A 72,089-nucleotide genomic window follows, 5' to 3' on the forward strand; every position below is an offset into this window, starting at 1 on the left:
CCAGGACTAGTCGACTGGTAAGTGGTCATTGGCAGAATCCCGGATTCTGCGAAGAGCCATTGGCTATGTCTAATGGCTACATCAGTCGACTAGTGCATGGACCAGTTGACTAATGTCAGGTTGAGTTGATTTGTTGATCAACTCTCTCCTCTTATTTAAGGGGAGCTTTGGGACATGAAGAATGTTACTCATGCTCATTTAATAACTCCTAAGCCTCTGCCCAAAACTTCTAAGTCTTCTCTTCCTCTTCCAACCTAAGTTTCATCTTATAAAGAGGAAGAGAGCATTGTGAGAGGTTTGCTCCACCGAGAAGGAGAAAGCTCTAGCCGGAGATTGCCGGGGACTAATCCACCAAAGGATTAAGGGATCGTCCACCTCAAGGACAAGTCGTGGAGTAGGAGCAAGCAATCTCCGAACCACATTACATCAAGCTTGTTAGCATTTATGTTCTCTCTTTATTGTTTTCATTGTTTTAGTTGTATTTCCGCTTGTGCACTAACATTGTAGGAGAAGCAATTGAGTTTGGGGTGACCTAGGCTACTCAACCCCCTTCTAGCCAGGCACAAGATCCCCAACAATTGGTATCAGAGCGAGGACACCCTTCAATGGACTAATCTCCAAGAAGAGCAATTCATCAAAATGGTCGGTTCAAGCATCCATCCACCCAAATTCAAAGGAGATTTATCTTGGTGGAAAAAGATAATGGAGGTATTCTTCGATACAAACTTTGACATTATGCTAATCATGAGAAGTGGTTTTGAAGCACCCAAGGATGAACGCAATGAGACAATCGACATAACAAGATTGACCCAGAAATAAAAGGAAGATCATTTAGCAAACTCCAAGGCAATGCATCACCTACTACATGTTATTCCCTAACAAGAAGTGACTAGATTGGAAACTACACAAGTGCCAAGGACTTGTGGGAGAAACTAGAGGAGCTTCATGAAAGGACTTCGGAAGCAAAATTAGTGAAGAGAGACCTTTTTCGATCTCAACTCAACAACATCAAGATTGAGAAAGGAGAAAAGGTATCAATGTTACATTCTAGAATTAAGAAAATTATTAATGGACTAACAAGTGTATGTGAAACACTCTCAAATCGAGATATGATGATGAAATCCCTAAATGTCTTCCCAAGAACCACAACATGGATGCCCATTGTAGATTCATTCTAGATTTCAAAAGACCTAAAGAAATCTTCTCTAGATGAATTCTTCTCAACAATGGAGCTCTATGAGATTCAGATTGAAGGATTAGGTATAGAAGCCCATAGATTAAGAGGAGTAGCCCTTGTGGCAAACAAGAGAAAGGGTAAGAAGAAGAAGTCTTCATCCCCACCATCCTCCAACTCTGAAGAATCAAGTGCCTCAATGGATAGCAATCAAGAGATGTATATGGTAAGAAAAATGAGAAAGACATTTAAGAGTTTTTCTACTAACAAATCTCATGATAGGAAAAGTTCAAGAAGAAATAGTAGAACTAGGAAGGTCATTTGTTATAATTGCCAAGGAGAAGGGCACATGAGAGATAAATGCCCCCTCTTGAAGAAGAAAGAAGAAAAGAAAAAGGAAGAGAAGAAGAAAATAAAAGAAAAAGGGAAGAAAGCTAAAAACCTAAAAGCAACATGGGATGATCCATCGTCATCGGACGAAGAAGAACACCATGTGTCCCATTTTACTCTAATGGGAATTGATGATGTAGCCTCCACCTCATCCGAAAGAGAAGAAGAAGGGAGCTCAAGTGAAGGTGCACTACAACAAAAACCCTCATAGACATCAGTTTTCCACCGGTGTCTATTTCATTTTCGACCGATGTCTATGAAGCCGATGTTAAAAGTCTGTCATTTTAGACATCGGGTTAAAACCGGTGTAGTATCACTTAACGACACAGGTTTTCGAATCGGTTATTAACCGGTGTAGTATCACTTAACGACACCATTTCATCAACGGTGTAAAACCGATGTAATATTGTATGTTAATAACACCAGTTTGGCAGCGGTAAATGACCGATGTAATATTAGTTAATAACACTGGTTTTGCAGCGGTGGAAAACCGATGTAATATGTATATTTTTTAACAGCACAAATTTGATTTCCGAAACAATGAAAAACCGACAATAATAAAAAAAATACATAAATATTCACAAATTATACAAATATTCTTCATTCAACAATATCCATAAAAAACACAAATATTCACAAATTATATAAATAATCTTCTTACAACAGTATCCATAAAATACCCAAACATTCTTTTTACATCAAAAGCTAGCTAATAGATATCAAAATCAAGGTAGAACATTCTTTTAATAACACATCAAGGTAGAACCGCACTTCAAATGTAATCTAGCATGCATTCAGCCCACTCGAACCGCACTTCATCAATTTCAACTCTGGAATACTTGAGATTTGTAAACTGTAAAAATACATAAATAATATATTAGTAAACCAAGACTAAAAATCATAGTTGAAAAAGTAGTAAGAGCACCAGGTAACAAAATGACTAATTGGAAGGCTTAAAAAGAAAAACATTCATCATTTATCTCAACCACATCATATAGTGATAGATCTATCATTCCTGGTGGCTACAAGATAACTACGGTCTTATCGGTGTCGTCAACTTCTCTGACATACTCAGGGTCTTCAGGGAGCAGCTTCTGCCATGACCCAGCCTTCTGGCATGGCAAAGAGTTATCCATTCCCAAACATTGCTTCGCTCTTCCACCCTTCAATTTTTTCTAGTGTGGTGTTTCCACTGATCTGTCTCTTCTTCAGGTTTCCTCGCATTCCAAAAGTTCTTGGGGTTCATATCCACTTATCATCTACCATCTCATAAATATGTATTTCAAAACCCTTGTCTGTTATGTATTATTGATATCTGTGTTATGTTGAACTGATCTGCCCAACAACTTAACTTTGGACTGCTATTTTGTTGGAGCCACTCTGATAGTTTGATTACAGGATAGCTTTCTACCACATGCAACAGACACATTTGTCAGCTTGGAACCATGCCATAGCCCTCACTGTCATTATGCAAAAGGCAGCAAAGTGACAAGAGAAAAAAAAAAAGAAGACAGATCAGAAAGCACACACAACTCTTTCTGTTCCTTTTCAGTTTTATAAGACTGCTGATTGACATTGATGGAGCTGCCTCTGCTCAAAGTTCAAAATGCTGTGAAAATAGCCACCTCTGAATTGTTGAACCAGTAGAGAGACTGAGCCAGAAAGAATCGATAGGGATGGGATACTCTGTGCATTTGAACAATCCACATGATGCATGCATAGCTGCAAAGATACTTAATAACCTTATCCACCACAGATACCTACTAGGCACAATTAAGATTGAAGGATTTCAATGATGCATAAGATTTATCATTTGTGTAACTGATTTGATTACTTTGGCTCAAGATATATCATTGCATCACGAGGCCATAAAAATTTAGCACTTAATCTGATACTGAAACAATAAAAATTTCTCCTGTAATGACACAATGGTAAGTAGTTATACAGGCAAAAAAGTAATGAGATTTCTAGATAAGAAAAATGTTGTTATGAAATTGATCTATTCATTACTTTGGATACTGAGATAAGAACTTATATTAATAAACAATACAAATAAAGGACCATGTGATCATAGACAATAGAGAACTCATTACATCGAATGAAGGGGAAAACATAGATAGTGCAGTGTGCACATTATGATGAGCAAGAACAATACTTAAGTAACTCTGACTATTGTCTGCCATTAGTCTAGTTCTAACCCTAGATCAAGGAAATGGTACTAAAATCTATAAAGTCTCAATTATTTCAAACTACATGCTGAATATTCTTTCATAACATAAAGGAGACACTTGTTGACAAGATGTGTTATACACATAAGCCTTAGCACAAAGGGTCATAGCTCTCTTTAAAATCTCGATAACAAATTGAGGGATCAAAGTGAAAGGACTGCATTCATACAAGAAGTGAAAGATTTTTTACAGCATTAATCAGATGAATCCTTATTAACTCTATTCTTGCTGTTTCAGAAACTTTACAAGTTAAGCTTCAAGTCACTTTGTTATTTTGGAAATACAGCATATAGATGCACCACTTAACATGATCATATGCAACGGAAATTTTATTTTTGAACTTAAAATTATTGGTAATTAAGATGTTTGTTCTAAGCTCTCAGTAAGTGAATTAGTTCCTATGATATTAGTTTGCCAGTGCAATTTTAATTTCTGTTATCGATGATGAGAATTCCATTGTTCATCACAGAATTTCAGTTATTCTATATTGCATTGGTCTGCATCAACATTTTGGCTGCAACAAATTGATTATATTGAAACTTCTCATTGTTTGGTCACCAAGGAAATAACAGCAGCATGAGCCAACAGCTACAATCTGAGGCTTCACAGGCCATTGTTTGGTCGCCAAGGAAATAAACCCCTCTTCTGTTGCTTGGTATGCCTTCCTTATTACATCAATGGACATGGACTCCTGCTCTGTCACAAATCCTATCAAAACAATTGAGATTAAATACATCATGCAGCACATCCTGTCCGATCCTGATTAAGAATTGAGATTTGTCTACAAAGTAGCAAACAGGAACTAGGCAAACAAATACAACGCACAATGAAAAATAATCAGAAATGAATTGTAAAAGTTAAATAGGAACAAGAAATATATAGTAATTTCCATGAAAGGGGCAAATATAATCAGGATACATGTATATTAGTATTTCTCCTATTCACTCAGCACCAAAACCATTTTCTTGTTTCAAACAGGAGCTGAAATTAACCATAGCCAAACAACTTAATAGACCAAACAAAACATTCATGATGCCATGAAGCAGTAACAATCAATGGATAACCTAAAGAATGGGAAACAAGGAAACTATTTTACAATTTATTAGTTAAAAAAAGATGCACTGAGTCCATAAATATTTTTTACTAAATTTGTTTAGCATGAATTTTTTGATATAACAATCCTGTACTTATATTATAGAACAATTAATTTGCTTTCATCATCAGTCATATGAATGCTTGAAGCTACTAAGCATTAATGTAGAATAAACTAGAATTGTGCAAGTACAGAGATTACTCTTCTCTGTAAAATTCCACGAGTATATGCTACTGCCATGACTAGAATTGCCACTCCAGGAAGATAAACCCACCCAGGACACCTCCCTCCACAACATGTAAGACAAATCGATAGAGTGAGAGATCGAAGGGGCTGCTTCCTTCAGATCCTTGTCCTGGCAAAGCCTGACCTCTATTCTCTTCGATTCTCCGTCGTAATCAATCCAAGAATGCAATTTTTCTCCTCTGCTGAGGATGAGAAGCAAACCATCGTCGGAAAGATTACTGCTTTTTGTCAAAAGTTCTCCGCCAACATCGACTTCGACGAGGCTTGCTGTCGTCACGAACTTCACTGCAACGACACTGGTCGATAACCTAGACCAGTTGCCATTCGCCGGTTCCAAGGGAACGCTGACCGGAGATAAAAAGAAAGCTAGGCCTCTACCATTGCCGGGCGAAACAGAGAACGAGAAGGAAGAAGAGAACCCGGGCTTGGTGCCGAAGAATCTGACTGGTTTCCAGTAAATCATAAGCCCGGAGCTCTCGTTCACCGCACGCGTCACCCTCACCTCCGAGCTATTCATCTCAGCATCGCCATAGAGGGCAAACTCCGTGGCGAAGCTCCGATTTTTCCCCGACCCACCGAAAGAGAAGAAGAGAGCGTTACCTTCTCCAGTCAATGCGCAGTTCCAAGGTGACAAGGGGGCGACAAGCAGAAGGATGATGGCGAGAATGAGAGCGGAAGCGGTCGAGGACGTCGTCATTGGAAAGATCCCTAGGCGAGGTGCAAAATGTGCAGACGACGAAGGAGCAGAAACCCTAAGCACCATGAAGCATGAGGAAAAGACAGAGAAACCAGAAACCAGAAAGCATGAGGAGAAGAAACCCTAAGAGATGGAGCAACCCGCGAGAGGGCAAAGATGGAAGGGAGAGGAGAAGAGAAGGGGAAAGAGGATATGGATGTGGTCGTTTTCCACAGACCTCACAAGGGAGTCGTGTGTTGATCTTGATCGGGAGAGGAAGGGACGTCGATCTAGCAAGGGGAAGGACGGCGCGATATAGGTTTAGGTTTGGAGGGAAGTGTTGTAAATTTTGGCTAAGTATGGGTGGAAAAATTAAATTATTTTATTTATCATAGACACCGGGTTTTAAAAACCGCTGTTAAAATCGGTGTCTATTAACGAAAAAAAAGGCGCTCATAGACATCGGCTAAAAAACCGATGTCTATAAGCGAAAATTAGCGCTCATAGACATCGGTTTTTGGAAAAATTGGTGTAAAATACTCAAAGACATCGATTTTTGCTTAAAACCGTTGTTGTTCCACCGATGTCTATGAGGGTTTTTCTTGTAGTGGTGGAGGTCAAACTTTGGATTCTACTTCTCGGTAAGTGAGGTAGATAATCTTCCTCCTCATGTTTTAATCAAAATTATTTCAAGTACAAATGAAGACTTGTTTAAGGCTAAAAGGAAAAAACAAATCTTTGAAAAAAATGATATTTGCATGCTTGAGGAAAAAATAGAAACCATGACTCTTAAGGAAAATGATATGCATGCTTCTTCTTCTTCAAGTTCAAATGTTTCATGTTTAGAAGAAGAAAATAGGGAATTAAGGGAAAAGGTAGCATACCTTAGTAGAGCCCTTGAAAGGTTTGAAATTGGCTCCAAAATCCAAAACATGATCATTGGGAGCCAAAGGACTAGTTTCAACAAAAAGGGATTAGGTTACAAGGAATCCAATAATGAAAAAGTCTATCATTGCTTAATTGCTAGGCGACAATCTAAGACTAAGACCATAGCTAGAAAATGGATCCCTAAGAAATATTTGGTTAACCCAATTAGGAAGAACTTATATTGGGTACTAAAGTCAATCGTCAAGGGTTAGAGGATTTTTGAGTTAGTCAACCATGGAAGTCATAATTCCAATTTTTCTATATGGTTGACTCTAGACCTAAAGGGGGAAACACTTAGCCTTGATAGAAAGTTATGTTATGAAAGGCTAAGTAGAGGTTACCTTCATTTCATCTCACAATGAATTGCTTTATCATTTTAAATGTATATGTGAGATGCTAGGATGATACTCATAATTCACTTATGCTTATGGCATTTTGATGAATTGTGACATGTATCAAAATTTTAGTAATCATAGACTAACTATGGGGAAAGTAAATGTTTAATTAATGGACATCTTACCCATAGATCATAGTTGGATATTTTAAATGTTTTGAAAATAATTCTATGTTTTATTCATAATGGTATAGTATTTTTAAAACATAGGTGATACGGGTTATGATAGGTCAGTCTAGCAAGTGAAAGAGGGGTTTAGGTCAAGAAAGATAGGAGTAATATTTGGCCAGTCGAGTGAAAGCCAAGCAAGCACCCTCGTGCTCATATATGCTCGGTCGGGAAAAGTCCGCCCGAGTATAAAGACATTTAGCCTTATGTATGACTTCTAGTATATTATCGTCTAACTGAAGGTCGAGCGAGCATCCACATGCTCATATGCTTGATCGGGAAAAGTCCACCCGAGCATAAAGGCATTTAACCTTATATATGGTTCTCAACATATTACCGATCGACCGCAGGCCGAGCAAGCACCCACGTGCTCATATATGCTCATTTGGGCAAAGCCCGCTTGAGCATAAAGGAATTTAGCCTTGTATATAATTCTCAGCATATTACAGATTGACCGAAGGTCGAGCGAGCACCCACATGCTCATATAAGCTCGGTCGAGCAAAATTCGCCCGAGCATAAAGGCATTTAGACTTATATATGGTTCTCAGCATATTACCGACCGACTGCAGACTAAGCAAACACCCACGTGCTCATATATGCTCGACCGGGCAAAGCCCACTTGAGCATAAAGGCGTTTAACTTTATATATGGTTCTCAGCATATTATCGGTCGAATACAAACCGAGCGAGCACCCACGTGCTCATATATGCTCGGTCGGGCAAAGCCCGCCCGAGCATAAAGGCATTTAGCCTTATATATGGTTCTCAATATATTACCGACCGCCCATAAGCCAAGCGAGCATCCCTATGCTCATAACACACTCGACTGGGCAAAGTCCGCCCGAGTATAAAGGTACTTAGTCTTATATATAATTCTTAGCAGATTATCGGCCGACCATATGCCGAGCGAGTATCCCTATGCTCATATACACTCGACTGGGCAAAGCCCGCCCGAACATAAAGACATGCTCAATAAAAGGTATTCCTAATATATATACAGCCGGATTGAATGACCAGCCGAGACATATTCAATAGAAGGTATTCTCAATATACGGTCAGCTTGAACGATCGACCAAGATAGGCCCAACATAATATTTGGCGGGAAATATCTTCTAGAAGCCTCTTCAGTTACAATGGCGTGTCCTCCATCACAAATATAAGTCACAAACGACAAAATAGGTACATCTGGGATACAAAAAATATTCCTTAAAGGATTATTGCACGAAGTATGGAAGATGACTTCATCTTCTAACAAATCCTAATGAACCGGGGACTACTTCACGACTACGGAGGTCACGTAAGGTAGTATAAAAAGAGAAATCCTCTCCGTTGGCAAGGTATGCAAGTTCTAGCATCTAATCTCTATTTCACTTTAGTTATTGTTCTTCTTCCTTTCTTCCACCTTTTGAGAGAAAAACTGACTTGAGCGTCGAAGGGCCTAGCCAGGAATCCCCACCCCTGTCTTAGGTCACTAACGCTTTGTTGGTTTGTCTCACTGTGGGTAGGATCATGAAGGGCTTCTTCCAGATCTATAGAAGGTTATCTTTATCATTGGAGCCAGCGCTCGTCTTCATAGATTTCAGACATGATCAATAGGAACTCAAAACAAGTTTCAAAGTTGATACAAACTTGCATATTTTCAAGATTTTTTTGAGATTTGGTTAAATTTTCAAAAATATATTGACTTTTCATGAAATCATATTTTTCTTGGTTAAAGGACATTAAAATAAATATGTTTTCAAAATTTCATGATTTTTCAAATTTTCTAGAATTTTTTATACATTTCTAAAGTTGACTTCAGAAGGTTAAAATTCAGGTTATGTACCAGTCAACTACATCATTTACCAGACGAATGGTACCAGCTTCCACCATTCTATTTGCTTTCCAAAATCAAATTTTTTGTCAAAACTTTGGTCAACTTGATGTCATATAGTGTATGATTGGTTGGGACAATCTTTTTGATGGTGTCAAAGGAGGAGAAGTGGGTAGGTTTAAGTTAGAAACCTGTATTTCCCCATGAAACTTGAAAATTAAGGTTTAGAGCATATGTTAAGAGAGAGCTTGGGTTTTATGCTTCATGTTTACATATTACTTGTAATTTTCAAGTTATTATTTGTGTCTAACTTAAACACATTGTCACACATCAAAAAGGAGAAGATTGTTGGTGCAATTGACCTAGGTGTGATCGTTATGATCATAGTGTTGATGTGTGTGTCAAAGATTTTTAAGTTAGGTTTTCATATGTATTTGATATGTGTTTAAGTCATGAAGGACTTGGTGAAACACATGAGGAATTTGGTACGGCCAAGTTTGGGAAAGCTCATCTTAGGACTCAGATCCTTGAGTAGATGAAGGATGGTGTGGAAGGCATCCGAGGGACTGCCGGATGAGGAGCAATGGAGTGAAGCTGAGGGAAGAGGACTTCAAGGCAACGTGAAGGATGCATGGAGATAAGTCGCGGGCTTGGGTGCATCTGAGGGACGAAGGCTGAGAAAGAGAGCTTCAAAGGTGACTCTGAAAAGGATGAGTGTGTGAGAATGTAACGTACTAGTCGACTGGTCCAATTTCACCGAGAGCACAAAGTCCTCTGTGCTCGTTGGCTACGAGGATCAATGGACTGGTCCAAGGACTAGTCGACTGGTAAGTTGTCGTTAGCAAAATCCCGGATTCTACGGAGAGCCGTTGGCTGTTTCTAATGCTACATCAGTCGACTAGGGCATGGACCAGTCGACTGATATATGCTGGGTTGAGTTGATTTGTTGATAAACTCTCTCCTCTTATTTAAGAGGACCTTTGGGGCATGAATGAGGTTACTCATGCTCATTTAATAACTCCTAAGTCTCTGCCCAAAACTTCCAAGTCTTCTCTTCCTCTCCAAACCTAAGTTTCATCTTGTAAAGAGGAAGAGAACATTGTGAGAGGCTTGCTCCACCGAGAAGGAGAAAGCTCTAGCCAGAGATTGTCGGGGACTAATCCATCAAAGGATTAAAGGATCGTTCACCTCAAGGACAAGCCGTGGAGTAGGAGCAAGCAATCTCCGAACCACGTTACATCGAGCTTGTTAGCGTTTGTGTTTTCTCTTTATTGTTTTCATTGTTTTAGTTGTATTTCCGCTTGTGCACTAACATTGTAGGAGAAGCAATCGAGTTTGGGGTGACCTAGGCTATTCAAATCCCTTCTAGTCGGGCACAAGAGCCCCAACAATTACCGCCATTCTTCTCAAGAAATGCAAAAAAAAACTTGAAAAAACACTCCTAATCATAGGGTTTTTTTTTCTAGATTTTCAATGATCTAAGGTAGTTTTATGCCAGGCAATCCTAATCTAGCATAAAATAGAAAATTTGATTTAAAAATTTGAATTTTATCACTATAAAACAGATGAAATAGCTGTGACTCTGATATCACTTGAAGGAAAACAAGAATCTACAATGATAGTATTCAAATCTATATGAACACAAAACATATTCATACATCTAGATCTAGTTTCTTGGGAATACAACAATATCAACATAAAGTGGGTGATGACAAAGTAAATAAAACCTTATTGCAGCGGAAATGTCGTCGTTGCTACGTGATCTACAAAATCTGGATATCCTGCGAAGAAGCAATGGACAGATCTTCCATAGGGCATTAGGGTAATGACGCAATATTCTCCACGTCAATGTGATGTGAGGAGATATGTTAGAATCCCTAACCCTACGGGGACCATGCCCTTTTATATAGTGGGTCCTGATCTATTATCAACCCATCATTAAATTCAAATTTGGATTCAAGAGTTCTACACATATGAACCCACATCTAATAATCTGAACCCGTGAATACATTAATTAGATCACCTTATCGAATTGGTTCTTTATGGCATTATTGGGTATGTTATTAAATCAACATGTAAGCTCACAAATTAGGAAATCAAATCCAACTTCAACTAGATATTTGACATTAGATAAAGTATAAGTGGATAAAAGATGATTGGACACTTTGTGATTGTGAAACATCAATAGGTGTGCATGGATGGAAATTCCAATAGATGTTGGCAAATGAAAAATGTAACAGGGAGTTAACAAGTGAAAAGTTCAATAAATAAAGTCCAATAGATGTTTGTAGATGGAAAGTCCAATAGAGAGTTCATAAATAAAAAGTCTAACAAGTGTTGGCAAATGGAAAGTTCAATAACTATTTATAGATAAAAAGTCTAATAGAGAGTTGATAAGTTAAAATTTTAACAAGTGTCGGCAAGTGAAAAATCCAATAGGAATTAGTAGTAAAAGTTTAAGCAGGTCAAGATTAGTTGGATGTTTGTCAAGTGATGAAGTTTTAGATAGATTAAGATTACCTGAATACTTGACAAGTAATAAAGTCCACACAATTTATTAATTGATTGGATAGTTAATTGAATCCCTAATAAGAGTTAGAATGAAGACCATTGATTAAGTAGAGGAAAATTACAACAGTTAGATTGCTTATGCAATAAAATGATTTAGTTGACGAAGTTAAGATGAGTTGATTGAAGTAGTCATTGGTTCAGAGAGTAATTGACTCATGACAAGTGGAGTTGGCTCAAAGATCCAACTTACTTGACTAGCTCAACTTAGAAAAACAAATTTGTCCTGTGTTAAACACATGAAAATATTTTCTCTAAAAATGTCCTTTCCAAAAATTTACTTTCCTCAAAAAATTATTTTCAAGCAAACAAATGAAGCATTAATATTATCTCAAATTAATATGAATCAAAGGCCATTTATCTTTTACCTTCTCTTGAAACACTATTTTTATGGGTCTTAATAAAAGATCAGGAATATCCAAACATCAGATGGTTCAAAGTTACTAGCATATATGATCTGAGCTAAAATTATTTTAACAATGATGATACTTTTATATGGCTTCATTCCATTGTGGCATTATCTTGAAATAATATTAACAATGGTCTTGCTATAATTTTTTTGATGCGGAATAGTAGAGTTTTGAGAGATTATAACTTTTGCCTTGGGTTGAGTCACAGGATCTTTAATATATCAAATCAAAGTCCGGTTTTAAATCCAAAAACGTCATTTAAAGTCTTTTTGGATGCTTTGAATGAGTTTAGTCCTTTATTTATCTTTTAGAGTTTATTTTTATCTTTTGCATAGCTAGAGTTTTGAGACTATTTAAATTATTATTTAATTGATTTTTAGGGCATTTTTTTTATCAAAAATTATTTTTGGCATTCCTTTTCCTAAGATGGTGAGTTTTGGATATCTATTTTTCTAATACTACTGAATCAATGAGTTTAAAAGATTTTTTGACGTTTATATTCGAATATCAATTGAAAAGTTGTTAAACACCTTAGGGTTGTCTCAATGTTTTGCATATAAAAAATCTTCAGAAAGAATGGTTGTTTTGTTGTGGTTGATGTTTAAAAAAATTAATGTTATCTCATACTAAACCAAACCAAATAGAAAATGATTATTAATATTGAAGGTCATTTTTCCATTCTAGGAGAAAAATTCATGTGCATCTTAAATTAAATCTCCGCATCAAATAGGATTATATTGTTCCTATAAACGATAAGAACATATAACACAAGTCATCACTTTTAATTCGGATTGAACAATAGAATCTTTAATATATCAAATCAAAATTCGTTCAGAAACCTATAATTGGTTATTGGGTATAACCCATAATAGCCCCGTCTCATGCCCAAAAAAAATATAGTTTAAAGTCTTTTCGGATATTCCAAATAATTTTTATCATTGTTTTAAGATTATTTTTATCTTTTACATCGTTAAGGTTTTGAAACTATTTAAACCTTTATTTAGTTGATGTTAAGGTATTATTTTAAATTTATTTTATTTGGTTAAACCAAGAGACAATGTCTTTGTGTTTACCGATTACTTGTGCCTCCCTAAAATTTCTTTGTGAAACTATCCTCCAGAATAATCGTTATTCTGTCTGACATCATAGATAACATCCTTTCTTGATTTCATTGCATTTGTTACATTATTTTCAACATTGTTGGAGCATCATCAACAACTTATACATATAAATATATTTTTTAATGAAAAAAGGGTCATGTTAGAGTCACTCATATACCTAAGAAGCGATGTTAAGATGTTGAGTCGTCCGTTACGAACGCTTCTAGATTTATTTTGATGGTCAGTCATCCCTAGTTGACCCGAAGGATTAGATATAGTGCTAGCTAACAAAAAAAAAGTTGGTGCAAACATCTTCCTTACCTATTTTGTCGTGTTTTGGCTAGCATGAAGTAGAAATAGAGTGCTGACGAGCTCCTCAACTTTTGGAGGCTCTAGAGCAGGAGGCATCTTAGAGCATGCAGTGTCGGTTAAGGGCGGAGCCACATATTGCCCCTACCAGGCTTTAGCCCGAGGGCCTGACGAGTTGAGATAGAGGAGAAAGAAAGAATGTAAGAGTGATAGGAAGAAAAAAAAAGTAATGCAGCCCGAGAGCTTTTATTTTCGATCAGTAGATTAGCCTGTCAGCCCTTCTGGTTCCACCATTGGTGTCGGTTAAACATTTGGAATGGCTCAATAACAAAGGCTTGTGGTATTTTGTATGCTGTTGTTATTTGTCAAATATTTATATGAACAAAAAGGAGATAATGAGGCAGAGTGAATTATATTACATCCTTTGTGAATGGGATGTGGCAATATGCATCTCATCTTAAAGCATCAAACAAGTAGTTTAGGATTTTGCAGATAGTGGTAGTTTATGCCCAAAATTTTGTATGAAAAAGTGGACAGTACTTTATGGTGGATTAAATTTAATTTGGCTTCATACTACTAAACTAAGGAATATACTTAAGTGAAGAAAATCTTAATAAAAAATTAAAAAAAAATGTAGATCAACAATATTAACGGCCCTTAGTGTTGACCCCACGGATATAGAGGAAGATAAATGTAGGTACACATGTATTAGGCGTATGGTAAGGTAAACCTCAGGTCGTCAGTTCCTGTGAATCGACCCCGGCCATTACGTCAAAAATGTCATGCGCCCATCGTCTGTGCTACACCCTGAAGACTATCAAAAAAATCTTAATAGAAAAGGATGCTCAAATAAGGAGATACTCAGAGTACTCAAAGGATTCAAAGTTCTCAAAGTCTAGATAGAGAAAGAACTTAATGGACTTGGGAGGTAGGATGCCCAAATTATGGAGGTGCATAGATAACTTGTAGGAGAACATTGGGGCCAACAGCATATAAGTTCTTGGAGAGATTTTGGGGACTTGAAAATTTGCCAATGTTCAAACTTGTCAAGTTTCAAAAGAAATCCAAAATCTTGGACTAAGATAGAGGCTTCAACATCTTAAGCTCTTGGAAGTTTACCTCTTCCCTATTCTTTTATTATCATCTTTAGGCAGAGGCAAAGTATTATCATTAAATGTGTGAATCTTCTAATCAATTAAGTATTCTTATTAGTGTGTGTTATTTTCTTCTATATTTTATCTTCATTGTGATTTACACTCTAATCATCACACATAGACACTTGTAATTAACTTTAAATTCAAGCTTGTATTTCTGCAAGAAACATCAATAATTAGACCTTGTCCATTCACCCCACTCAATATTCAACAATAAACAATCCAACAATACCTTCTACTAATAAAGCTTTACTAATAATGAAATCATCTTTTAGTTTGATTTTACAATATCTTTGCTTTTGTATTTTAAACATTCACCTAAGGTTCATGGAGTTCAAGTGCTAATTATTTCGGATCATTTTTTTCTAATAAAATCTCTAGTACACAACTCTTGTTCAAAAATTAGACCTACATATAAAACATATATTGATGCTGAGTCAAACAATAAACTACTATTTGATGAGAAAAAATAATATGTACAAGCCAACACAAATGGGGGGGAACTTTCATTAAACAACATTGAATCGCACAACATATGAATAATCCTCGACTGTCACTCAGCTAACAATATGTTTTTTGTATGAACTAGCTACAACAGTTTACTAGCATACATGACCATACAACTGCCCTCTCAAACATGAACTCTTATTCGCTTTCCCCAAATGACATCAGTATCCAAAAAAAAATTGAACACCAAAAATAAGTCAGATGTACAACTCACTTTCCTACCCCTCGATTTCAAAACTGAGGGGGCTGTAAGGATTCCTTGTAAAATATAATGCCTTGATGGATGAAGGTCGGAATAAGACTAAAGCACATTTTAATGATTCTTCCATTTGAGAATGTTGATCTCTCACTCATCACCATTGTCTTCATCTTCTTCCTCTGAAGCTTCTTTTAGCCACTGCAAAAAGTTGCCAACATTATCGAGGAAGATTGAGGAATGCATAGCCCAATTAGAATATGCAAGAACAACACATTTTGTGGTCCAATTAACTTCATATGCAGAATCTGAATATGGGTAGATTTTCACATTCAGAAATGTGTAAAACAAAGGAAAATGTTGTGCCCTTGCAGTTGCAAATGTTATATGCATCATTCTTTGATCAACATCAAATTTTATTCTCCTATCAAATTTTCAGCCTTGTTAATCAATAATTTTATTTGACAGTAAGGTTAAGTTCCAGCCAACCATAAAGTGCTTACTATCTTTTTTTTTTTTTTTTTTGTGGCCAATCAAAGTTCAAATTTTGTACCCTAAACAAAAAGAATAAAAGGAACCAACTAAGAATAAACCTTGATTATCTTCATTAAAAGAAAATGCTCTCTTCAAAACTGTACCGTGATAAATGATTCAGATTGTTTAACAAATATCTTGTCCGATTCATCTGCTCCTTCTTTCTCTGATGCCCATGACAAAATTGCATCCTCTGATAGAATGTCCTTCTCATACAGATAGCTCAAGATCTACAAAAGGAAATGACTAATAAACAACTTCAAGCAACTGAGGTAAAAAAGAAAATAATTTTAGTGGGGTTCAATGCACCTATCAAGATAAACAAAGGGAATCTATCACTTTGGCAAGAAAAAGAAATACAATGGGGGGATACACCTATTAATGACTAACAATCTCAAACAGCAGCTATTGTTTTGATCCAGCCTCAAATTAAGGTTACAGACTTTATCACTTACCGGTAACATTTGTTTTGATCAGACATAAAATTAAGGTTCTAGCTCTGAAAAGCAGATGACAAGTGCAAGATGTTATTACCCTATCAAAACTTTTCCAGTAAATAAGTTACCTAATGTAGTTGAAAAATTCTAAAGAGAATATCCCAGCTTAACAATTTTATGAATAGTCAACCAAACAGAAAAAGTCTATTTTCTCAATGCAATTGATGAAGAATAGTAGTATCCTCCTGCCAAAGCTGTTACTTACTATAGAAAACAAAGGAGCTAACTCTGTAGCAGTTTCCAAGCAAATCTCTTCAAACTTCAGTATTACTTCAATCTGTACCAAAAATAGATTGAAATATCAACATATTTTAAAGAAATGTAAGAATCACAGGATTATCAATGTCCTAATGGCTTCATAGTGAACAAGAAAGAAACTAAAAGGATATTAGAAAAAAGTGAATCACACATTTTTATGGGGTGTCAAAAAATAAGAATATTAGCCGACACAATGAACCAAGATGTGACTTCCATCAGCTCTTCAGGATGCTGTGTTGTCAGACTTGCCATATAGAGTTAGTAGATAAATTTCCTCTTCGATATAGGATAATTGATTATGGAAATGCACTGTTCCGATCCAATCATCAAATAATCAACTAAATAGAGTGATATAGAAGATGCATTGATATGCAATAACCAACAATTAGATGACTAAAAAATCATGTTTTTAGAAATGCACTGTTCCGATCCAATCATCAAATAATCAACTAAATAGAGGAGTGATATAGAAGATGCATTGATATGCAATAACCAACAATTAGATGACTTCCAATCATGTTTTTAGAAATGCACTGTTCCGATCCAATCATCAAATAATCAACTAAATAGAGTGATATAGAAGATGCATTGATATGCGATAACCAACAATTAGATGATTTCCAATCATGTTTTTAGAAAGTGACCACCTAAAAATTTGGAAGGAAACCCATAGAACGTTTTGCAAGTGAGACATTTTAAATATTATTTATATGCATGTTTTATATATACACACCGTTAATAGATATTTGTTGTTGTATTTCAAATGGTTTACATTGTACAATTGACATATAGTATAAAGAAATATGAATTGAATGTGTTGATAAATATATTTTATTGTATATATATTTATCATTGCAAGGATTAATACATCAAGATAATATTTTTAAATAATTTTTAATATTGACCACATGTCTACTCCTATCCAGCAAATGCACACTATGCAATGGGTCGATTGTCTACCACCTATTCCATGCTTGCTTGTTAGCAGCAGCATACTATGTAGGTATGAAATTGCTAACAATATGCCCTTTCTAATCATAATGACTTGTTAGCAGCAGCACACTATGCAGAATAAAACTTTTGCTTGAAAACACAGGAAGTTATCCCTTCTACCAAGAATATAGGCTCTATAGGAAGCCACTCGATTTGGGAAATAAATCTAATTAATTTTTTTATTATAAAAATTATATTTTTATTATTCCTCTATTTATCTTTTTTTTCTACATTATCAGCACCACCTAAGAAGCCCAACAATTCTTTTTCTACATATCATGTCTCTTGAAGTGGCCAAAGGAGGTCTACTTACTTTAAGTTGGTAGATATTTTGAACCACCACGAATAATAACGAGGATCTAAGATCAAGCAGATGGATGAGAACTTCAAGAATGTTGTTGAAGCACATTTGATAAACCAAGACAAGGATGGTCACCATGAATGAGAATGCAAGCATTAAAGATATTTTAGCATTAGTGAGCCAATCAAAGTTCAACCAGCCATCAAATAACAAGATCCACTCTGTGCTCTATGAAAGCTTTGACATGTTGCTTAAATTGTATATTCACTCTGTGAAGATATCTTACATCATTTAAATTTAACTGGAGAAATGAATAGCCTATCTGTTATTCTTGTGTGGAGTGACTACCACGATTTTCTTGCAGAAATGTATCAGAAAACAACCACTTTGATAGGTTAAAGCAGCAGGAGCAGACAGAGTAACTACCACAATTTTTCATGCAAATAAATGTAAGCAAGCAGATAGCATGTCTGTGATAATATATGGCATTTCCTAAAGAAGCAGATTCCCAAAACAGCCACTTTTAATAAGCTAAAGCAATAGGAGCAAATAGAGCAACTGCCACAATTTTTCATGGAGCAAATGTAAATAAGTGGATAGCATGTATGTTGATAAATAGGTACAGCAATATAAATATTTGGAAAAAGGATAACATGGAGTTTGCTAAAAGAGCATATTCCCAAAAGAGCCACTAGAAAGCTCAGTTTTATGTTTGATAGAAAATTGCAATTGTTGAGACCACTATAAGAGATTACTGCAAATTGAATATAACAAATACACATCTCCAACTGATAGATATATGGCTCATAAAATCTAAAGGAGACAACATAAATACTTGCCTCTTCGTCTACACTTTTTAGATAATGCTTCAAAAGATCCTTCCACTTGTTGATCTCTTTGGCAATGTTTTGGTACAGCTCACCTAAGGATCAATATAGTAGACAGACAGTTAATCAAAATCTTAAGTCTACAAAACTGGAAGAATCAACATGTTATTTGATGCATAAATAAAAATAGTATATTTCTAAAATTTGCAAGCATATGAATCCAAACACATGAAAATTTTAACCATGCAAAAATATGATAAACCCATATTAGCCATGATATTTTATTCAACATTAAGCAAACCCAAAAAAGAAGAGACAATCACTCAAAAATCCATAACATATTCAGATGCATAAGTTCCTAATAGGAAAAGAAACATGTTAATATACTTCACTTCCACATTCACCTAACAAATCCTCAATCAAAACTCCAATATGAGCTGGCAGCCAATTCTCAGTGTGAGCTAAAAGTTTATGCTTTAATTTTCAGCTACCAGTTTCATGTGTTTTCTAGGATTTAATGAAAGGATCCTATCATTCAAAAGATTAACCTTATCCAAAACTTCATTGAATTATTCATGTTATTCTCATTCCCTACGATTTGGAAGCTTCATAATACAGAATCACACGTTAATTTTCATCTTCAAACATCCCATCAGTCATCAAGGCAAACAACCTTGTGAGCCAAAGTGATGCAAGTTCAATAAAGTTCTTACAAACAGTCCTATAACATTCTCATGCAATCTTTGAGAAGTCTCTAAAACTGAAAAAAAAAAAAAAATACTCACCAAAAACTACCTTGTGTTTGTTCATGAGACAGTGTATAGAGAGTAAGTAAAACAAAGGCCATGCTCATGGCTCAAACATTACAATTTTTGTGACACTATTCAATTAAACTATTCCAGTTTCTGATGACTGAATAAGAAAATGTAGTACTCGTGATTTTCAGGTAGGAAAAAAGTAGTGTGGTCAGTGAAACTTCGAAGTTTATCATGAAAATACTCAAGTGATGGCTCAGAATACAATAAAGAATATGTATGCTAAGTTTAAATATCAGGTAGGACTAGTATTTAAAAGACAATGAAGTCCAATAAAATTTTGGTGATTTAGAATCATTCGTCTAAAAAAATTTTAATTTCTTGATTTACTATTGAGCAACCACAATAAAGTGATAAGGATATTATGTTAATTAAAATATAGATAACTTTTGTGCCCATCTAAATTTAAAAGGAACTTTTATAACATACTGTTAGGCAACAATTATGTTTTAGTTCTATTTCAATTGGGATGTGGCTGCTACTTAGTCATTGGCCTTGTTTCGTTCTTGGTCATAGCACTTCTCTTTGCATGCAAGGTTCCCCTGCACTAGGGGGAATAATGAAACTTCACAGACATCTGATTCTAGGAGAGACATCAGAAGAATATAAGTGTGAATGTAGGACAGATGAGGATTGAGTACAAAAAAGTTTAGCAACAAATTCGTCAAAATAGTTGATCAATTAATAAAAAATTCCATTTTTTGGTTTATTAATGCAAGATACAAGTGTTGAAAGAAGCAGCATATAGCACACTGTCAAAAAGTTAACTGAGTGCTCAATGGTATGGAAAAGCAATTGATCCCACTTATTTATACATTTCAACCTATAACAGTCAACCCCATGGTTGTCATTGTCACTCCCAAACATATCAAGTTTAATCACTAGCAACCAATCTTTGAAAGAAACAAAGAAGCCAATGTAATCCATATCTGGATTTTAGTAAACCGAGAATAGCATAGAATGATACAATTTTATGCCGACACTCACTGTTAGAGGAACGAGGAGCTTCTAAACCCAACTCCATCATAGAAAAGAATAATGCCCCAGCACAATCAGCATGTGACTTATTGCATGACAACCTAATATTACAAAAAGGTATAAATCCATATGGCTCAGTGAAATAATTATAATAGACAAAGGACTATATTCAGGTAGAAGTAATGAAACACAAACCAGAAATGATGTACAAAATAAAATTACAAGTCTTGCTCCAAAAAGATAATTTAAGTCAAAACTCAAATCAGAGAAATCATTTGATCAATTTTGTTCATGGTATTGAAAAAGGAAATAAGCTCACAGATGTTTTATATTTCAGCAATGTTTATCTACATGTTTGTCTTATCAATTTTGACATTTTCATTATTTCTTGACTAATTATAAAAGCAACATATAACAGAAGTTTGCTAATGAAAGCACAAATATAGGCTATATATGAAATGAGGAACATCAAGGCAAAGTTCACTTGATTAGTATGAGATTGTTGTTAAAGCTACGGCTAGTTGAATCAAGTCTACCTATTGTTTTAACTCAACAACAGAAGTACAAACAAGTGTGTAATTCTTGACTACAACTATATTACCTCAGTGAATTTATTTCTAAAATTACTGTTTCTTGGTTCACTCCTGTAAGTGCCCGATGGAAAGTTGCTTCCACCTAGAAGTTGACAAATATAACACAAATATCATGAACCAAATGAACACGTAAGTGTTAACTCATATATACTCCTATTAATTACCTCCTTATCAAAATCGGCTGAATCTCCATAATCTCCCCCATCACCATCATCAAAACCAATACTTTCCGAATCAGGTTTCACCTCACCAGAAACTAGAAAATCATTCACATCTAGATAAGCCACATCAGGTTCCTCAAGATAAGCATGAGATAACTCTATCAATTTAGCTTCAGGAATTGGAGCAATAGAGTGTCTCCATTCTTCCTCATGCTCCCCTTCATTCGTAGACCATATGTAACCAACACCAGAAATACCAACCTAAGCAACAAGATGAAAATATCATTCAGACAAGTGGCAAAAACTTTTAAAATGACACGGAAAATATTTAGCATCTGTAGAACATAAGAGAAAGGTGGAATACAATATACAAAGTCACTATAATCATCAGCATTCAACAACCAACATTTTGGATCAATTATTTCTATAAGCCTTCCCTCTCTTGAATCTTGATTATGTCCTCTCATAATCTTTTATATGTGCAGATTTTGATTTGATGTGCATCAACTATATCCTAACTTGCATAACTGTGCACAATTCAGTCTTTCCATTTTGCTTCTGATAACAGATCTTTTACCCCTAGAAAATTGCTTGTAAGCCCAGTTCAACTCGAAAAATAATTGAAAGCAATTGCTTTTTTTCCTGCAAATATCTGTCATCTCCTTAAAATAAACAGATTTTAAGCTTAACTAGGATGTTCATCATTAGGATCACCTGTGTGAACAACATACAATTTAAATGAATTCAAAGATAAACTAGATGGAGAAAGAATAATGAATACCTACTACTCACCTCATGTGCTGAATAATCTGGGGATGATTCTGCATTCCTATTACTGACCATACTAGTAATCGCTGAAAAATGCCAATGTAGAAATTCTATCAGAGTCCCATCAAATTAAAGAAACCAAAACACCAACATGCAGAAAGTAAAACCTATAATAATCTTATTTGAGACTAATGACCTCATGTCAAAATTAACAAAAACTAATAGCACAAATACAGGCTACAATGGCTGAGAAACCTGAATGGAAATTGGAATGTGGATTCTGTGTGAGAACTAGACAGCACAGAATACTCTTATGAGCAGTCTAGCATCATTCTCAACTAGTAATAAACGTAATGACTTATCCACACACACACTAAATAGGCTAAGCCTTTTAGTGCTCGAAATTAAATGTTGAGCCATGTAGTAAATCGTTTGATTATAGAGTTACATATAGCTCAGTACTGGTTTCAACCGATAGATTGTACAATTATAACAGTAAATAAATAGGAAACAATTAAACAAATCATGAGTATAGAATGTACAAGGGCTTTCTATGACTGCACTGCTTGCATCAGCATATTCAAGTTCCTCATCGCTATCTTGGACGGAAGGCTGAGGGCGTAAAGAAACTTTAGAATAAGCAGGAATTGTAATCAGTCGGCCGACTTCAACCTGGCAATGGCAAACCCAATTAATCAACCAAATAAGAGAACTGAAAAATGCAGTGAAAATCATCAATTTATTTAGAACTAGAGACTTTGTAGACCACAGCTATTGGAAACTCAAAGCACCAAGCTTTCAGAATAAATGAATAGTGAGTTTCAGATAACAATTCGTAGTAGTAGTTGTTAGATACTTAGGTGTGAAAAATATGCACTTACACGTTTCATTAACACCATAGGAATGGAAAAACAAAAATACATATCTGAAAAAACCAGGTACATTTTCAACTATGAAAAGATTATCAGTTTAAATGGCATTTTGCTGCTGCACGTCACATTTTATTGTTAAACAAATTCAATTGTCCAAACCTGTATTTATGTTTTCAAACTACTAATATGACCCATCAAATCATCTAATGAAGATCATACATATTATAAAACATTACTGCTGATGAATAACATGAGATTGGCCTCTCCGCAGAGTAGGGAGTTAGAGCATATAGAGGAGGGTAGGGAGCAGGGGCCAAAATGGGTGCATGTGTCATTTCAGTGAGGGTTACGAGGGGGAGGGTTACTTAACTCTAATACCAAATAGACATTAAGCTTTTTAACTGTGTTAAGAGTATTAGAATTAATATTGTTATGGGCGTGGTTTAATATTATTCCACACTTAAATTTGGTCCTCAACTCAACTGGTACAATCTGGGTACTATAGTGTTAGATAATTGACATGCTTTGACATGTGAGACGTTATTCCTTGACATAGTGTTAGCGTGCCACCTAGTATCAAATTTCAATAATTTACCATAAGGGGGAACTATCAAACACAGCATATTGTTGCGTAAAGAGGGGGGGCAACACCTCTCAATCTCTAACGTGCAGAAGAAGAGGAAGAGAGACAGCGATCGCGCGGAGCAACAAGACAAAGACGCACAGAAAGAAGCAAACACGAGGAAGAAGAAGAAGAAGAGTTATCGTGGTTCGGCGGTATGCCTACTCCACAAAAACGGCTAAAGTTTTATTAAAATTCTCTCTATACAAGAGAATCACATTCAATGATTCTTGTGATTATTACAATAGGTTTACAATGATCCTTATAAATAGTACATAAACCCCAGACCCGGTAAAATCGTAACAAATTTCTGTTATGAAAAACCGCAACAGAATTCTGTTATGAAAAATCGTAATAGAATTTTGTTATATAAAGCCGTAACAAAATTCTGTTATATAAAATCGTAATAGATTTTTCTTCCATGACATCAACCGCCTTGACCTTCATCCAAATATGATTCATCCGTCAACAATCTCCACTTTGGCGAATATTGACCCCTTCGAAGAACACGAGTATCTAAACAAAACTCCACCTGAATCTCTGGGTCTAGTCATCTTTCCTGTAGCATCTAGAGATATGGATAAGTTCAAGCAATGCTTGAACTTCTTTGTGGTCATTGGCTTTGTCAGCATGTCTGCAGCATTGTCTGCAGTGTGAACCTTCTCAAGTTGAATTTTCCTGAAAGCAATCAACTCTCTGATTTGTGAAACCTCACATTAATGTATTTGGTTCTCGCATGATACACTTGATTCTTCACCAAATAGATAGACTCTGACTATCGCATAACAACTTGACTCTACCTTGCTGAACATCGAGTTCTCTGACCAATCCTATAAGCCATAAAGCTTCCTTCGCTGCTTCAGCTACTACCATATACTCTGACTCCATAGTAGACAATGCAACAATAGATTGTATCATAGATTCCTAACAGATAGGTCCTCCTGCCACAGTGAACACGTATCCTATAGTAGATCTTCTGTCATTGCATAATCTGCATCTACGTACCCAGCAACTAAAAGATCTTCTAGTTGTCTACGGAATATGATGTCATAATCAGTTGTATTTCTCAAGTATCTAAAAATCCACTTCACTGCATCCCAATGTGGTCGACCAGGATTTGAAAGAAACTTGCTCATTATACTAAATGCTTGCGCCAAATTCTGTCTCGTACAAAGCATGGCATACATCAGACAACCAACTGTACTGCATAAGGAACCTTTGACATCTCTTGGATCTCGACATCCGTCTTTGGACATTGTGTACAGGATAACTTAAAGTGTTACTCCAGGGGTGTGCTCACCGACTTGGCATTCTTCATGTTGAACCTATCCAACACCTTCTCCACATAGCTACGTTGAGACAACCATAATTTCCCTGCAGCTTTATCTCTGTGAATCTCCATCCTAAGAATCTTCTTAGTCTCTCCCAAATCTTTCATGTCAAATTCCTTGCTCAGTAGCCTCTTTAATTTGTCGACCTCTTTCATCTTCTTCGCCATAGCACTCGTCCACTTGTCCTTCTCAGAGCTGTGTATCGCCTCCTGAAAAGATGTAGGGTCTCCACTACTAGTGATAAGGGCATAAGGTACCAAGTCTTCGAATCCGTATCTGGTGGGTGGCTTTACAACTCGTCTCGTTTTGCCACCAGCTATAGTGTGATGCTCCGTATGCTCTGAGCTAGAATCATCGAGGTCATGAGTCTCTAGCTCTACCTGCACAACATCTTTCTCCATGTTGCTATGTGGTATTTCCTTTCCTTCTTCCTGAGTACAATGTAGCATAGCCTTCTCGTCAAACACCACATCTTTGCTAATCACCACCTTACTTGCCTTAGGATCCCAAAGCTTGAAGCATTTAACTCATTTCTGATACCCTAGAAAAATGCATTGCTTTGACTTCGCATCCAAATCTTTCCTCACTAGATATGTATATATAAGCTGGACATCCAAAAATTCGAAGATAAGAATAATTTACTTGATTTCCTGTCCATACTTCCTTTGACACTTGGTCTTCTAGTGCTACCCTTGGTGATCTATTAATGAGATAACATGTCATGTTAACCACTTCTGCCCAGAAATTCTTTGCTTGCTTTGCATTCAGCCTAGCATATCTTACCTTCTCAATGATTGCCTGTTCAATCTTTCTGCTACCCCGTTCTGCTGAGATGTCCTGCGAACCGAGAAATGCCTCATTATTCCATGCTGCTCACAAAATTCCTGAAACTTTGAATCTGTGTACTCAGTCCCATTGTCTGACCTAAGGCATTTGATCTTCCTTCCGGTCTGGTTCTCCACTTCAGTTTTTCACAATTTAAACTTTGCAAAAGTTTCCGACTTGTGACGCATAAAGTATACCCAGACCTTTCGTGAGTAATCATCAGTAAAACTCACAAAATACAAGTGTCCTCCACGTGATGCTACACTGGCTGGTCCCGAGAGATCCGTAGGTACGTAGTCTAGAACCCCCTTCGTCTTGTTTGTTGTCGTCTTGAATTATACTTTGTCCTTTTCCCAAGAACACAGAATTTGCAGAATTCAAGCTTGCAGATCATGACACCCTTCAACAAATCTCTCTTGTGAAGTTCTAGCATCCCACATTCACCCATATGCCCTAGTCGCATATGCCACAAGACAATATTGTCTGATTCAAACTCCACCGAGACGACTCCACTTAGTCTCTATCAACTTATAGATGTTTCCTGCTAACTTTTGTCCTTTCATTACCATTAGAGCTCCCTTGCTGACTTTTATCACCCTGCTATTTATAATTACAACCAATATCATCCAGTGTGTCTAGTGAGATTAAATTCTTCTTTAGCTCTGGTATATATCTGACATCATATAGGGTTCTGATCACACCATCAAACATCTTGATTCTGACATTCCCTATGCTGATAACTCTACATGATGCATCGCTTCCCGTCAATACTAAACCAGAATCCACTGCCCTATTGGTGTCAAACCACTCCTTGTTTGGAGTCATGTGATATGAACATGCAGAGTCTAAGATCCATGCATCCGTCAGTTGCTCTGAACTCGGCATAACTGATAGCATATCTCCATCACTGCTCTTTGAATTTTCCACATCAACAATGTTTGTAGACTTTCTCTGCAACATGTTTCTTTATCTCTGGACAATCTCTCTTCATATGACCTTTGTCTCCACACTTGTAGTACGTGATCACCTTCTTTCTTCTCAACTTAGAACAAGCTTTATTGTCCTTACCCGATCCATGTGAAGATTTGCTCCTACCACGCTCTTGGTTGCTAGGTACCACAAGTCCTCTCTGAGAAACTTCCACATCCGTCATCGCTTGTTTTCTTCCTTTGGTGAAAATCTAGCAACGCACCTGTGATCTCCTCCAATTTAAGAGTTTCCTTATCCCATATCAAAGTAGTAACCAAATTCTCGTACATAGGAGATGAAAGTAGAGAATTCAACAACATCAGCGTCTTGTCTTCATCTTCGATCTTCACATCAACCCACTTTAGATCACTCACAATCTGGTTGAATACGTTGATATGCGGCTTAGATTCTTTAGCCCAAATAATTTCTGCTTTAGATACAGCTTGTTTGTCAATGACTGACATGTACCGACTTTCCAGATTTTGCCAAACTGCCACCGATGACTCCTCGTCCATAAGTACATCACATCATCTGTAAGACAAAGTCTAATTGTTGCAACTGCCTTCGCCTGAAGTTCTTCCCAATCTGATCTCTCCATGCTTTCCGGTTTCCTTTCTCCTAGCGCCTTCACCATGCCTTGTTGCACCAACAAGTCCTTGACCCTTCTTTGTCATAATCCGAAGTTTCCAGTTCCGTCAAACTTCACCATATCAAACTTCGTAGAAATCGTCCTCGACATGTTAAAGAAATCCGCCAAACCATGTAGCTCTGATACCAATTGTTGCGTAAAGAAGGGGGCAACACCTCTCAATCTCTAACGTGCGGAAGAAGAGGAAGAGAGAAAGAGATCACGCAGAGCAACAAGACAAAGGCGCACAAAAAGGAGTAAACACGAGGAAAAAGAAGAGTTGCCGTGGTTCGGCGATGTGCCTACTTCAGCCGAAGCTTTATTAGAATTCTCTCTATACAATAGAATCACATTCAATGATTCTTGTGATTGTTACAATATGTTTACAATAATCCTTATAAATAGTGCAAAAATCCCAAATCCGGTAAAATCATAACAGATTTCTGTTATGAAAAACCGCAACAGAATTCTATTATGAAAAATCGTAACAGAATTTTGTTATATAAAATCGTAACAGAATTCTGTTATATAAAACCGTAATAAAATTTTATTACGAAAAATCTTAACAAATTTTTCTTCCATGACATCCCTCGCATGGACCTTCATCCAAATATAAGTCATCCGTCAACACATATCATTTTAAACCGTGATTATAGGACTGAGTTTAGTTTCACATTATCACATTTATATTTAAGGCTCAAGGTTGTGTTATTAGTCTTTAATATACTCATGTAATACATACCTTTAGTCAATACAATATTTCTCATGTACAAACTTCAAAATTGTAGAATTAAAATATATAACGAGGCATGTATATATAACAACACCCCGTAGTAACAAGTAATGTAGATCTAAACTCATTAATTGCTAACACTTGTAACAAACAATAGGACATATTGATACTATGATCCAGGTTATGGTAAACAAGAAAAAGTAACAATAATTAATTATCAACTACAAAAAAATAGGTACCAATGGAGAACCAAGTATAAGCACCATTACCTTGAATGACAATATGACTCCAGGTTCCAAGACTACCCCTGCACTTAGATGAACACCATCACAAACTATAGCATGATTTAATCTGCAACCATCCTCTATAATGACATTATCCCAAATGTAACAACCATCGATGCATACATTGTTCCCAATAGTACAACCTCGACCAACTACTGAGTTGGATATACCAGTATGGTTTCCAATTGTAGTGCCACTTCCAATCAGGGTAGTGGCACCTATTCGTGCAGATCGTGACTGAACAACATCTGAAGGGGAAAAAATAACAGTAAATAAACAAAAAGAAAATAAATTTAACTCCCATGAAAACTAAACACATTCAGGAAGCAACCAGAAAAAAGGCAATGGTTATTGAAGTAATACAAGAAGCAAGTTTCTGATTGGTCATAGAATTTGTGATAATTGATCAACATTCCCGGTTCAACTTTTTTATCCTACTTGAATAACTTGAATGAAAGAGAGTGTGTGACCTTGTGGTCATGGGTTCAAGACGCGGAAATAGTCTTTTGCAATGTAAGGTTAGGCTGCATACAATAGACCCAATGTGGTCCAACCCTTCCCCGAGATCCCACATTGGCGAGAGCTTCCCTGTTCTTTTTAAAATAACTTGAATTTTGCCAAAAAAAAAAAATAGCCTAGAGGTAAATTGATTTAGTAATGATTGAAATGTCTTGAAATTGAACTGAAATGAATTAGGACAAATAGCATGTATAAAACACATCTAAAATCCATAACCATCAAACAAAACAGAAGGATACGTAATTAACCAAAAAAATGGGAAGGAAACTAGGGATCAGCAGGATTCAAACAAATTAAGAAAAACGGCTTAGTCCAACTAAGGTTCTACTATTCCAACAAATTCCCCACCAAATTAATGATGTTGAGACCAGTCCAAGCAATCAAAGAGCTGGACTCATAAACTGTCATCAAAATACTAATGGCTACAACCGATGGACTTGAGAACAAGTGTCCAACCCAAGGCGAAGGCATAGCAAAGAGATATCATGCAAGTGAAGATGCTCATCTATAGTATTAGCAATGGTTGTCCACCACCTTTTGTTCACTTAGAGGGTTTAGAATGTCCTACAAAAATTATTCAATCAATAATCTAGAGACTACTACACCACATCAAATACTTTCCATTGAAGCAAAAAAATCATAGACGTGATTACCATCCAAGACAAAGAAAGGATCAGGAATAAGTAACTTTTAATCAATGTTAGGCATTTACCAGGTGCGCTGTATACTCCCTGTCTGTCTAGCTTCACCTTTGATGAAATCCCAAAGTATTGAAAATTTGGCACCAAAGGATATGCCCACCTTTGCAGTATGTCCTTACTAATTGTACCATAGCTCCTGAAATTATCTATTCTTGCAGCATAACTTGAATGAATTTCATGGGTAAAAATCTTGTAGCCCATGATCTGCAATATATCATCAGGTGATACCAGTAAGGTAAAGTTCATTTGATTATCATATTGTGAATGCTTTTCAGGGAAAACTAAATTAGAGATGTGAAATATGAAGTATATTTACAAGCTTATATTTACCATATACATAAAGACTGGGAGTGCAAGGTGTGACTGTATGAGGACAGCAAGTAAACCTAATTCAATGTAAAAAGCACATATTTTATGCAGCTTGTACCTAACATCAGAGGAAGTTAAAGAATCAATGAGGTGATCTTTCATCTAAAGCAAAAAACAAAACAAAAAATTTGCTAGAAAAAAAATTCTGGAATTCCTAAATGCTAGTGGATTCTTCTAATTGGAGAAGATACATTCTTTCATCCAATAAAGATAATGATCAAACTTGCATATTAGAAACTCATTATCAATGTCAATGATGAGGCAACCACTATAGAAAATTCAGTGTCTAGAAATAACTATACATTTTGACAATATTTTGAAGGATCAGTTGGTTTGCTCAACTAAATATTTTACATCATTTCACGAGGTATGTTCCAAGGGAAAGAGCCTAATAAAGGTTGCACTCCATAAGACAATAAAATTTTGGTCTCATCTATCAAATGAAAAGAACCCTCTATGATCTTTTGTAAGACAGTGTGATTGGCATAATCCTAAATCCATAGTTTGAAATCTCATGCATGCTGAGCAACAAGGTGAACATGTAATTATTGAAATGATACCGGTCAACATAAGTGACCTCTCTCATACTACCCGTGTTGGTAACATTGATATCATAGCACGTTTTGGCATGCTTTGTATCATATTTGCAATTTTTTCTTTATCTAGAATCCTATATCAATTGATAATGTGATTGTTAGTCTTGTCCTAAAAGCAAACAAATTAAGTGAAAAATTTGAAGAGTTGAACTCGTGGATGATTATCTAGTTTAAAGGACCCAATTACCCTTGTGCATGAATTGTTGTAATAATGTAATTTAGGATTTATTTCAAAAGATTGATTGTATTGATAGGATTTGGAGTGCAAACGAATCGAATTGAGCCAAATAACATGAAAATATTGATATTTGAATTCGAGCTTCAAAAATATATGTGATATTTGAATTCGATTCGAAACTCGAAAATACAAATAATTTTGGCACGAGCTCGATTCGAAATAAAATTCTAAGTTCAGTTCAAATTATTCGAACCTTGATTCGAGTAGAATCGAACTATAGTTCGAAATAACTTAAATTTGAGTTCGATTCGAGTTATTCGGACCTTAATTTAAGCATATTTAAATTAAAATTGTGTAAAAATAATCAAAGTTCGATTTGAATTATGGAATCGAATTCAATTCGAAAAAATTATTTAATATGTTCAAGTTCGGCTTGAATTCGATAATTTTGAATATGAATCAAATATTTTTCAAGCTAGCTTGAAAAGCTAGCGAACAAGCTCAATTCTTTTGCACCCCTAGATAGGATTTAGCTTCTAGATAGAGTTTATAATCTAGGGAGCTTCATCATAGTCCTAGTCTCCTAGAAGGTGTTTGATAGATTGGTTTAGAGTTAACCATAGAGGCTAGCTGGTCAAATAAATCAAGATGAACCTTAAATCAAGACGAACCTTAATCAAGCAAAACCTTAATCAAAGCCAAACTATATATATAAATCAAACTAGGTTTTAGTTGATACGCATTGGGTTATGATATTTTATGTCTTCAAAATTTATTAGTGTCAACTAATACAACCTAGATTTGAATGTTAAAGATCTCCAACAATAATATTTGATCATCACAAGTGAGTCGACACAAGTGCTTAGAATGAGTTATTAGGGCTCCTTAAATGCCTATTTACAGGTTCATTTGGCACCTAATACACACACAAAAATCCTAAATCTTGCTCAACTACTAAAAGGAAGACCAAGGAACTTTAAAAGCAAAGGCAAATGTATATCCTTAGATTTGAAGTTCTCTTAGGTAACTTTCTTCTCAGTAGAATTAGATTATCATCTATAAAGTAAGGGAAATTCATCTATAGTATGAGGAAGAGCCTAATATTAACTCATTCTTTATCATCTTGAGAAAGTGTAGTTGTTTCTAAAAAAGAACTATTAGTTTGTATTGTATTAAATTGTTCACTAGAAGCTCTCTGGCATCAATTGGAGCTTGCCCAAGATGACCTAGGTAGGTTGCAAGAAGTGAACAAATCCTATTGAGCAAAGAAGAAGTTATCGATGTCAAGGATTTACCTGATCTAGGAAGAGCTCTAAATCAAGGATTCAATTAAGGTGAATCTACTTAAGGAGACTTCAGGGAGTGCTCCATGACTCATTGCTCTAGCAATATCTCATATGTAGTGTAAAGATCCATTCCATTGTCTCATTTACAAAAATGGTTTAGTGGATTTGAGAGCGACACATTAATGAATTATAAATCATGAAATAGACGCAAGGTCTGAACAGCCACGTTATATTTTCTTAATGTTTGTGTTGTTTCCTTATTTATTTGAATTATTTCCACTTTAGATTTGACACATTATTTGATCACACACATGCACAATTATATTTAACCATTGTATTTAAGTTTTGTGTTTTACAAGATTCAAAAGAATTTGCACACCATCTATTCACCTCCTCTCCCCTCTAGTCGGATCTAACAAATCCATCTCAACCCCCTTCAATGCATACTAAAACATGTCAAGTGCTCGCATGAGATAGTAATAAAACTGTATCATACCAGCAAGGATCAATACTTTGACATGGAATAATATTTTAAACTTTGCCTAAAACCACAAGCTTGGTATTTTTGCTGATACAAGAAGCTATCTTCTACTTTTTCATCTCAAATTAAAATGTTATGCATACTTTACATTCTTGATTTCATTTATTTCCTAAAATTTTACCCAGATAAAATCTAATGTTCCTCAATTTCAAAAAGACAACAAAAGGCCCATGTTTTATCTAATGAAATTCTTATAATCATCATGCATTCAAAATGTTTTTTTTTCACTCCGCATAATGAACTTGTTTCTATTAAGGTTTTGACTTGAATGTTCTATCAAACATAAGGTCCTGATACTTCTCCAGCTACTAATCTATGTTCTATATACATGAAAGAATTTAACAGACAACTGACCAAGTTAAAAGTATCATGCAGACCACAGAAAATATAGAGCTAGAAATTGTAAACAGATTTGAGAATAATCACATGCTTGTTGATATGGATTTAAACTACAAATATTGTACAGTAGCAAAATTCACATGGCCTTTGCAAAACTTGGTTCATTTGTTTATATTGGGGAATTAGTTTGGTGGTAAGCATTAAAAAAACAATGATTATGAAGGCAACGCCACTTGAAGTAGTTATTTGTGATGCCCGATAACAAAAGACAAAATAATTTGAAAGAAATTCAAAATTCTAAAGCAGCTACATCGAGTACTTGAGCAATGTAGACTCTGATTGAAGTCAAATAAAGAAATAAATGGTCAAGACTATAATACCTAATCAAATACACAATAAGTAAAATCCTAAAATTACAAATATGACCACAGGTGGAAAAACAAAGTAGAATGTATAATAGATCGTTATCAAGGGCTTTCAAAATTGGGAAAAAACAGCATTGTTTAATCATGTTATATGCGATGTATGAAAAGTGCATGATATCAAAAATGAAACTCACATCATCAACAAGTAAACCCTTGACAAAATGACGGCGAAGATGTTGATAATCAAAATTGTCCATAAAAAGACTGAGAACTTCAGGAGAGCAGATATCTATGTAGCAATCCTGCAAAAAAAATCATTTAATCACTTGAGAAAAAATGGCTAAAACCCTGTCAAAAATATCACTAGTAGCACTATAAATCCATTGTCTATTTTGAATATGCAGCACTAGAAACATGGTGCCTAAGTACTATAGTTGACCATGTGCACTCTCTGAGATGACATTTTGCAGGTCCAAAATATGGCAATCATAACTGTAAGTCCATCACCATTTCAATGTAAACCAACACTAACAAGGTGGTGCCTAGTGTCTCCAGTGAAACAAGGCACACTCACTGAGATAGACTGTACAAGATGTCAAGACCCATGGATTGCACCGAGGTTTAACACACTATTTCAATGCATACGAACAATGAGATTTATTTGGATTAAATATATTTATCTATAATAGATAAACATTGCTGAGGAAGAGTAATTTTACTCTTTCAGGTAAGTAAGATACCAAATAAAAAAATTAAAAGAGAATAAAAATTTTATTACAGGTTCATTTTTTTCTTTCGATTTCAGCATATATTACCTATATGATTTTTGCAGTTTGTGTTCTTCTGGTTTCTTCTCATTTTATATTTTACTGCCAATAGTAAACAAACCTCTGTGCTTTAATCTACTGAGTCAACCTTTTCATATCAACAAACGGTAATGACATGTTAATTGGAAAAAAAAACCTTTAAAGCACTTCCAAAAATAAGTCATGCTATGTGACTTACTGCCTTTATAGCATTATATGTGTCACTTGGGATCAATCTCCACTTTCGTGGTCAAAATCATAAATTTATCCTCTTAGTGGTGATATGCCCCTGACTTTAATCAGGTTGCTAAAGATGTGTCCAACTACAGGTAGCATAAACATGCATATGCAATTTTCATTCACTGCCGAGCTTTTCAGATTGATTGGTGCACAAGATGAACCGCAAATGGATTGTGGATGTTTTGACAGGTAAGACTAGTGCATCTATGTGCTCCTAATTACCAGTGAATGTAACCGAATAAGAAATATAAGTGAAAAGGAAATAGACAAGAAAATAAGAAAGTTGGGAAAAACAATACCTGCTTATTATTGTGCAAATAAACCCAAGTATTGTTTGCTAACAACTCTTTATCAATAGAAATAATCGAAGGATTAACCTTGTCCTCATAGAACATAAGCTCTTTTGTTTGAGGATCAATAGCCATTAGAAGTTCATCAGTGCCAAGCCGAGTCTGATGTGTCAGATTTGATGGTTTGGAGTGTTTAATGATCATTGTCATAACAGCAAGTGGATCTTTTTTCCTTCTTTCCTTGTGTTCTTGGAGAGCCTGAGTTAAGTTCATGTTGCTAATTGTATCCCCACTAATGAGAACAAAGTCGCCACGTATCTAAAGGGAAAAGCAAAGATAAAATAATCAAGATAATAGATTAAACTTATTCTAGAATACATACAAGATTATCAACTTCGATATGGAAACTTACTATCTGTTCCTAATACAAATTAAGATATTCATCATATGAATCAGATTAATACTCCTATGACATAGCATCCAAAGTCATCTTTTATCCACTAGATACAGTTAATTACCCTTTTCAGGATTGCATGTGAAGTTAGATAAATAAATTAAATGAAGACAACTGAAAGTAGGTAGAACAATTAGCCTATGGCTAAGAATCAAGTTACATAATTCACAATGCAACTAATCGCATGATTTTGTCTTTTAAGGTAAGCCTTATAGGTTAAAACTAACCACCAAGGGCACTGGACACACTTTGGCACAGTTGGATTTTTTATCATTGTGAAAGGTAACTGTCATAGATCTGTCCAATGAGCATCACTCAGGGTTTTTATGTTATTGAGACATGAGAGGTAACCACAATGCTAGTATGTCTAAAGAAGACATGATGCTCATTTCTAGTGTGACAAGCTTGATAAAAGCATGATTAATCTGTTAATTGATAGCCAACCACCCAATTCATCTACTGGTAGAAATGCCATTAGATAATTCAAACATCATCATGTCCATTCATATTTTTCTCGAACAACATTCTTTAATCTTCCTATTCTCCTCCTAGTACTTTGTATAATTAAACTCTACAAACCTTAATAACAAATTGGCAAGTTTTTCTCATTCCAACTACTTAAGAATACATAATATCTCCAGCATTTCGTGATTGTTAAATAACAAATGTTTTGGTATTCTGGAACGCCGCTGCAGCTGACAACTTCTCTGATAACATCAGATTAAATTGCCTCCAGGTATTGTTAGGTTAAGCTTTCCATTTTTTTTATTTGTTGAAAGAAAGGCTCCAACAATAAAAGGTAAGGAAAAAGTGGGATGGAAATTTCTTAGAAAAATAATATCTAGGATGAATAATGCAACCAAGAGACAACAGAAACCTTAGTCATAGCATACCACAGATTTTTCATAAATCACGCGGAGGGCATCTCCAGCACTAATGGCGTCATGCGACTCGACCGTGGTGATGGAAAACCTGGACGAAGGCTTCATCCATTCAGACTCTTTCAAGTAGTCCTTCACTTGCTGTGAGTGGGAGCAGCAGAAGACAAAAACCTCCTCGACCCCGACGGAATCGAGCCAAGCAAGAGTGTATTCGATCATGGGAACGTTCACCAGAGGCAACAGCACCTAAATGACCAATTCAATAATCAGTCAAGAACTAAGAAAAACCCTAAGCAGATTGAGGCTTGGATAGATCCAGGATCGGAAGTACCTTGGGGCGCTCGAGGGTGATGGGGCGGAACTTGAGGTTGAAGCTGTCGGCGAGGAGGACGGCCTGGAGGGGAATGCGAGCCACAACCTCCGAGTCATCGGCGGCGACGGAGGTGGCGCCGCGCTGCCCTTTCTTCTGCGCCATCGCACCGCCGCTAGTGAGGATGGACGAAATCGCGGCGGCCACTGGGCAAGAACCAACCAACAAGAGCCGATGGATCGGTCGAATTTAGGGCGTCGAGCTCGCGAGTTCCCACAGGATTTGACACAGTTCGACTCGGAACGGACGACGAGTCGCCGAGTTTTAGGATATTCAATCTTATTTGATAAAATAATTAAGCTGAGTCAACTGCGAGCTTAAAATGAACCAAGATTTTGAAATGAGTGTTCAAGATTGGTTTGATTTATTTTTTAGATGTTTGAGTTTGTTTGAAGTTTAGCTTGAGTTTTGTTCGTTTAGATGTTATCAAGCTCTCAATTTAAGATTGGCTTGAGCTTGGTTCGAACTTGGTTCGTTTAGATATTATCAAACTCTCAATTCAAGCTTATTTGATTGTTTAAAACTTTTAGTTGTTTGATTGGTTATTGAGCTTGATAATTTAAATTTATTTATTTATTTATTTTATTATTTATTTAATATATTGAAAAGAATTTTATTAATGAATATGGTTCATGAACATTGTTCATGAACGTTGTTCACGAATGTTAACGAGTTGAACATATATGTGTTCAAGCTTATTATTTAGCTTAACGAGTTATTCAAGCATGTTTATTTAATTAATCTTATGTATATTGAACGAACATAAACAAACTCTTACCAAGCCGAACACCAAACTTATTCATGAATGCTTGGTTCATTTAGAGCCCTACCAAGACATCCAAATTAAAAGAAATATTAAATAGGCACTCATTTTAAAAAATATATTATATCAAAAGGGCCCCATTAAAATGTAGTATCCTCAAAATATCCCTTATTTACGTAGTAGTTTGCAGAAAAAGAATAGATTATAGGTAAGGTTGTAAATGAGCCGAGCTGAGTCGAGCTGAGTTTTAAGGTGTTCAAGGTTATTTGATAAGGTAATCGAGTCGAGCCGAGCTTAAAATGAACCAAGCTTTTGAAATGATTGTTCAAGCTTGGCTTGATTTATTTTTTACGAACTTGAGCTTGTTTGAAACTTGGCTTGAGCTTGGCTTGTTTAGATGTTATTGAGCTCTCAATTCAAGCTTGGCTTGAGTTTGACTTGAGCTTGGTTCAAGCTTGGCTTGAGCTTGATTCAAACTTGGCTTATTTAGATGTTATCGAGCTCTCAATTCAAGATTGTTTGATTGGTTATTGAGTTTAATAATTTAAACTTATTTGTTTATTTTATTTTATTTTATTATTTATTTAGCATATTGAAAAAAGTTTTATTAATGAATATGATTCGTGAACATTGATCACGAACATTGTTCACGAATGTTAACAAGCTGAATACATATGTGTTCAAGCTTGTTTGTTTAGAGGGTGTTTGGCTAACTTATTAAAAACAGCTTATAAGTTCGTACAACTTATAAGTTGTTTTAGGAGCTTATAAGTTGTTAGGTCTTATTTTAAAAATAAGTTGTTAAAGTGTTTGGGTGGACTTATTACAATCAACTTAAAGATATTGATGTGTTTGGTATTATAAGATCTTTTTATTAATAAAATTACCAAAAAGGGTATAATACTATTGATTCTGTCCAAGCGCTGAGTCGACGGACGCTGGGGACGTGGCACGCTCCTCTGTCTCCGACTGGTGGTGTAGCTCTCCGGCGAACCTGCAAAGAAGCCGAGCCGGGAGGGGTTTCCCGGCGATGGTCCTCCGACGCTCAAGTCAGGCAACGAGAGAAGCAGTGTAATGTGACTACAGTAAAGATGTGTGCATACCTTCGTCGACGTCTGGGGGTCCTTATATAGGATCCCGGGGAAACGCGGTCACGTTTCCCGATGCGTGCACGCTTCCCCAAACATACCTTAACGAGCCTGTGTCAGGAAAGTACCTCTAGCGTCATTCCGCAATCGTCCGAGTATATCCCGGATGTGACGGTGGAAGCTTCCACCTTATGATCTTGTGTACGGCTCGACCGCCAACTCTGCTGCTTGTCGGCGGCAGGTGTCTCGAGGATGATGTTATCCCTCTGTCTTCCTTTGTCCTCTTGCGTTCCCTGTCTATTCCCGGGCCGAGCGGGTCGGCCGCTCAGCAGGCGTATTACTTCTGTCGCCGATTATAGGTATCGGTCCGACTGGGATAACTCCCGGTCCTATGCTCGGATGAGATTGCTCCTGCCTCTGTTGCCTGGTGCCCCGGCTGAACGGACATACCGCTCGGCCTTAAAACCTTTTTACATTTGAGCATCTGAAACCCGACCCCCAGTCGGGTTGTCTTTCATTCTGTTCGGGGGATTCACGGTCGGTCGACCCTCTTCGTCCGGTCGGCCAATCTCAGGGTTGAATCTCTTGACCTTTGACCTCCACGTGTCGTTGACCTTCCGCCAACGAGGATCCCCCGTCCTTATCACCGGATCACATGCCTCCCCTTCAAGTCTAGTCGAAGGAGGCGTTAAGTCCGACTGACTGGACTATGAGTTTGGTTGAGCGACATTCACTTTGCCGCTCCTGAAAGTGTATTTCCGATCAGCTCTGGGAGGCCCCTTAGGCCGATCGGCGAGTTGATGGTTGTGCCTTGTAGTTTTGATTTTCATTCGTTGCTTGTTGCTCTACTGTTTTGGGGGTGGTCGGAATCGTCGGGTCTCTTCGGAATTCATGCCAATCTCATTAAGCTGCCCACGCGTGAGTAATGGTGCTCATTAAATGCCGCCCAATTACTGATCGCCACCTGGCAAGTCCGCCGTCATCGTACGGCGAGGGCATCAGCTTCGATTGGACAGGCGTTGGTTCAAATCCGATGATCCGATGTCATTGCTCCTTTCGATGACCTGGATCGGACGGTTGTGGTGGACTGAGCCCGGGGTTTATGAAGCGCCGACGCTGACCCTCCTTCCATCGTTCTTGCCTTCGCGTTTTTGGTGATTCCTCTCGCACCCATCTTCCCGTCGTTCGCTTGCCTCAGTGCTCCGACGAACTTCCGACCTTCTCCTTCACGCTTTGCTCCCAATAAGCCTTCTCCTATCTCTACTTTCTTCCATTTTCTCCTTTCTGTGATCTTTGCATTCGTTCACTATAGTTTCAGTCTCCTCCGTCAACCCTTTCATTTTTCTTTCCTCGATCCTTCCTTCCTCGCTACTGTTCCGGCGATGGCTAGCACCTCGCAACCTTCTTATCCTCCTCCTGGTCTATGGTATATGACCATGGTAAGCAGGTTTGATGAGACTGACGCGGGACGCTTCCTCAACGAATTTGAACTCCCTCCTGACCATAGACTGGTTTTAGCCACCTCTTCCAATCGGCCCCACAATTCGCCGATCAGCACTGTTTGCTTCTTCCGCGACCAATTCGTGGCCGGTCTGCGCTTCCCTCTACATTCTTTTATCAGGGAGGTTTGTAATTATTTCCGCATCCCGCTCGGGCAACTTGTCCCCAACTCTTTTAGGTTGTTGTGCGGCGTAGTAATCCTTTTCAAGCTGCACGACATTCCCTTAGTCCCCAAAGTTTTCCACTACTTTTACTATCCCAAACAGTCCGAGTGGGGTACTTTCCTCTTCCAGTCGCGGATCAGCCTCGTCTTCTTCAATAAGATGTCTACCTCGAACAAGCACTGGAAAGAAAATTATTTTTACCTTCGCTTTCCCGAACTGTCATCCTTTCGCACCCAATGGCAGACCACCGTGCCGAGCCCGCCTGACCTCGGTAAATACAAGAGCCAGCCGGATTATCTTCATGCAGCCAATCTACTGGCCGACCAGAGGTTCAGTATCGATAAACTACTTCACGAGGGGGTGTTGTACATATTCGGCTTGAGTCCGATCCGAACGCAGCTCTCGAGCAACATGGGTAAGCACTTTCCTTGTCCTTTTTCCTTTTGGTCTAACTGATTTATTCTTTTGTTATGCAGCTGACATCATGTGGCGCGCCAAGGTTGCTGATCGGTTGAAATTGAAGGCTGCCGAAATTGAGGCGGCAGCAGCCAAGGAGATGGCCGATCGGGGCATCGAGCCGGTCGGCTCGCATGAGGGCGAAAGCGGAGGAACTCCAACTGAGGCCCGAGAGTCTGCCGCTCTGGTCCCTGCAACTGGAGCGGCCGGGGATGCTATCTCTTTTGTCGGTCAGCAGCCTACATCAAAGGACGAGGAGTGGTCGGCTGACGATTCCCCACTGATAATACGCAAGCGACGCTGGACGGCCATTGAGCAGGCGGAGCCGGTGATCGGGCCAGTCGACGCCCCCTTAGAGGCAATCAACCCGCTACCCGCCGCACATGAGGGCATCTCGTCTGATCGGACTCCCTCACAGCTCGACCAGCCAGCAGCTTCGCTTGGGGAGCAACCCGTTAGTTCTTTGCCCCGGGTTCGCCTTCGGCTCAAGCGCTCGGATATTATTTCTGCGCCACTTGGCGAGTCATCCAGCCGAGTCGTTTCTTCCCAATTTGATCCGAGCGATCGTCGAGTGATAAAGTTCGTCCTTCGTCTTCCCACCGAGGAGTTCCTTTTGGCGACGGATCAGCCTACTGCTCCCGAGCATCAAGTTACCATCCAAGGGCCGCTTGCCAAGACGTGGGAAGATGCAAGGGCTCGAGTTGCCCTGATGACTCCCGGTCAGCTAGCGGACAGTCATATGCAGCAAGCCACCGAGGTATGTTTCTTAACACGTTATTACGACGACTTTACCAGATTCCTGATATTACCCCTATCCGAACGCAGCAATGGGTGGAGAACATTGCGGTCAGCAATCGTCTAGCCGAACTAGATGAGGAGTTGAAGAAACTCCAAATTTCTGGAGGGGCGCCGGCTGAGGGGCCCTCATATGCTACGCTTAAGTCCGAGCTGACTCAGATAGAAAAACTACTAGCGACCAAGCGGCACAAATCTTCCGGCCTGGAAACCAAGGTAGCTGGACTTGAAGCCGAAGTCAAGTCCCATGACCACCAGATCACTGTGGCCACCAACAGAAAAAATAGGGTCGTTGCTGATCTGGACGCAATGAAGGTGCAGGTCCGAGCGCTGGAGCAGCGCGTCAGAGAATTGACCGACCTGCTATCTGCTGAGAAAGAGAGTCGATCTACCACTGAAGCTAAACTGCGGGCAGATAAGGAAGATCTCCAAGGAGCTCTCGACGCCTCCCGAGCGGCGCTAAAGGAATACCAGGACGGAGAAGCTGACCGCTTCAAGGTGATTAAACAGAACTACCTCCGATCGGACGCATTTGGTGACAAGTTTAGCGATCGGCTAGTTCTGTCCTTTGAAGGGGTCATCCGGGCGATAACTGTTTACCTGAAGGCCAAGGGCCATCTCCCTGAGGATACCTCTATCCCTCCTCAAGACATAGCCGGCCTACTGGAAGCTGTTCCGGAGTCCATCTTCGAGCCCATAGAGTGAGGAGCGTTCATGATTTCCTTGTAGTGTTTTTTGTAACCCTTCCGATCGGCTCAAAGGGCCTGAATTTTAATAAGACATGCCGTCTTTTTATTAGCTTACTCTTTGTCAATACTTATGTCCTCCGATCGGAGCGCAAACTACTATCGTGTTGGGTTTTTCGGGCCGCGAAAATCGCTTTTTTCGCGTCGCGAAAACCCCAAATCACCCTAGCCAAAGGATCTCATGCGAAGAAAAATTTCAAAAACAAAATACGAGTACGAGTTCCTACTTAGATCTACTCCTAGATCTACATGAAACGAGTTATACCTTTGAAGCGAAGCCCTTCGCGTTCCCGCTCGTCCAAACGGTGCCAGATCTCAAGAGTATCAAGATAGATACTCCTCTAGAAGTATCCACACGGACTCGTAGGTGGAGGAAAAACACACAAAGAGGTGTGCTAGCACCTATGTGTGGTTCGGCCAAGTTGAGGAGGAGAGGGAGAGGAAGAGAGCTCCAAGAGGAAGAAGGAAGAAAATGCACACTTGAATGAATAATTGAATTCTCATTCAAACAAAAGTGGCCGGCCACTCTTCATTGTGTAACTCCCAAAATTGCATTAAGTGCAATTAATGTGAAGCTATTAAAGAAAATGGCTTTGTAACTTCCATGAGGTGGCACCTATGATGATGTGGAGTAACATCATTGGTCCATATCATTGCCAACTCACCAATGAGGTGGCATAAAGTCAAGTCAAACTTGACTTTTAATCTTCCTCTCTAGTCAAGTCAAACTTGACCAAATCTCTTCCATGGTTGATCGAATCCAACCATTTGATTCAAGCCAACTTAATATAATGAATCTAATTCATTTAATTAAATTGATTCAATGAGTCAAAATCTAAATTAGACTCATTGAACACATGAATCAACTTGAGTCGAACTCAAGTTAGCCCAATTAGGATTACTCTTAATCCAATTTGATTCATCAAATGAATCTAATCTTCTTGGTTCATCATATGAACCTAATCTCCATCTAATTGTCCTAAGTGTGTGACCCTATAGGTTCTTGTAACGTTGGCAATGCCCTAAACCCATTTAGGAGCATAAGTAATGAGCGGTATCTAGCAACACATCATTACTACCCAAGTTACAAGAATGTCGAGATCCGACATCACCTTGTGACTACTAATTGTGACTCCTCACAAAATATGACAAGTGTCCTTCTATCCTAGACATCTAGATTGATCAATGTGAGGCATAGACCGTGTCATCCTCTGACCAATCTAAATCTTGAACTCCAAGTAGACTCACTAAATCAAATGAGCTCAATATCCTATATTGACTCATTTGGGCATGGCCATGCACTTCGTGGTCTCACTCTATCAAGAATACCGATGTCACTCCCGTCATATAGGAGGGATAGATCTCATCTACATCACTCACATCCCTCCGCATAATTTGTTACATACCTAGTAATCGCCTTTATAGTCCACCCAGTTACGGGGGACGTTTGACGAAACTAAAGTACATAACTCCTTATGTAGGGAACCATGGTGACTTCAGGTCTAAGGACTAGTAGTCATACTAATAGCCACATGAGAAAGTATATGACACTCATATAACGATCCATGATACTTTTTCATGGCGGGTCATTCAGTATACATTCTCTAATGCATACCCATGTGTCAACTTGATATCTCTATATCCATGACTTGTGAGATCAAGTCATCGAGTTGACCTACATGCTAGTCTTATTGCATTAACATTGTCCCTGAATGTCAATACTTGACTAGGAATGATTTAGAGTAGTGTTCCCTATATCATCTCACTATCGGTTCAACTAACCGATTGATATAGGTAAGAACCTACTACTTAAGGACGTTACTATACTTAGTTTATTTGGCACCAATACAAGTAAGTATAATAACTAAAAACCAAATGCCTTTATTTATATATAGAATATGATACAACAAGTCCAAAATACAATCATCAAATGATTGGCTCAAGGGCTCTAGCTAACAATCTCCCACTAGCACTAGTGCCAATCAGTGTAGGCTCTAAGCCCAAATGACCTAGTGTGACCATCATGCTTCTTCTGTGCCAAAGCCTTGGTTAAGGGATCTGCGATGTTAGCCTCTGTAGGTACTCTGCAAATCTTCACATCTCCTCTCTCGATGATCTCTCGAATGAGATGGAAGCGCCGTAGTATATGTTTGGTCCACTGGTGTGAGTGAGGTTCCTTCGCATGTGCTATAGGTCCATTGTTGTCACAATATAGCTCAATAGGGTCAGCAATGCTAGGAACCACCCCAAGTTCAGTGATGAACTTGCGAATCAATCGCCTCCTTCGCCTCGATGCGAGAATATACTCGACCTCGTAGTAGAATCGACTCTGTGTCTGCTTGAACTCTTCCAGCTCACAGCACCACCATTAATGCAAAACACGAACCCCGATTGCGATCTATAGTCATCCTGGTCGGTCTGGAAGCTAGCATCACTGTAACCCTTTACAGCTAGCTCATCATTGCTTCCATATATCAAGAAATATTCTTTAGTCCTTCTTAAGTACTTAAGAATATTCTTGACCGCTATCCAGTGACTTTCACCTAGATCTGACTGGTATCTGATCGTCATGCTCAAAGCATACGAGACATCAGGTCGAGTACATAGCATGACGTACATGATCGATCCTATGGCTGAGGCATAAGGGATCTGATCAATGCGGTCTCTCACCTCTCTAGAAGAGGGACCTTGAGTCTTCGAAAGACTCACGCCATGTGATATCGGCGGAAATCCCTTCTTGGAGTTCTGCATGGCAAATCGAAGGAGTACCTTGTCAATGTATGTACTCTGACTTAGGCCAAGCAATCTCTTAGATTTATCTCTATAGATCTGTATCTCTAGAATGCGGGATGCTTCACCTAAGTCCTGCATTGAAAAGCAACTCCCTAGCCATGTCTTGACAGACTGAAGCATAGGGATGTCCTTCCCAATGAGCAGTATGTCATCCACATACAATATGAGGAAGAAAACTATGACCCCTATAACCTTCTTGTAGACACAAAGTTCATCTTCATTCTTGATGAAACCAAACTGTTTGATTGCATCATCGAATCGAAGATTCCAGCTCCGAGAAGCTTGCTTTAGTCCATAAATGGACCTATGCAGCTTGCATACTTTGCTAGTATGCTTTGGATCTACAAAACTCTTAGGTTATGTCATGTACACATCCTCGAGAAGGTTTCCATTCAGAAACGCGGTTTTGACATCCATCTGTCAGATCTCGTAATCGTGGTAAGCTGCAATAGCAAGCATGATCCGAATGGACTTAAACATCGCTACTGGAGAAAAGGTTTCATCATAGTCAATACCATGAATCTGCTTGAAACCTTTAGCTACCAAGCGACCCTTATAGATAAGTCCATCCATGTTAGTCTTTCTCTTAAAGACTCACTTACACCCTATGGGTTTTACCCCTTCAGGTGGATCAACCAAAGTCCATACTTGGTTGGTGTACATGGATTCCATTTCGGATCTCATGGCCTCTAGCCATTTCTTGGAATCTGGTCTCATCACAGCTTCCTGATAGGTGATAGGCTCATCCTCTATGAGCACAATGCCATCATGGTCAGACAAGAGAAATGAGTATCTCTCAGGCTGACGACGTACCCTATCAGACCTGCGAAGAGGTAGGTCTACTTGAACTGGTTGTTGTTCCTCAACTCTTTGTGGAACAACATCATCCACAACACTTTGTGGTTCCAGTTCAACTTCCATCGAGGCTTCAGTGCTAGGATCCGCATCTTGAACTTCTTCAAGATCGAATGTTCTCCCACTAGTCTTTCTAGAAACAATGTCCCTTTCTAGAAAGACTCCAGTCTTTGCCACAACTATCTTGTGCTGACTGGGAATGTAGAAGTAATATCCCTTAGTTTCCTTGGGATATCCAATGAAATAGCACTTGTCAGATTTGGGTCCTAATTTGTCTGAGACTTGACGTCTAACGTAAGCCTCACAACCCCAAATCCTCATGAAAGACACCTGGGCATCTCTCCCAGTCCATATCCTATATGGTGTCTTTATCACGGCCTTGGATGGAACTCGGTTGAGTATAAAAGCTGTCGTGTCTAGAGCATAACTCCAAAGGTATGTCGGAAGATCTGTGTGACTCATCATACACCGTACCATATCTAATAGGGTACGATTCCTCCTTTCGGATACACCATTCCACTGTGGTGTTCCAAGAGGAGTGAGTTGGGATAGAATCTCACACTTAGCTAGGTAGTCACGAAACTCATGGCTAAGGTATTCTCCACCTCGATCAGATCGAAGTATCTTAATACTCTTGCCAAGCTGGTTCTGTACTTCATTCTTGAATTCTTTGAACTTTTCAAAGGATTCAGACTTATGTGTCATCAAGTACACATAACCATATCTACTGAAATCATCAGTAAATGTGATGAAGTACCTATAACCGCCTCTAACAGCAACATTGAAAGGGCCACATACATCACTATGTATGAGTCCTAACAAATCAGTTGCTCTCTCGCTGTGCCCACTAAAGGGGATCTTGGTCATCTTCCCTCGTAGGCATGACTCGCATATCTCATATGATTCTAAATCAAATGAGTCCAACAAACTATCCTTATGGAGTTGGGATAAACGCTTGTCATTTATATGACCTAAGCGACAGTGCCAGAGGTAGGTTTGGTTCATGTCATTTGACTTGAACCTCTTGGTATTTATGTTATAGATAGGGCTCTCAAGGTCTAGAATATAGAGTCCGTTTATTAGAGGTGCACTACAATAGAACATATCGTTTAAATAGACGGAACAACATTTGTTCTTTATAGTAAACGAGAAACCTTTCTTGTCCAAATAGGAAACTAAAATAATGTTCTTAGTTAATGCAGGCACATAACAACAATCGTCTAACTCTAGTACATGCCCAGAGGGCAGAGATAGAAAGTAAGTCCCTACAGCAACAGCAGCAACCCGTGCTCCATTGCCTACTCGTAGGTCCACCTCGCCCTTTGTCAATGCCCTGCTATTTCTCAGCGCCTGCACATCAGTACAAATGTGAGAAGCACATCCAGTAACTAATACCCATGATGTAGAAATAGATAGATTGACTTCTATAACATATATACCTGAAGTGGAAGTCTCACTTCGCTTCTTCTTAAAATCCTCCAAGTATACCTTGCAGTACCTCTTCCAGTGCCTGGTCTGACCGGAGTGGAAGCAGGTAGCATCCTTGCCGACCCCTCCTTTAGGCTTCAGTACCTTGCCTTTGCCCTTGGCTTGGGACTTTCCCTTGCCTTTGGGTTTGCCCTTGCCCTTATGTTTCTGAACCATCATAACAGTGTTGGGATTAGCCTTCTTAAGGTTTAGCTCAGCAGTTCTCAACATGCTAAGCAGCTCTGGCAGTGGCTTGTCAATCTCGTTCATATTGTAGTTTAGAACAAATTGACTGTAGCTATCCGGCAAGGATTGCAAGATCAGGTCAGTAGCCAGCTCTTGGCCAAGAGGGAACCCCAACCTTTGTAGGTTCTCTATGTACCCAATCATTTTGAGTACATATGGGCCTACTGGAGCCCCGTCTGACATCTTGCACTGAAACAGTGCCCTTGAGATCTCAAATCTCTCATGCCTCGCTTGACCTTGATACAGTTGACGAAGATGTTCAACCATATCGTAAGCGCCCATTAACTCGTGTTGCTTCTGAAGTTCATGGTCGCGAGCATTAGACATGACACATCTAATGCGTCATCTTGATGCTTCTTGTAAACATCTTTGTCAGCTCGCGGGGCATTGGCAGGAGGAGCCTCCGGAATGGGCTGCTCCAGAACGTACAGTTTACGTTCCTGAGTGAGAACTATTCTCAGGTTCCTGTACCAGTCCAGGAAGTTTGCTCCGTTGAGCTTGTCCTTCTCAAGGACAGATCGCAGGGAGAAGGTGTTCGTATTTGACGTCATGGTTATCTACAACAGAATAAAAGCATAAATAAATATCATATTCTTAATCATTTAATTAGGCCTTTAACTAAATGATGCTCCCACTGAATTCTATAATTCATGCGGGACAAGATCCACATCATACTAACCCTTGAGTTAGCTTTGGCTAATACGCCCAAGATTTAGTATGATCGGTAGGTAACGATTACCAATTACATCTCTATGCAACTCTTGTTTATAGGATAAAATCCTCATTTATATTAAAACTCGAGTTAGCTTTGGCTAATACGCCCGAGAGTTAATATAAACGTGATTTTGTCCTACCTTTCCAACCATTGGAAGAATGTCTATAGTTATACTCGATCCAACCGAGTTAACTAGGGATACTCAATCTTATTGAGTTTATACTCGCCCATGCGTTGATAGGCGGGACCAAGATTGTCCCTCCGCACCCTACCAAGATAGTATGTGTTGCTCTGCTTTGGCAGATTCAACAACATCATGCGATCGAGGTAGTGATGGGTATCACAGCATAGTAGGCATTTTGAGTTGTCGTGATTTAGATCTAATCTAAATGATGTTGTATCATATACTCGAAGTAGATCTAATCTAATCGATAGAGTGCATCTTGTACATGATGTAGATCTAATCTAATCGTAAGGGTGCATCTTGTGCACCATTTAGATCTAATCTTAATCGCTAGGCACTAATTAATTACTTAATTAAACATGCATCATATACACAAGTAATTAACTAAGTTTTGTGATTAGTCATGACCCTACTACGATCTTCTCAAGCCAATGAGAAGATCGGATGGTCAACCTAAGGTCAACTTCTCAAGCGCCTTCCTTTTGACCACCTTGTGTTGCTCGCGCCCTCCTCGTAACTCCGTCTCGTGTGGACCTTCCACCGCTTCCAAAATTATATTACAATTTTGAAACTCGAGTTACATTCGAGTCTAAATCTAATTGCAACCAGAATAAAAGGAAGGCACGACGCGCAGGTCACGAAAAATAAAAAATAAAAAATAAAAATACAAGCATGCACAACACATAACGGCACGCAGGCCGTATTATGAATTACAACACAATATCCAAATCTAATTTGGGTCATTTGCGCCATGACTATCACAAAATTAATATATAATTCAAAATTATATATTTCTGTAATTTTTCTGTAATTTTTCATAATTTTACAGATTTTATGAGTAAATTTTTCCCGGCGGTCCCGATTAGCGATTTCGGACGTAATCGCGGAGCAAATCCCCTTGCGGGGTTAGGGACAGTACCCCTACCCGCGATCTAACCATCGCGAGTTGCTCCTAAGCGATCCAAGAGCACCTTATCCCGCTGTCCCAAAAAGATTTGGGTCGAAACGATGCCGTTTCGGAAAAAACTTCTCGGTAGTCGAAGCCTACAAGTGTATAAACACTTGTGCTTCGCTTCTACGAGAAATATTACTCTTAAAACTATAAAAACCATAAATTTACAGAAATGTATAGAAGCTTTAATTTTTCATAAAAATCAAATTCAACTCGTACAAGCTTCGCACGTGGCTCTGATACCACTGTTGGATTTTTCGGGCGGCGAAAATCGCTTTTTTCGCGTCGCGGAAACCCCGAATCACCCTAGCCAACGGATCTCGTGCGAAGAAAAATTTCAAAGACAAAATACGAGTACGAGTTCCTACTTAGATCTACTCCTAGATCTACATGAAACGAGTTATACCTTTGAAGCGAAGCCCTTCGCGTTCCCGCTCGTCCAAACGGTGCCGAATCTCAAGAGTATCAAGATAGATACTCCTCTAGAAGTATCCACACGGACTCGTAGGTGGAGGAAAAACACACAAAGAGGTGTGCTAGCACCTATGTGTGGTTCGGCCAAGTTGAGGAGGAGAGGGAGAGGAAGAGAGCTCCAAGAGGAAGAAGGAAGAAAATGCACACTTGAATGAATAATTGAATTCTCATTCAAACAAAAGTGGCCGACCACTCTCCATTGTGTAACTCCCAAAATTGCATTAAGTGCAATTAATGTGAAGCTATTAAAGAAAATGGCTTTGTAACTTCCATGAGGTGGCACCTATGATGATGTGGAGTAACATCATTGGTCCATATCATTGCCAACTCACCAATGAGGTGACATAAAGTCAAGTCAAACTTGACTTTTAATCTTCCTCTCTAGTCAAGTCAAACTTGACCAAATCTCTTCCATGGTTGATCAAATCCAACCATTTGATTCAAGCCAACTTAATATAATGAATCTAATTCATTTAATTAAATTGATTCAATGAGTCAAAATCTAAATTAGACTCATTGAACACATGAATCAACTTGAGTCGAACTCAAGTTAGCCCAATTAGGATTACTCTTAATCCAATTTGATTCATCAAATGAATCTAATCCTCTTGGTTCATCATATGAACCTAATCTCCATCTAATTGTCCTAAGTGTGTGACCCTATAGGTTCTTGTAACATTGGCAATGCCCTAAACCCATTTAGGAGCATAAGTAATGAGCGGTATCTAGCAACACATCATTACTACCCAAGTTACAAGAATGTCGAGATCCGACATCACCTTGTGACTACTAATTGTGACTCCTCACAAAATATGACAAGTGTCCTTCTATCCTAGACATCTAGATTGATCAATGTGCGGCATAGACCGTGTCATCCTCTGACCAATCTAAATCTTGAACTCCAAGTAGACTCACTAAATCAAATGAGCTCAATATCCTATATTGACTCATTTGGGCATGGACATGCACTTCGTGGTCTCACTCTATTAAGAATACCGATGTCACTCCCGTCATATAGGAGGGATAGATCCCATCTACATCACTCATATCCCTCCACATAATTTGTTACATACCCAATAATCGCCTTTATAGTCCACCCAGTTACGGGTGACGTTTGACGAAACTAAAGTACATAACTCCTTATGTAAGGAACCATGGTGACTTCAGGTCTAAGGACTAGTAGTCATACTAATAGCCACATGAGAAAGTATATGACACTTATATAACGATCCATGATACTTTCTCATGGCGGGTCATTCAGTATACATTCTCTAATGCATACCCATGTGTCAACTTGATATCTCTATATCCATGACTTGTGAGATCAAGTCATCGAGTTGACCTACATGCTAGTCTTATTGCATTAACATTGTCCCTGAATGTCAATACTCGACTAGGAATGATTTAGAGTAGTGTTCCCTATATCATCTCACTATCGGTTCAACTAACCGATTGATATAGGTAAGAACCTACTATTCAAGGACGTTACTATACTTAGTTTATTTGACACCAATACAAGTAAGTATAATAACCAAAAACCAAATACCTTTATTTATATATAGAATATGATACAACAAGTCCAAAATACAATCATCAAATGATTGGCTCTAGGGCTCTAGCTAACATATCGTTTGCGTCTCCCTCTTTTTCTTCTCGTTAATCACTTCTCGCCTTGCCTTGCTCTCCAAAGGAATTTTTCATGAATATTCTTTATAACTAGGTCGCTCGCCTGAACACCCCCACTTCTTTAAATGGAATCCCCGCTAGATGTTCATGAAGTACCTTTGGTAACCTGGTCGATCGGCCCCTCGACTCACGGGTCGACCTTTTTATTATTATTTTTTTTCCAGCCGGAGGGTTTATAGTCGCCGGTTCGACTCCAAGGTTTAACATTGCTGCTCGACGGTCTTCCGACCGGGGGGTTTATAGTCGCCGGTTCGACTCTAGGGTTTAACGTCGCCGCTCGACGGCCATCAAGCCAGGGGGTTTATAGTCGCAGGTTCGACTCTAGAGTTTAACGTCGCCGCTCGACGGTCTTCAAGCCGGGGGGTTTACAGTCGCTGGTCCGACTCTAGAGTTTAACGTCGCCTCTCGACGGTCTTCAAGCTGGGGGATTTATAGTCGCTGGTGCGACTCTAGAGTTTAACGTCGCCGCTCGATGGTCTTCAAGCCGGGGTTTTTATAGTCGCCGGCACGACTCTAGAGTTTAACGTCGCCGCTCGATGGTCTTCAAGTCGGGGGATTTATAGTCGCCGGTACGACTCTAGAGTTTAACGTCGCCGCTCGACGGTCTTCAAGCCGAGGTTTTTATAGTCGCCGGTGTGACTCTAGAGTTAACGTCGCCGCTCGACGGTCTTCAAGCTGGGGGGGTTTATAGTCGCCGGTGCGACTTTAGAGTTTAACGTCGCCACTCGACGGTCTTCATGCCAGGGGGTTTATAGTTGCCGGTGCGACTCTAAAGTTTAACGTCGCCGCTCGACGGTCTTCAAGCCGGGGGGTTTATAGTTGCCGGTTCGACTCTAGAATTTAACGTCGCCGCTCGACGGTCTTCAAGTCGGGGGGTTTATAGTCGCTGGTGCGACTCTAGAGTTTAACGTCGCCGCTCGACGGTCTTCAAGCCGGGGGGGGTTTATAGTCGCCGGTGCGACTCTAGAGTTTAACGTCGCCGCTCGACGGTCTTCAATAATGAGCTTCTAGTTTGGATAATATACGCCCGGCCGAATGGCGCGGGGTCTTCGCCATCGAGTCTATGACTCGGATAATATACTCCCGGCCGAACGGCACAGGTTCTTCACCATCGAGTCTATGGCTCGGATAATATACTCCCGGTCAAACGGCATGGGGTCTTCACCCTCAAGCCTATGACTCGGATAATATACGTCCGGCCGAACGACATGGGGTCTTCACCACGTCTTTATACAACTATCCGTTGGGTGCACAATGTTTATGCCTTGGTTTTGTTCTTATAATTTTCATTCCTGCAGCCACAAGATACATCCGAACAGAATAATCATGAAAATATATTACATCGGCGCACCTTTCATCCGGCCCAATAGGGCTGGAAATGGTTTGCGCTCCATGGCCTATCCAGCCGCCGTCCATCCTCATCCTCCAAGTAGTAGGCTCCAGATCGGATGCTATGAAGGTGGTGGCCTCCGGTCGGGAAGAATCAATCTGTACCTCCTCTTTTTCTTCATAAACCAAAGAAGGTGGTTTCTCGGTTATAGTATTTACCTCGACTCTCGACACTTTCCGAGCAGACTTGGATTCGGCTCGGACCATCTCAACATAGCATCTCCGAGCCGCCAGTTGGTCTCCCCGCACCTCCCCTACTTGATCTTCCACCGGGAACTTGATCTTCTGGCAGAAGGTAGAGAAGACCACCCGGAATTCGTTGAGAGCCGGTCGTCCCAAAATCACGTTGTACGCCGAAGGAGCATCGACCACGATGAAGGTGGTGGTCGTTGTCCTTCTGAGCGGCTCCAACGAGATAGCTAGCCGGACTTGGCCGACCGGCAAGACTTCGTTCCCCGTGAGCCCGTAGAGGGGGGTCGTCATTGACAGTAGTTCAGCTTGGTCTATTTGTAGTTGGTCGAAGGCCTTCTTGAATATTATGTTGACCGAGCTGCCTGTGTCAATGAAAATGCGGTGAATAGTATAGTTTGCTATTACCGCTCGGACGATCAGGGCGTTATCGTGTGGGACTTCAACTCCTTCGAGGTCCCTGGGCCCGAAACTGATCTCGGGTCCGCTCGCCCTTTCCTGGCTGCAACCGACCGCGTGGATCCTCAGCTGCCGTGCGTGTGCCTTTCTGGCTCTATTGGAATCTCCGCCGGTCGGGCCTCCGACGATGATGTTGATCTCTGCCCGAGATGCGTTGCCCCTATTTTCCTCCTCCCGAGCGGATGGTCGAGGTCGTTTATGCGACGCTCGATGGTGGTCTCCGTGTTGCTGACGATGATGCCGCTTGGGGGATCGCCTTTCTATCCTTTGCACGGGGCTCCGTTGTCGATGTCGCTGGTCTGGTGAAGGCGATCGGCGGCGGTAGCTTCTTGGCGCAGGATGAGCGATAGGGGGGAGGCTCCGACAGTCGCAGGTGTTGTGAGTAGCCGACTGATGGAGTGAACAAAACATCGGGGTCCATACCTTCCCCTTGGGATTGGGTCGATCAACCGCGACTTGCTGGACGACGTGCGACTGAATGTGCTGGTGAGGACGGGCGACTTCGGCTCGTGGTCCTCTGGGGGGCTGGTGGCTGACGGGCTGCTTCCGCTCAGTGGGAGCTGGTTGGTCACTCTGGGCTTCTTTTCTTCTAGTCGCCTAGGCTTCTTCCACATTGATATATTCGTTGGCTTTATGCAGCATGTGGTCGTAGTCCCGAGGCGGCTTCCGGATGAGTGATCGGAAGAAGTCGCCGTCCACAAGCCCTTGCGTGAACGCGTTCATCATTGTCTCCGAGGTGACCGTTGGAATGTCCATGGCCACCTGGTTGAAGCGTTGGATGTACGCTCGGAGCGGCTCCCTCGTGCCTTGCTTGATGGCAAACAAGTTGACGCTTGTCTTCTGGTGGCGCCTGCTGCTTGCAAAATGATGGAGGAACGCCGTTCGGAATTCCTTGAAACTTGTGATGGATCCGTCCGGCAGTCTCCGAAACCACCGATGCGCCGATCCCGAAAGCGTGGTGAGGAACACTCGGCACTTCACACCAGCTGTGTATTGATGCAGAGTGGCGGTGCTGTCGAACTTACCCAGGTGGTTGTCTGGGTCGGTTGTGTTGGTTAGAGCCCTAGAGCCAATCATTTGATGATTGTATTATGGACTTGTTGTATCATATTCTTATATAAATAAAGGCATTTATTTTTGGTTATTATACATACTTGTATTGGTGCCAAATAAACTAAGTATAATAGCGTCCTTGAGTAAAAGGTTCTTACCTATATCAATCGATTGGTTGAATCGATAGTGAGATGATATAGGGAACACTACTCTTAATCATTCCTAGTCGAGTATTAACATTCAGGGACAATGTTAATGCAACAAGACTAGCATGTAGGTCAACTCGATGATTTGATCTCACAAGTCATGGATATAGAGATATCAAGTTGACACATGGGTATGCATTAGAGAATGTATACTAAATGACCCGCCATGAGAAAGTATCATGGATCGTTATATGAATGTCATATACTTTCTCATGTGGCTATTAGTATGACTACTAGTCCTTAGACTTGAAGTCACCATGGTTCCCTACATAAGGAGTTATGTACTTTGGTTTCGTCAAACGTCACCCGTAACTAGGTGGACTATAAAGGCGATTACCGGGTGTGTAACAAATTATGCGGAGGGATGTGAGTGATGTAGATGGGATTTATCCCTCCTATATGATAGGAGAGACATCGATATTCTTGATAGAGTGAGACCACGAAGTGCATGGTCATGCCCAAATGAGTCAATATAGGATATTGAGCTCATTTGATTGAGTGAGTCTAATTGGAGTTCAAGATTTAGATTGATTAGAGGATGACACGGTCTATGCCTCACATTGATCAATCTAGATGTCTAGGATAGAAGGACACTTGTCATATATTGTAAAGAGTCACAATTAGTAGTCACAAGATGATGTTGGATCTCAATATTCTTGTAACTTGGGTAGCAATGATGTATTGCTAGATGCCGCTCATTGCTTATGTTTCTAAAGGAGTTTAGAAACATTGCCAACGTTACAAGAATCTATTGGGTCACACACAAAGAACAAGTGGATGGAGATTAGGTTCATATGATGAACCAATTGGATTAGGTTCATATGATGCACCAAAGATTGGATTCGGATTAATTCAAATTAGACTTATTGAGTTAGACTCAATTAAATTCAATTGTTGAATGAGTCTAATTTAAATTTGATTCATTGAGTCAATTTATATTAATGAATTGAGATTCATTAAATTAAAATTGACTTGAATCAAAGGTTGGATTTAACTCAACAAGGAAAAAAAATTAGTCAATTTTGACTTGACCAAATGTAAGTTGAAACATCAAGTTTGACTTGATGTATTACCACATCATGAAGGTTAACTCACCCTACATGGCATAACTAATCTTTCCACATCATCTCCACCTCATTATGGTGTGCCACCTCATGGAGGTTACACATCACATTCACTTAATGTGGCCGGCCACATTAAATGAGGGGGTTACAAGATGTGGCCGCCCACACTAATACTTGTGGAGGTTTTGTTTTGTGGTATTGATGGGTGTTCATTGTTGCATCTTCTTCCTTGGGTTCTTCCTCCTCCTTTGCTACTGTTGCCGTGGGTTTCAAGCAAGGAAGAAGAAAGGTGAGTGAATCTAATCCAAGAAGAAAGGTTAATGAAAGTCACATAGAGTTTTTAGAGGAGTGTGTTCTCTTCTTTTCCTTTCTTCATCTTCCAATCCTATCCGAGAGCATCAAGAAGTGCTAGCACACTTGTGGTGTTCTCTTCTCCATCCTTGAGTGTTAGAGAACACCTCTTGTTCGTGTGGATACTACTAGAGGTGTGTACGTTTGAACACACTCGAGATCCGGCGCACCTTGGACGAGCGGGATTCGCAAAAAGACACGCAACAAGGGTAACCTTCTAAACATGTAGATCTAAGTGTAGATCTAGTTAGTAAACTCGTACATGTAAAATTTTTGTTCTATACTCTTCGCACGGATCCGTTGGCTAGGGAGTTTCGGGGTTTCCGCGACGCGGAAAAGCGGTTTTCGCGGCCCGAAAAACCTAACAGTGGTATCAGAGCCACGTGCGAAGGCGTGTACGAGTTTATTTTGGTTTTTATGAAAAATAAACATTATGTGAATTTCTGTAATTTCATGATTTTTATAGTTTTAAAGGTTATTTTTCTTGTAGAAGCGAAGCACAAGTGTTTAGACACTTGTAGGCTTCGACTACCGAGAAGATTTTTTCGTAACGGCAATGTTTCGACCCAAAACATTTTTGGGACAATGGGCTAAGTCGCTGTTGGATCGCTTAGGAGCAACTCGCGATAGTTAGATCGCGGGTAGGGGTACTGCCCCTAACCCCGCAAGGGGATTTGCTCCGCGATTGCGCCCGAAATCGCTAATCGGGATCGCTGGAAAATTTTACGCATAAAATTGTAAAAATTATGAAAAATTATGAAAATATATAATTTAGAATTATATATTATTTTTGTGATAGTCATGGCCCAAAAAGACCCAATTGGATTGGAATGTGTTGTAATTTATAATACGACCTGTGTGCTGTATTTGATACGCGACCTGCGCGTCGTGCCTCCCTATTTATATTTTGGTTATAATTAGATTTAGACTCGAATATAACTCGAGTTTCAAAATGTAATGTAAATTTTGAAGCGGTGGAAGGTCCACTCAAGATGGAGTTACGAGGAAGGCGCGAGCAACACAAGGTGGTCAAAAGGAAGGCGCTTGAGAAGCTATTGACCTTAGGTTGACCATCCAATCTTCTCATTGGCTTGAGAAGATCGTAGTAGGGCCATGACATAATCACAAAATTATTTAATTAATTACTTTTGTGTGTATGTGATGCATGCTAGTTAATTAAGTAATTAATTAGTGCCTAACGATTAGATTAGATCTAAATCGTGCACATGATGCACCCTACGATTAGATTAGATCTAAATCAAGTATATGATACACATCATCGATTAGATTAGATCTAAATCACGTCGACTCTAATGCCTACCGTGTCGTGATACCTATCACTACCTCGATCACATGTGTTGTTGAATCTGCCAAAGCAGAGCAACACATATTATCTTGGTAGGGTACGGAGGGACAATCTTGGTCCCGCTTATCAACGCATGGGCGAGTACAAACTCAATTAGATTGAGTATTCCTAGTTTACTCGGTTGGATCGAGTACAACTATAGGCATTCTTCCAACGGTTGGAAAGGTAGGACAAAATCACGTTTATATTAATTCTCGGGCGTATTAGCCAAAGCTAACTCGAGTTTTAATATCAATGTGGATCTTGATCCTATATACAAAAGTTGCATAGAGGTGTAATTGGTAATCGTTACCTACCGATCATACTAAAACTTGGGCATATTAGCCAAAGTTAACTCAAGGGTTAGTATGATGTGGATCTTGTTCCACATGAATTATAGAATTCAGTGGGAGCATTATTTAGTTAAATGCCTAATTAAATGATTTAAAAGGAATATGATATTTATTTCTGCATTTATTTCTGTTGTAGAATTACCATGACGTCGAATACGAATACCTTCTTCCTGCGATCTGTCCTCGAGAAGGACAAGCTCAACGGAGCAAACTTCCTGGACTGGTACAGGAATCTGAGAATAGTTCTCACTCAGGAACGTAAACTGTATGTTCTGGAGCAGCCCATTCCGGAGGCACCTCCTACCACTGCCACGCGAGCTGACAAAGATGCTTATAAGAAACATCAAGATGACGCATTAGATGTGTCCTGTCTTATGCTCGCGACCATGAACTCTGAGCTTCAGAAGCAACATGAGTTGATGAGTGCTTATGATATGGTTGAACATCTTTGTCACTTATATCAAGGACAAGCAAGGCATTGGAAGAGGAACTCCAAAGAATATCTAGAAGATCTTAAGAAGAAGAGAAATAAGATTTCTACTTCAGGTATACATGTTATAGAAGTCAACCTCTCTATTTCTTCATCGTGGGTATTAGATACCGGATGTGCTTCGCACATTTGTACTAATGTACAAGCGCTGAGAAATAGCAGGGCATTGACGAAGGGTGAGATAGACCTATGAGTAGGCAATGGAGCACGGGTTGCTGCTGTTGGTGTAGGAGCTTATCATCTATCTCTGCCCTCTGGGCTTGTACTAGAATTAGATGATTGTTTTTATGTGCCTACATTAACTAAGAACATTATATCAGTTTCTTGTTTGGACAAGAAAAGTTTCTCGTTTACAATAAAGAACAAATGTTGTTCCGTCTATTTAAACGATATGTTCTATTGTAGTGCACCTCTGATAAACGGACTCAATATTCTAGATCTTGAAAGCCCTATTTATAACATAAATACCAAGAGGTTCAAGTCAAATGACCTGAACCAAACCTATCTTTGGCACTGTCGCTTAGGTCATATAAATGACAAGCGCTTATCCCATCTCCATAAGGATGGTTTGATGGACTCATTTGATTTTGAATCTTATGAGACGTGCGAGTCATGCCTACTAGGCAAGATAACCAAGACACCTTTTAGTGAGTACACCGAAAGAGCGACTGATTTGTTAGGACTTATACATAGTGATGTATGTGGCCCTTTCAATGTCGCTGCTAGAGGTGGTTCTAGGTACTTTATCACATTTACTGATGACTTCAGTAGATATGGTTATGTGTACTTGATGACACATAAGTCTGAATCCTTTGAAAAGTTCAAAGAATTCAAGAATGAAGTACAGAACCAGCTTGGCAAGAGTATTAAGATACTTCAATCAGATTGAGGTGGAGAATACCTTAGCCATGAGTTTCGTGACTATCTAGCTGAGTGTGGGATCCTATCCCAACTCACTCCTCCTGGAACACCACAGTGGAATGATGTATCCGAAAGGAGGAATCGTACCTTATTAGATATGGTACGGTCTATGATGAGTCACACAGATCTTCCGACATTCCTTTGGGGCTATGCTCTAGACACGATAGCTTTTATACTCAACCGAGTTCCATCTAAGGCCGTGATAAAGACACCATATAGGATATGGACTGGGAGAGATGCCCAGGTGTCTTTCATGAGGATTTAGGGTTGTGAGGCTTACGTTAGACGTCAAGTCTCAGATAAATTAGGACCCAAATTCGACAAGTGCTACTTTATAGGATATCTCAAGGAAACTAAGGAATATTACTTCTACATTCCCAGTCAGCACAAGATAGTTGTGGCAAAGACTGGAGTCTTTCTAGAAAGGGACTTTGTTTCTAGAAAGACTAGTGGGAGTACATTCGATCTTGAAGAAGTTCAAGATGCGGATCCTAGCACTGAAGCCTCGATGGAAGTTGAACTGGAACCACAAAGTGTTGTGGATGATGTTGTTCCACAAAGAGTTGAGGAACAACAACCAGTTCAAGTAGACCTACCTCTTCGCAGGTCTGATAGGGTACGTCGTCAGCCTGAGAGATACTCATTTCTCTTGTCTGACCATGATGACATTATGCTCATAGAGGATGAGCCTATCACCTATCAGGAAGCTGTGATGAGACCAGATTCCGAGAAATGGCTAGAGGCCATGAGATCCGAAATGGAATCCATGTACATCAACCAAGTATGGACTTTGGTTGATCCACCTGAAAGGGTAAAACCCATAGGGTGTAACTTGGTCTTTAAGAGAAAGACTGACATGGATGGACTTATCTATAAGGGTCGCTTGGTAGCTAAAGGTTTCAAGCAGATTCATGGTATTGACTATGATGAAACCTTTTCTCCAGTAGCGATGTTTAAGTCCATTCGGATCATGCTTACTATTGCAGCTTACCACGATTACGAGATCTGAGAGATGGATGTCAAAACCGCGTTTCTGAATGGAAACCCACTCGAGGATGTGTACATGACACAACCTAAGGGGTTTGTAGATCCAAAGCATACTAGCAAAGTATGCAAGCTGCATAGGTCCATTTATGGACTAAAGCAAGCTTCTCGGAGCCGGAATCTTCGATTCGATGATGCAATCAAACAGTTTGGTTTCATCAAGAATGAAGATGAACCTTGTGTCTACAAGAAGGTTGTAGGGGACATAGTTGTCTTCCTCATATTGTATGTGGATAACATACTACTCATTGGGAAAGACATCCCTTTGCTACAGTCTGTCAAGACTTGGCTAGGGACATGTTTCTCAATGAAGGACTTAGGTGAGGCATCCCGCATTTTAGGGATACAAATCTATAGAGATAGATCTAAGAGATTGCTTGACCTAAGTCAGAGTACATACATTGACAAGGTACTCCTTCAGTTTGCCATGCATAACTCCAAGAAGGGATTTCTGCCGATGTCACATGGCGTGAGTCTTTCGAAGACTCAGGGTCCCTCTTCTCGAGAGGAGAGAGACCGCATGGATCAGATCCCTTATGCCTCAGCCATAGGATCAATCATGTACGTCATGCTATGTACTCGTCCTGATGTCTCGTATGCTTTGAGCATGACGAGCATATACCAGTCAGATCCAGGTGAAAGTCACTGGATAGTGGTCAAGAATATTCTTAAGTACTTGAGAAGGACTAAAGAATATTTCTTGATATATGGAGGCGATGATGAGCTAGCTGTAAAGGGTTACAGTGATGCTAGCTTCCAGACCGACCAGGATGATTATCGATCGTAGTCAGGGTTCGTGTTTTGCATAAATGGTGGTGCTGAGAGCTGGAAGAGTTCGAAGCAGGACACAGTAGTTGATTCTACGACAGAGGCCGAGTATATTGCTGCATCAGAGGTAGCAAAGGAGACAGTTTGGATTCGCAAGTTCATCACTGATGAGGTGGTTCCTAACATTGCTGACCCTGTTGAGCTCTATTGTGACAACAATGAAGCTATAGCATAGGCGAAGGAACCTCGCTCACACCAGCGGACCAAACACATACTACGCCGCTTCCATCTCATTCGAAAGATTATCGAGAGAGGAGATGTGAAGATATGCAAAGTACCTACAGAGGCTAACATCGCAGATCCCTTGACCAAGGCTTTGGCACAGAGGAAGCATGATGGTCACACTAGGTCATTGGGGCTTAGAGCCTACACTGATTGGCACTAGTGCTAGTGGGAGATTGTTAGTTAGAGCCCTAGAGCCAATCATTTGATGATTGTATTATGGACTTGTTGTATCATATTCTTATATAAATAAAGGCATTTGTTTTTGGTTATTATACTTACTTGTATTGGTGTCAAATAAATTATGTATAATAGCGTCCTTGAGTAAAAGGTTCTTACCTATATCAATCGATTGGTTGAACCGATAGTGAGATGATATAGGGAACACTACTCTTAATCATTCCTAGTCGAGTATTAACATTCAGGGACAATGTTAATGCAACAAGACTAGCATGTAGGTCAACTCGATGACTTGATCTCACAAGTCATGGATATAGAGATATCAAGTTGACACATGGGTATGCATTACAGAATGTATACTGACTGACCCGCCATGAGAAAGTATCATGGATCGTTATATGAATGTCATATACTTTCTCATGTGGCTATTAGTATGACTACTAGTCCTTAGACCTGAAGTCACCATGGTTCCCTACATAAGGAGTTATGTACTTTAGTTTCGTCAAACGTCACCCGTAACTAGGTGGACTATAAAGGCGATTACTGGGTGTGTAACAAATTATGCGGAGGGATGTGAGTGATGTAGATGAGATTTATCCCTCCTATATGACGTGAGAGACATCGATATTCTTGATAGAGTGAGACCACGAAGTGCATGGCCATGCCCAAATGAGTCAATATAGGATATTGAGCTCATTTGATTGAGTGAGTCTACTTGGAGTTCAAGATTTAGATTGATTAGAGGATGACACGGTCTATGCCTCACATTGATCAATCTAGATGTCTAGGATAGAAGGACACTTGTCATATATTGTGAGGAGTCACAATTAGTAGTCACAAGATGATGTTGGATCTCAACATTCTTGTAACTTGGGTAGCAATGATGTACTGCTAGATGCCGCTCATTGCTTATATTTCTAAAGGAGTTTGGAAACATTGCCAACGTTACAAGAACCTATTGGGTCACACACAAAGAACAAGTGGATGGAGATTAGGTTCATATGATGAACCAATTGGATTAGGTTCATATGATGCACTAAAGATTGGATTCAGATTAATTCAAATTAGACCTATTGAGTTAGACTCAATTAAATTCAATTGTTGAATGAGTCTAATTTAAATTTGATTCATTGAGTCAATTTATATTAATGAATTGAGATTCATTAAATTAAAATTGACTTGAATCAAAGGTTGGATTTAACTCAACAAGGAAAAAAATTGATCAATTTTGACTTGACCAAATGGAAGTTGAAACATCAAGTTTGACTTGATGTATTACCACATCAGGAAGGTTGACTCATCCTACATGGCATGATTAATCTTGCCACATCATCTCCACCTCATTATGGTGTGCCACCTCATGGAGGTTACACATCCCATTCACTTAATGTGGCCGACCACATTAAATGAGGGGGTTACAAGATGTGGTCGACCACACTAATGCTTGTGGAGGTTTTGTTTTGTGGTATTGATGGGTGTTCATTGTTGCATCTTCTTCCTTGGGTTCTTCCTCCTCCTTTGCTACTGTTGCCGTGGGTTTCAAGCAAGGAAAAAGAAAGGTGAGTGTATCTAATCCAAGAAGAAAGGTTAGTGAAAGTCACATAGAGTTTTTAGAGGTGTGTGTTCTCTTCTTTTCCTTTCTTCATCTTCCAATCCTATCCGAGAGCATCAAGAAGTGCTAGCACACTTGTGGTGTTCTCTTCTCCATCCTTGAGTGTTAGAGAACACTTCTTGTTCGTGTGGATACTACTAGAGGTGTGTACGTTTGAACACACTCGAGATCCGACGCACCTTGGATGAGCGGGATTCGCAAAAAGGCACGCAACAAGGGTAACCTTCTAAACATGTAGATCTAAGTGTAGATCTAGTTAGCAAACTCGTACATGTAAAATTTTTGTTCTATACTCTTCGCACAGATCCGTTGGCTAGGGAGTTTCGGGGTTTCTGCGACGCGGAAAAGCGGCTTTCGCGGCCTGAAAAACCCAACAAGTTGTCCCGTTGTACTCCCCGATCGCGGGGGGCGCATAATGCTTCGGCAGCGGGTTGCAAAGAATGGCGTCTAAAAACTGCCGGTTGATCCGCTCGGGTGACGCGTCCGTTCGGGGCGCTTTTCCTTTTCTGACGTCCCGGACGGGTGCTTTGTCTGATGAAGATCCCTTGTCTTGATTAACTTGTGCTACTTCCGAGGGCGTCTGGAACAGAGCCCGATGAAAAGGTATCGGGGCGGGTGGCGCCCCCATCTGAGTGTCGGCCGGCCCCTTATTTTGCCCCCATATTGAGAGCTACTCTTGCCTATCTTTGGGTGGGGCACGACCCCCGGAGGCTGATGTCGCTTGTTGTGATGCCTGCTCTGCCTGAGCTTTCTGCTGCTGCTCCACGATTTTTATTGTTCGCGCTTGGACGAGTGCTTTGAGCTCTTCGGGAGAGAGCGTTACCAGAAGTTGACGTCCAGTTTCTTCCATCTTCTCGACTCGGATTCAGGTGCATTCCCATAGATGGCGCCAATTTGATCCTGTCCGAGCGCTGAGTCGACGGACGTTGGGGACGTGGCACGCTCCTCTGTCTCCGACTGGTGGTGTAGCTCTCCGGCGAACCTGCAAAGAAGTCGAGCCGGGAGGGGTTTCCCGGCGATGGCCCTCCGACGCTCAAGTCAGGCAATAAGAGAAGCAGCATAATGTGGCTACAATAGAGATGTGTGCATACCTTCGTCGACATCTGGGGCTCCTTATATAGGATCCCGGGGAAATGCGGGTACGCTTCCCGATGCGTGCATGCTTCCCCAAACATACCTTAACGAGCCTGTGTCAGGAAAGTACCTCTAGCGTCATTCCTCAATCGCCCGAGCATATCCCGGATGTGACGGTGGAAGCTTCCACCGTATGATCTTGTGTACGGCTCGACCGCCAACTCTGCTGCTTGTCGGCGGCAGGTGTCTCGAGGATGATGTTATCCCTCTATCTCCTTTGTCCTCTTGCGTTCCCTGTCTATTCCCGGGCCGAGCGGGTCGGCCGCTCGGCAGGCGTATTACTTCTGTCGCCGGTTATAGGTATCGGTCCGACCGGGATAACTTCCGGGCGTATGCTCGGATGAGATTGCTCCTGCCTCTGTTGCCTGGTGCCCCGGCTGAACGGACATACCGCTCGGCCTTAAAACCTTTTTACATTTGAGCATCGGAAACCCGACCCCCAGTCGGGTTATCTTTCATTCGGTTTGGGGGATTCACGGCCGGTCGGCCCTCTTCGTCCGGTCGGCCAATCTCAGGGTTGAATCTCTTGACCTTTGACCTCCACGTGTCGTTGACCTTCCGCCAACGAGGATCCCCCGTCCTTAGCACCGGATCAACTATTAATAGAGGATTTTGAGATTTTTATTAATAGAGGGTTTTGGGTGAATTTCTGCACCGGGGGAGAGAAAATTAGAAAGAGGCGTTGGCGGATAAGATGACACAATGTTGGAAGAAAAGTCGGCGGAGATAAAATGATTTTAGGCTTATAAAAATTTATAGAGGATAAGATGGGGATTTATGAAATTATATAAGGATATTTTAGAGAAACAAATTATTAAAATAAGATCTTTTTTTAAAAAGTAGGGTCTTCCATATTTTTTTAAAAACAGCTTATTAGCTCCAAAATAACTTATTTTGACAGCTTATAAGTTGTTTGAAAAAAAAAATTACCAAACAAATTTGAAGAGCTTATAAGTTGTTTTAGAGAGCTTATAAGCTCAGTCAAACACCCTCTTAGTTTAACGAGTTGTTCAAGCTTGTTTATTTAATTAGATTGAACGAACATAAACAATCTCTTACCAAGCCGACCACCAAACTTGTTCACGAACACTGAGTTCATTTATCGTCATAATTATAGGTGTTATAGAAGCTATTAGCGGCTAAATAACATCTAATATAAAATAATTTTAATAAAATTTAAATAATTTTGATAGAATATTTTAATATAATATTATTTAAATTTCAAATTTTAATATCTATCTGTAGTTAAATATTCTCTTCCTAAGACAATATACTTTTAGAATGAGATAAATCACAGAGATTTAGAAACGACCCCATCTACAGGAATTTGTTGAATTTTGTTTTAAATTCAAAGCATTTTTTTGTAGTGTTTTTAGTCCCACATTGCTAAGTGGAGAAGCTTGGAAGGGCTTGTATAGGAAGCCCTTCCATCCTTGCTTAGCAATGATAAGAGGACCAACACGCATGCGCGGGCCAAGCCCAAATCGAGTGGATTTGGGGGGTTCGAGCCGAAAATCCATAAACCGGGCGTCATGTGCGAGATTAACGCGCGCAGGAGGGGCGTGCAAATCCCCAGCCCGTGGGCCTTGCGCTTACGGTTGGCCCGGTCTGTTTTTGCTGGTTTGGTTCAGTCTGAACCAAACCAGTTTGGTTTCCGGTTCTGGTTCGGTCTGAACCAAAACCAAACTAGAGTTTGGTTCCGCGCGTGAGGAAGGGACGCGGACTTCGGTTTTGTTCCGCGCATGAGGAAGGGACGTGGACGCGACACTGAGGCGCGTTTCCTCGCTAGCGAAGCAGCGCTTCGTACCTTCTCAGAGTGAATAAAAGGGGACTTGCAGCACCTCTATTCTTCACTCAAGCCTCGAGCTTTCTCCCTTCTCTGTGCGATTCTTTCTGCTTTCTTCTCGTCTTTCTTGTCCTGAGGCTTGGTCTTACGGTGATCTGAGGTTGGGTCCGAGTGTCGCGTCCGTTTTGGAGTGCACCTACGGACGAGACGAGCGGTTGTCGGATCTAGGGGGAATTTTGCCGAAGAGCCTTTGCACCGTGAGGCGGCAATAAATTCTCTAAGGACAGTCGGCGTGCCGATGCTTCAACCAGATAACTATATTCTAAACCCTACTCTTTTATTTATCTGTCTATTGCATGCTTATTTTTGTGCAAATATAATACTGCTTGTATTGCTTTATTATTTTACAACATTCTTAGAGAATTTATTGCCTGTATCAATAGACATGATGAATGATAGGGTAATAGGATCTGATGAGGCTAGTGCTAGACCCGAGAAATTTTAAGGGCAAAACTTCAGACATTGGCAACAACGGATGAAATTTTGGCTTACTACGCTAGGGCTATTCTCCGTTATAGAAACAGACCCTCCTTCACCTAATGAAAAGGAACCTGCCCGTAGTGTTGCCTTAGAGAGGTTTAAGCAAAGGGATTATCTCTGCCATGGGAGAATCCTGTCTACCCTCTCAGACGCACTATTTGATGTGTACTGCTCAACCTCTTCAGCTAAAGAGCTGTGGAAATCTTTGGATAAAAAATATAACTCCGAAGATTCTGGTTTAGAAAAGTATACTGTGGCAAAATTCCTGAACTTCAAAATGGTTGAAGGAAAATCTGCGGTTGAGCAGACACATGAATTCCAATTTCAAATTCATGGTCTTGCTGAAGGAGATATGTCATTACCTAAAAAATTTCAGGTCTTGTCTATCATCGAAAAATTACCTCCGAGTTAGGAAGATTTTGGCATGACTCTTAAACATCGGAGAGGTAAAATCTCTCTAGAAGATTTGATGATTGCCTTAATTATCGAAGAAGAACATCGGAAGCAACATAAAAATGATGATACAAGAATGCCTATGGATTTTATTCCAAAGGCAAATGTAGTAGTCTCATCTGACAAGAAGAAATTCAAAAATCAGAAAATGAAGAACTAGATGAAACCCAACCCAAAGGTCCAAAAGAAAACTGGAACCAAACCTAAGCCTTGCTGGGCATGTGGACAGGTTGGACATTATGCCAAATTCTGCCCTAAGCGAAAGGACAAGAACCAAAGCAATACGTCCAACACCAAGGCACAAGTAAATGTCGTGACTGCTAGTGACGACACCAGCGATAAGTTTGTTACCTTCAAACCCGAACTAAACTTGATCTATCAACCCAATGAATGGTTAGTTGATACAGGTGCTAATGTATACTATTGTGCTGATCACTCTGCCTTCCTTACTTATCAGGTAATTGAAGGTACTTCCGTGACCATGGGGAACCATTCTGCAGCCAGGGTGTTTGGGATAGGACAAGTTGACCTGAGGTTCACCTCTGGAAAAGTCCTGTCACTGCATGAGGTGCATCATGTTCCAGTGGTCCGTCGGAATTTGATTAGCGGATCAAAGTTAGTCTGTGCTGGTTATGAGTTGAACTTCAAATGTAATAAAGTTGTAATATTACATTTAGGAACATTTATTGAAAAATGTTACCTTAATGAAGGTTTATTTAAACTCAATGTAGAAAATGCTACTTTAAATAAAACTTCTGATATTGGTTGTTCATATAACATTGAGTCTTATGATCTGTGGCATGACAGATTAGGACATGTCAATTTTAATACCGTAAAAAGGATGATGAATCTTGACATGATCTCTAAGCATGCTATAAATGATAAGAAAAAATGTGAAATTTGTGTTCAATATAAACAACCCCGTAAACCCTTCAAATCAGTTGATAGAAATTCTGATATTTTAGAATTGATTCATACTGACTATTGTGAGTTTAACGGTGTAATAACGAGAGACCATAAAAGATATCTCATTACCTTCATTGATGACCACTCTCGTTATTGTTATGTTTATTTGCTAAAAACCAAGGATGAAGCTTTAGATAAATTTATGATTTTTAAATCTGAAGCTGAGAATCAAACCGATAAAACTATTAAGAGGTTAAGGTCTGATAGGGGTGGAGAATTTACCTCGAACCTGTTTCAAAAATTTTGTCAAGATACAAGTATAATCCATGAGGTAATTGCTCCATATAATCCTCAATCCAATGGTATAGCAGAACGAAAAAACCGAACCCTTGAAGATATGATTAATCCATGTTAGGCAGTTCTGGGTTACCTAACTTTATGTGGGGTGAGGCTCTATACACTGCATGCCATGTGCTAAATAGAGTCCCAATGAAATCAAGGGATAAGACCCCATATGAGCTTTGGAAAGGCCGAAGGACAAGTTTGAAATACCTTAAAGTGTGGGGGTGCCTGGCAAAGATACTAGTACCTGAACACAGAAGGAAAAAACTTGGTCCAAAAACCGTAGATGGTATCTTCTTGGGTTATACTCAAAATAGTATTGCATATAGGTTCCTGATTATTAAATCAAGAAATTCCTGGAATAGATGCAAATACTATTGTAGAACTTCACGATGCTACATTTTTTGAGGATATATTTCCTATGAAGACGAGAACACCTCAATCTAGTATTTCTACTAGAAATGAGTCTTCTTCCGTAGAGGTCCCATTATTCGTAGTGGGTACACCTTCCTCAAGTCACTCTAGACTAGATGAATCTAGTGAGTATACAGAACCGAGAAGGAGCAAGAGGCAACGTGTGTCTACGGATTTAGGCCAGGACTTTATCACCTATAATATAGAAGGTGATCCTGTGACATATAGAGATGTCATGGCTTCTCCTGAAGCTAAACACTGGAAAGAGGCTATTAAAAGTGAAATGGACTCTATTATCTCTAATGTCACTTGGGAGTTGGTAGATTTACCTCCTGGGTGTACCACTATAGGATGTAAATGAGTGTTTAAGAGAAAACTAAAATCTGATGGGTCAGTAGATAAATTCAAAGCCCGTCTAGTTGCTAAAGGATTCAAACAAAAAGAAGGGATTGACTATTTTGACTCTTATTCTCCTGTTACCAGAATTACTACAATCCGAGTGTTAATCGCATTAGCATCCATATATCATCTTGAGGTCCATCAAATGGATGTCAAAACGGCATTCCTAAATGGAGATCTAGAAGAAGAGATATATATGGATCAGCCTGAGGGATATGTAGTCTCTGGAAATGAGAATAAAGTCTGTAGGTTAGTCAAATCTCTTTATGGTTTGAAGCAAGCCCCAAAGCAGTGGTACGAAAAATTTGATAGAGCTATGCTATCATTTGGCTTTGAAGTAAATGACTCTGATAAATGTGTGTATGCTAAAATGAAAGGTGATAATTATATTATCCTATGTTTATATGTAGATGATATTCTACTATTTGGAACTAACCTTTCTATTATTAATGAGACTAAGGCCCTCTTAAGTGGTAAGTTTGATATGAAGGATATGGGTTGTGCTGATATGATTTTAGGGCTGAAGTTGACTCGTTTAACTGATGGAATAACAATTTCTCAGTCACTCTATGTTGAGAGAGTATTAGAGAAATATGGTTATAGTCAAGTTAAATCTGTTGTCACACCATATGACCCTTCAAAAACTCTCCACAAGAATAATAGTGGCGTGGCAGTGTCTCAATTAAGATACTCACAAATAATAGGTAGTCTAATGTATTTAGCTAATTGTTCTAGACCTGATATTTCTTTTGTTATAACGAAATTGAGCAGGTTTACCAGCTGTCCGGACAGAACGCATTGGGATGCATTAGACAGAGTACTCAGATACCTAAAAGGTACTATATCCTTGGGCTTGTGGTATGGGAGATTCCCTGCAGTCCTGGAGGGATATAGTGATGCTAGTTGGATAGCAGACACTACTGAGTGTAAAGGCGTTACTGGTTATGTCTTTACACTTGGAGGCGGTGCAGTTGCTTGGAGGTCTGTTAAACAGACAATTATATCCCGTTCTACATCTGAGGCAGAATTGTGTGCTTTAGATACCACAGTAACTGAAGCTAATTGGCTTAAGGGTCTTCTTTCAGAAATTCCCTGGATGGTAAAGCCAATACCTTCTATTTCAGTACACTGTGATAATCAAACAACAATAGCTCAGATTAGAAGCTTCAAGTATAACCAGAAACAGAAGAGACATGTACGAATAAGATTGAAGTCTATTCGTGAGCTAGTGTCTTTTGGAGTGGTGTCATTGGACTTCGTAAGTTCAAAAGATAATATTGCTGATCCACTCACAAAAGGACTTGATTCCGAGAAAATCAAGAGATTCAGTAAGGGAATGGGACTGAGGCCTATCCTGGTTTCATCTATAACGGCAACCCAACCTATCTGATTGGAGATTCCAAGAAGTAGGTTCAATGTGGTATAAACAAGTTATAAGGGTGAACCGTAAGCATCAAATTGATTGAGATGTAATCTCATAGTCTCTTCCCTGGATAGATGCTTGACTACTAGTAAGGATGAGCTTGGAGGCTCTTAATGAGTTTAAGGTCTTATTGACAGGATGCTCGCAGTACATCCTTGGAGAACTCACCTATGTAAGTGTAACTGTGTGGCCGCAGTGTGGGGGGGCTAGGCAACTCCCCTTAGCACTTATGAAATAAGATTCGGTGGCATGGTCGTAATGCACCAACCCAGAAGGATTCAACCGTCGCCCGTGATGAGTTGTTACCATTTGACTTCACATATAAAAAGGTTTAAGTTCAAGACCTAGTTCACTTCAAACCTATGTGAATAAGATTGGTGTACTTAGGTGAAAATTCAAACCGGAAGGTATTTTCACTAAAAGCTCATTACAACCTAGCCTCAGGACATTTTTTTTTTGTTTTTTGCTTTTAACCGAAATGATTTGAATTTGTGGGGGATTGTTGAATTTTGTTTTAAATTCAAAGTATTTTTTGTAGTGTTTTTAGTCCCACATTGCTAAGTGGAGAAGCTTGGAAGGGCTTATATAGGAAGCCCTTCCATCCTTGCTTAGCAATGATAAGAGGACCTACACGCATGCGCGGGCCAAGCCCAAATCGAGTGGATTTGGGGGGTTCGAGCAGGAAATCCATAAACCGGGCGTCACGTGCGAGATTAACGCACGCAGGAGGGGGGTGCAAATCCCCAGCCCGTGGGCCTTGCGCTCACAGGCGGCCCGGTCTGTTTTTGCTGGTTTGGTTCAGTCTGAACCAAACCAGTTTGGTTTCCGATTCTGGTTCGGTCTGAACCAAAACCAAACCAGAGTTTGGTTCCGCGCGTGAGGAAGGGACGCGGACTTCGGTTTTGTTCCGCGCGTGAGGAAGGGACGCGGACGCGACACTGAGGCGCGTTTCCTCGCTAGCGAAGCAGTGCTTCGTACCTTCTCAGAGTGAATAAAAGGGGACTTGCAGCACCTCTATTCTTCACTCAAGCCTCGAGCTTTCTCCCTTCTCAGTGCGATTCTTTCTGCCATCTTCTCGTCTTTCTTGTCCTGAGGCTTGGTCTTACGGTGATCTGAGGTTGGGTCCGAGTGTCGCGTCCGTTTTAGAGTGCACCTACGGACGAGACGAGCGGTTGTCGGATCTTGGGGGAATTTTACCGGAGAGCCTTTGCACCGTGAGGCGGTAATAAATTCTCTAAGGACAGTCGGCGTGCCGATGCTTCAACCGGATAACTATATTTTAAACCCTACTCTTTTATTTATCTGTCTATTGTATGCTTATTTTTGTACAAATATAATACTACTGGTATTGCTTTATTATTTTACAATAGAACTTTCTTGTATGAATCATTTCCGTCTGTCCGTCGGGGTTAAAATTTTAAGATTTATAATTTAACTACATATGCATAACTTTTGTTAGTAGTTACTGTGTAACAACTACTCAATAACTACTGCAATATAAAAAATTATCTATTTCATTATAATCAAATTAAATCATAAATTATAAATCCTAAACATTAGCTATTAGTTACAATGATTGCTACAACAGAGTTAGAATAAGGGATATTCTGGGAGGACAATTTATATAGTTTAGAATGCCTTTTACTTTTTACACAAATGTTAAAACTCAGTATTAAAAAGAATTTTAAGAATCGTATTAACTATTTGATGAATCTAAATTCTTGGAATTCGGGCGAGAAAATGTTGTTTAAGATATTAATTTTTTATGCTTTGAAACATGCGGTAAGATTTAGATAATCCATTGTTTTCAAGTCTTTGCCAGACA

The 72,089-nt window shown here is 39.4% G+C and overlaps 2 protein-coding genes across 2 annotated transcripts; both read right to left on the reverse strand.

Moving 5' to 3' along the window:
• Positions 1-5,012: 5,012 nt before the first annotated feature.
• Positions 5,013-5,894, reverse strand: LOC122029213 (L-type lectin-domain containing receptor kinase VIII.1-like). Its single transcript, XM_042588153.1, has one exon. The coding sequence runs from the start codon at positions 5,892-5,894 to the stop codon at positions 5,013-5,015; it is 882 nt and encodes a 293-aa protein (XP_042444087.1).
• A 9,231-nt stretch (positions 5,895-15,125) lies between these two features.
• On the reverse strand, positions 15,126-36,530 carry LOC122029413 (probable translation initiation factor eIF-2B subunit epsilon). The gene is made up of 15 exons (XM_042588385.1): positions 36,239-36,530; positions 35,920-36,153; positions 34,582-34,890; positions 33,431-33,538; positions 29,574-29,766; positions 28,328-28,590; positions 22,621-22,750; positions 22,103-22,164; positions 21,314-21,571; positions 21,158-21,231; positions 20,566-20,657; positions 18,776-18,858; positions 16,590-16,661; positions 15,992-16,117; positions 15,126-15,554 (listed from the first exon to the last, which is right to left on the reverse strand). Exons 1-15 carry the CDS (start codon positions 36,380-36,382, stop codon positions 15,504-15,506), a joined length of 2,199 nt encoding a protein of 732 aa, XP_042444319.1. The 5' UTR covers positions 36,383-36,530; the 3' UTR covers positions 15,126-15,503.
• Positions 36,531-72,089: the final 35,559 nt, after the last annotated feature.

This window comes from Zingiber officinale, chromosome 10B (genome assembly GCF_018446385.1).
Source record: "Zingiber officinale cultivar Zhangliang chromosome 10B, Zo_v1.1, whole genome shotgun sequence".
Classification (NCBI taxonomy): Eukaryota; Viridiplantae; Streptophyta; class Magnoliopsida; order Zingiberales; family Zingiberaceae; genus Zingiber; species Zingiber officinale.

Coding starts and splice junctions, on each gene's coding strand:
- LOC122029213 (XM_042588153.1), bottom strand. CDS start 5,894: ATGGTGCTTAGGGTTTCTGCTCCTTCGTCGTCTGCACATTTTGCACCT.
- LOC122029413 (XM_042588385.1), bottom strand. CDS start 36,382: ATGGCGCAGAAGAAAGGGCAGCGCGGCGCCACCTCCGTCGCCGCCGAT. Junction 21,572..22,102: donor CAGATTATTCAGCACATGAG/GTGAGTAGTAGG, acceptor CTTGTTGCTTAG/GTTGGTATTTCTGGTGTTGG. Junction 18,859..20,565: donor AGCTCCTCGTTCCTCTAACA/GTGAGTGTCGGC, acceptor ATTGATCCTTAG/GTGAGCTGTACCAAAACATT.